Raw genomic sequence first — 72,089 nt, 5'->3', positions numbered from 1 at the left:
ACTAGTAAGAAGGTCAGTGTGCTGGAAAACAGGGTGGTCTGGAGTTGAATCATATCCAAAAGCAGACATAGAATGCCAATTTGAATAAACCAATGAAATTGCTATGTGCTTGTTGTTATCTAACTATGTAAACCTATGTAATTTACCTATAAATATGTCCCCCTAATTTAATTTGGGGTTGACTCCTCTATCTCCTGTGTGAGATAGGAGTCATCCTCAGATCTCTGATTTCCTAAATACACCTCTTGCCTGAGTGAAGGAAGACTGGCTCTCTGTGAGTTCTTGGGTTTGAGTTCTCTCGGTACTTGTGTGAGGGGCTTCCCCAATTCGGAGTTCTTTCAGATATTGGACAGGAAGGGACTACATATTACAGGGGTTGATCCAGAGCATAACTGACAGAGGGCATGATACTTAGGGGTGTAAATAATGTGCTGATGGGTCTGGTCATTTACTCACAAGTTGTGTCACCTTATACAATGTGTAAGTCTCTTCAGGCCTCTTGTTCTACAATCTGAGGCAGGGGAATAAGCACCACTCAGGGCAGCTGAGAAAATGTGAAGGTCACATGGCTATAGAGATGGTTAACATGTGCCTGGTGTGTAGAAATTCTCCATGTGATTTGAACAACGATTCTGTGTCCCTAGTGTGAGATGCTGCTAGGGAAACTTGATCATCAGGGAAACACAAGGTCCCTTCTTGATTATATTGGGGTCCATGGTGTGCCTAAGATGCTCAAGTTGCCTAAATGTCAAATATCAGAACAGAGATGCCATGAGGAAGTGATGGTTCCAGTGCTGCAATGGCATTGCACCTCTGGTTCTCTGTGCAGATGAGGAGGAAATGCCCATTTTCACTCATGACACATGTTCCTCTGGCAACTGAACTGGGTTGAAATAATAGATAACCCTATGGAGAGCATCCTACAGAGACTCAAGTATAAGTGTGTTTTAGAATGGAAGGCAAAGACATATGGGCAAAATAGCCTGTTTGTTGGGTACCTCTAACAAAGAATCAGGGAAGATAAAAAGTGTAAAGGAAAAATTTGAATAGTTTCAACACAAAAAAGTACATCTAGGGATCAAACTCCAGATTAATTCTAATTAAAGCACACCTAATACAAAGAACCTGGATCTGCCCAGCACTTCATTTTTAAGAGAACAGTGAATTGGATGTCTGTCCTAGTGCCTTCTTTGTTGCTGTGCTAAGATACCTGGAGAATAATCACATAAGAGATGAGGGGTTTGTTTTAACTAAATTCTAGCTTGAAGTGTATCATTGTGGCAAAGTCTCAGTAGCAAGGCCTTGAGACATTTGGTGAGGCCTCATCCACAACCATGAACAGATAAATGAATGTGTGTAGGCTCAGTGGATTCTCTGATTGTTTGTGCTCAGTTCAACTTCTCCACTTACAGTTCATTACCCTGAGTGTAGAGAATGTTTTGACCCTCAGTGGGATGAATCTTCCTACACAATTGATTTAATTAAAACAATTCCCATAAGTCTGTCTTACAGGCAAAACCAATGTAGTCAGTCCCTTACTAATATGCTGCTCTTTTCTGGTGATTCTGGGTTGTGTCCAGGTGACAAGACTAATTACTCACCATGATGACATTATTTTGTAGGTAAATTTGCAAAGCATAGAGAAGTGATGAGTTTTAGGCCAAGACTGCAAGGGAGTCTGCATGCTATGAATCTAAACCCTCCTGATCAGGGATTATCAACATTGTTTCCATAATTCTGGTTGTGGTAGATGGAATGAAACTTGCTTCTGTAACCTCTCATGTTTGAATTCCCAATTACCTATCAGTGGGACTATATGGGAAGGATAAGGAAGTATGGCCTAGATTGAGGAAGGATTACTCCTGGACATGTTCTTTTTTGATTCTGAAAGAACATGCCATTCCTAGTTACCTCTGGCTGCCTCCAAATAGTGAATAAGATTTAACCCCTCAGCTACTGCTCCAGCACCATCTCTGCCTGATTTCCTGTTTTCATGCTCCCCACCATGAGGGTCCTGGACTCTAATCCTCTGGCACTCTATCACCAATAACTCTCCTTCTATATGTTTCCTTAGTTGTTATGTCTCCACAGCATCAGAAAACGGACTAAGATGCAATATCTACCTGCTGATATCCCGGCCAAACACCTATCAGTTTATTTAATTGGATGGAAGAAATTGAGGAATCCATGAATCCTGATTAGAATGTTCAGCCAACAGTAGGATTGTGTCCCTGTTAAAGTGTTTTCATCTTCTGACCCACAGGCTGGGGCCCTCCCCCATTTGCCTTGCTGGAGCTGCTTCTGGCTGAGACCTGGAGGAAAATTTATTAGACCTTGAGTGTGGCATGATCTTCTGAAGCTTCCATACTCCATAGTGACAGAGCATGAACCACTGTCATCTACCTCCTCTGAGGGAGACTGCAAGAACTAAGAAACTTATTTTCCTGGTTCCATGGAAATTTTTTTGCAGGGTCAGCAGAAATTCTCCACAAAACACATAGGCTAGCAAAAAGGTCCCCCAAGGCTCCATCTCAGAATCTCCCTCAGCCCTAGACTGAAGCAAGGCATTGTCGTGCCTTGACTCTGTTATTTAACAAATGAAACATACACTCTGAGATTCTTTGCTATCATTCATTTTACGAGGGCTCAGAGGGAAAACAGATTGTAACCACCTGTCCAAGTGAAACAGGCATGGGGGTAGATGGAATTGAAAAGTATTTCCTCACTGTCCATATTTAATAGTCTCCAAAGCTCTGTGTTTCTTTATCTCTACAACTGCTAAAGAAGAACAAATTCCTCAGAATCCGGACCATGTGTGTTCTCAACAACATTGTTTTCCATGGTTAGCAATTTGACTCTTTAATTATGTGAAACTGTGTGAGCACATATTACTATGTGCATGTTATGGAAGACACATGGAGTTCACAGGATAACTCAGATGCTGGTTCATCTTCTCCTTCTACCTTGTTTGACACAGGTCTCTTTGTTTTCTTCTGGTGTGCAAAGGCTAGTTTCTTGATCTTTTCCTGTCTCTACAGCTCATCCTGCCTTTCAAGAGCGAGAGTTACTAGTGTGATGCCAAACTTGATTTTTTACATTAATTCTGACATGCTGATCTAAGATCTCATCCTGGTACCATTAATCCATCTCCTTATATTATAATTCATCTTTAATCATTTAGTTCTTTTAAAGAAATATCGAAAAATAAAATCTTCCAATCATCTAAAAATCTTGCTATATATAGAAAACAGAATAGGTCTACCCTTGGAGACAAGCAAAGCCAGTAAAATTCTGAGCTGTTGGGAGATAAAAACCTGGCTCCATCCACAGCTTGGTCAGTTGCAGGCTATACATGTTAAATGTGAAATACTTGTAAGCTCTAAACCTTACAGTAAAAAGCTTTTTTCTAGAATAATTTGTTTTACAAAGAGCTAGTTCACTTTTTTTAGTCCTTCTAAGAACAGTATATCTGGGTTCTTTTCAAATATAAATATACTTTTCAAATGCTAATACTACCACCATCTTTGGGTGTGATATTTTGGAGTGATGAAGGAATGTACCATGTGTAACAGATCCGTGTTCTGCACTGTTCACTTGCTGTTGTATGAGGCAATCTTTCTTCCTGAATCCATCAAGGTTTTGGTACAAACAACAGAAATGGTTGGGTGACTAATACAAGACAGTGGATGCAAGCAGACATGGGGATTCACTACAGAAAATGGTAGGGTGAGGTACAGGGGTAGCCAGAAGGATGAACCTTGAGAAAAGGGCAAAAACCATGGGAGCCATGGGTCTGACCCCCATGAGTCAGAACTACAGAGTCCAGTCTCTATAATGCAACAGCTGTCACTGTCACACAGAGCAACCTCCTGGTCTCATTATCTTTCTTGTGTTACTTTTGCTAGCATTTTGTCCTGAGGACTAGAGGTAAATGGTAGATGGGGAAACTATGGAGAGTTCTGTCCTAAGGAGTTGCCAAGACTTTACTCGATGAAATTTTACCATGAAGATGCTAAGGTACAGGGACTGGAGATATGGTACAGTGGTTAAGAGTGTGTCCTGCTCTTGCAGAGGCCTGATCTCAGTTCCAACACCCAAGTATGCGGCCTCACAACAGTTTGTAACTCCATTCCTCTGGTCTCTGCAGGAACTCAAGTTCATAAGCCTACACACACATAACTAAAAGAAAAATCTCCTTTTAAATATATGTGGAAGTAAAAATAATTGATATTTCAAGAAAGCTATCTTTTAGCTGGTCTTAACTTGGCTGCCATCAAAGGTACAGAATCAATACATTGGCATCTTTCAAGTCACAAGATCTTGTACAACTTACAGGACCAAAGCCAGTGATTTATGAAGTCTACCACAATTTCTCCACATTTAAACACCCTGTCAGATGAGAACAGGAGGAGAAAAGGGATTGCTTCTTCTTGGGGTGACGACTGTTGCAGACCCTTTCATTATGCAGATATGGTAGATGAAGGTTAAAATGCTAGGTGGCACTGAGATCCGTGCATTGCAAAAGAATATCATAAATACCAACTTCTTGATGATATATACTGAACACTGACCACCATACATTGATGTTTCAGTGAAAACCACCACATCTCCTGCATCTAACCTCTACCTTTTTTTATTTATCGTGCAATTAAACATGAATACTTGGGCAGTAATTTTATTGGCTTATCATCTAAATCTCTGTCCCACTCCTTCTTTCCTTAGAAATGTAAGGTTCATAAAGTCATTACTTTAATAGCTGAGTAGTAATCCATTGTGTAAAGGTACCACAATTTCTATATCAATTCTATTGTTGAAGGATGTCTGAGTTCTTTCCAGCTTCTGGCTATTATAAATAAACATAATAAACATGGTGGTGCAGGTGTCCTTTTTAAATATCAGAGCTATTTTTTGGAAGCTGAGACCACAGCAGGTGCTGGTTCTCTGCACTGGATCCCAGCACCTGCTTCATGCAGGACCCTTGGGACCTATTGTTGCCTTGGCTCTGGGGCTCAGATCTATTGTGTTGCCTTCTACTTCCAGCTATCCAGTGGTGAAGAAAGAAACCTCTAAGGGTTTGTATTCCTTGCCAAACTAGAAACAGAGCCTAACACTGATGAAGCGTCCTGGTTATTTATTCATGACTTAAGGGATGATCTTAGTGGCTTAAATTGAAGCTTCAGAGTACCTGGGGCATAACAGGGATGATAGGATAGGAGGGATTGCAGTGTGGTGTAGAGCAAACTGAAGAAGTGGGTGGGTCATGATGCAGCCTGGAGGCTTGGAAGGTCTCTATTCAATGCAGACAGCAGAAACTGGAGAGTTTGCCAGCCTGAAAACTGGAGGCAGGGGCATCAGCAACAGATGAATTTCAGGTACATTTTCTTAAGTGCAGATGAAAGAAGTAAAGAAGCCAGAATCTCAGCTGATAAATAAACAGCAGATTATGCAGTAGGACCAGGGTTTTCAGTGGGACATAAACTGCAAGGTGGAGATGCTAGCCAAAATGTACACAGGTCTAGAGATCCATGCAGCCTTACAGGTTTATCCTAGGATGAAGGAGGCTGGGAAAGAATTCTAGTTGGTCCCACAGCCACCCTACTAGATGGGAACTACAAGTTGGTAAGCTGTGAAAAGCTGGTTTTCAGACAACATGGCTGCAATGACTCTGGCCACTTAAGGCTAACTTTCTAATCAGGGCCCTGTAACCCTGGCTTCTGGTCATGGATTCATGCAGGGAGATGCTACCATGTGATGCTTGCTTCTAAACATTGTGTCATTGTATTGGTAGCTGTGACCTCCATCTTATCAGGGATAACCCAAAGGGAGTGGCATAGAGCACCTGTGCTTGCTTTCTGATGCCTGATTCTCATGTGAGAACTTCCTCCTTATCTGGTCGTATCATTCTGTACCAGTGGGTATGGTGGGGTTTGCCATATAGAGCCTGGTATAGCAGCAAAAACAAAGACTCGTGGGAAGTGAGACCAGAAAGTCATTTCATCTGTTTGCCTTATAGACTTTATCAGCCTTGTGATTTCTCTCTCTCTCTCTCTCTCTCTCTCTCTCTCTCTCTCTCTCTCTCTCTCTCTCTGTGTGTGTGTGTGTGTGTGTGTGTGTGTGTATTATGAGATTATTCTGCCTTGTCACAAGCAAGATTCCTCAGTTAAAGAGTCAGATATGCAGTTACTTTAAAGTTGTTAATTTTCATCTACCTAGAATTACCTAGGAGTAACATCTCAGTGAGGAATCGATTGGAAGTATATCTGACAGACACTGCATTTATTTACAAGTAGATGCATGGGAAGACCTACCTCACAGTGAGCAGTGCTTTTCTCTGACATTGAGTCCTGGAGGGTGTATATGTATGAAGAAGTGAGCTGAAAAGTAGGAATTTTTCTTTCTCTGTCTTACTTGTGGCTGTGACTAGTTCCCACAAGTATATGACATCTGGATGCACCCCAAACTAAGGGCTGTAGCCTGAACCTGTGAACTGAAAGAAACACTTCCTTACCTAAGTTGCTTTGTGATAGTTTATCAGGGCGCTGGGATGAACACAGAAGTCTTGCTCTCATTTCTGTGTAGAAGTATCCTTGAGATGTTGCTTTACTGTTGAAGTTAGTACACAGTGGGTTGGTAGGACCAGGTGTAGGTTGACACTGGTCCATGATGGACGGAAAACAGGATTCAAGCATTCACTGAGGCTTTTGAAGGCCAGGTTGACAAGCCAATAAGTACAGAATATTCCCAACAAGAGGTGCAATTGAAGGTGACCCTTCAACGAGTTTTAAAATGTGAACTATAGGCAGTCAATAATCCTGGCTGCTGGACATTAGAATATAACATGTTTCTGGGTCTTGTGGGTTGGACATAGATAGATGTGTTTCCAGAGAGCTTTGATTCTCTGTATCACTGGATGGCTTTGGGAAGAAAATGACGATAGTTGAACTTCTCTCTTAGAAAGTATCTCTGGCATTTCAATTCCTTCACTGCATCTGTAAGTAAAGGTTGGGCTTGAGTATTTATTAATGTGAGACAACTTTACTAATAGCCCAGATGACAGTACATTCTTACTAACTGCTTGCTGGGTATGTGTACCCTCTCCTAGATGCCCTACAATGTACAAAGTTATTCTCAATTTTAATTAAATAAAACCATTTTATTCTCAATTTGTACTGAACTCAGTGTTTCTCAAACATAACTGAGACTCTATTAAAATAAGATTGACCTCGTATGTCACACCGTGACCCTTGGTACACTTCAGGAAATGCTTTTATTGATGAGTCACTCATTAGTTCAACCAATTATGAGAACAGTCTGTTTGGAAGGCTGTTCCAGGCAGGAAGATACAGGTCTGTCTGCTAAGGGTGGGAAATGAGTGAGCATTGAGTTCTGTAAAAGAATATACAGAAGGATAGACTGATGCTTTCTATGGCACATAGAGAGGAAAAGGGTTTTTCCTGAGTGATTCTTTGTGTCTTGCAATTCAGTGCAGCCTCCGTGGAAAGACTATCCTGTGGGAAGTGGACACCTTCCTTCCCTTTGCTACTCCATTTATAGCACTTTTAATTTCATTCTCTGCTCTTTGTTTAACTTCCTCACTGTACCACATATGCCAGACCATCAAAGGCAGCTTTGTCCTTGGAGCTTAGCAGTGTTAAGCACATCCTCCTCATCTCATGCATATATGTGTAGATGGTTGGTATAAAGACTGATCTCAGAGATCCATCCATGCTACCACAGAGCCTGCCGCAAGCTATGCCCCTGTCTTAGCACATATATTTTAAGGAATGAAATAAATGTTGGACTTATTTCACAGGATTCTCTTTATGATCACAAATTAATAGTGATCCACATGCTTATGTCTCTTGAGTGCTGATTAAAAAGCATGTGTCACCATATCCACCTCTAATGTTATTATCTAAACCTATGAATATAGTTACGTTAAAAACTCTACTGCAGAAGATGTAGATGGAATGGATTGCAAGAGACAAAGATTTCTAAATTGGCTGAATGCCACTGAATATAACTGTATGGGGATTCACTTTCCTGTCCTCTGTTCTCCTCAGGCTCTGGCATTTCTACCTCATTGATATTTTCTGGAATATTTCACATCATGCAAGACAAAGGCAAAATGCAAATCAAATGGCCTAGCTTACCTTTACCTTCATGCTGGACATAGAATTTAGGGCCTTTAGTCTGTGAGGTCTCAGGTAGGTGGATGTGAATTCCCAGCCAGCCTGATCTTCATGGCAGGTTCTAGGACATCCAAGGCTGTAGAGTGATCCCTGGGTATTTTAAAAAGTGGGATCTGCACAGGGTATTAAGATAGGGTACAAGAGCCTGGCCCTCAGAGTGAGTCCTAGTTCTTGAGCAAATTCCTTATGTTCCCTTTCTGTCCAATGAAATTGACTAATCCCAGAACCTCGCTCAGGGTAGGCTGGTACTCTACCATGAAGCCCATCTGTAGCACTCTGTTTCCTTCTTTTTTTGAGCCATGATCTCACTCTGTTCTTAAGGTCAGTCTTGAAATTAAGCTGCAGTTTAAGGCAGCCTTGAACATTCCATCCTCTGCCTCTTCCTTCTGAGTAGCTGGAAAGACAGAACTATGCTGAAGACCTGGCTAAACTTTATTTGTGAAAGAAGAGCCATAATGTCCACTGCTCAGAGTAGGACATGAATCAGAAGAGACACGAAGTTCTGAGTGTATTATATAAGCTCATAAAAGACAAGTCACTGTCGTCGTTAAGGAAAGATTCTGAATGAACTTGGGTGTTTGTTTTTTATACTATTAAAATAGATATCTACATACCCTCCAAAGATTGTAGGATGGAAAATATTAAGTGTATCACTATAAAGTACATGTTTTGGATGCTCTTTGGAGGAATTGGATAAAAATAAATAAAACGTTGAAGAAACACTGGTATAAACCAAATCCTGTTTAATTTGATACATATGAAAGGGTTAAGCATCTAGAAATAGAATTTTGTCTTTTAGGAATTATTAGCCAATGAGGGAGTTCACTGGTGATGTAATGCCTGGGGCAGGCACTCCATTGGTAAAATGTGTTGTTTCCCAGGATTCCCTGAGAAGCATTGTGGAAACAGAGGAGAGTCAATCATTATCATTCTGTCTTCTCTCTCCCTCTCTCTCTCTCTCTCTCTCTCTCTCTCTCTCTCTCTCTCTCTCTCTCTCTGTCTGTCTCTCTCTGTCTCTCTCTGTCTCTCTCTCTCTCTCTCTCTCTCTCTCTCTCTCTCTTCTTCCTTTACCTCTCTCTCTCCTTCCTTCTTTATTCTTACTCTCACTCTCCTCTCCTCTCCTTAGTGTGAAGAAACATTAGAGCTCATCACACTCTTGGCATTTGCTTTCCAATAAGAACCATACTCGCCTCCTGCCTCCCTCCCAAGTAGAGCACATGTTCCAGTAGTACTACAGAGGAGGACCTAGGAGGGGGCTGGGAAGGGTGGGAGGAGGAGGAAGAGGAGGAGTTGTTCTTTAAATGAAACAGAGGCCTTTTGCAGTGTTGTATTTATCCTCTCCATGTTACCTGGAATGGCACCGCTCCACATGCCCCTGATGAATTGCTTAGCAGCCACCTGCTTCTGAGTGTTGTTCAACCTGGAGGGATCCTCAGAACTAGGAGGTGAGCCCAAGAATCTGGAAGAGGGAGTGGGTCTGGGAGGTGAAGGTGATGCTCCTAATACAGGGAAGCAAAAGTTCTAGACTGGGGATCAGGGACCAGCTCCAGCCAGTGCTTCCACTGTCCTGCAGTGTGATCTCAGGAAGGCAGGTCTCCCATTCTGGGTCCATTTTTAAAGTGCACATGGTTCTTGCAGGTTCTGGCAGGCACTGTATTCAGGAGGAGCAGGGAAGGGACTTGTCCTTGGTGTATCATTCTGTGAAATGTTCCCTGAAGGTAAAAGCTTTCCTTTGGAAATCAAGCATGGTGGGGGGGGGGCTGCTGGTGTCCAAGAATACAGTTATAAAGCTGGCCCTTCCCTGTATTGTCTGTGCTCCCTATTTAGTGCTCCACCCCAGCAGTAAAATTTCTCCAGAAATCATTGAATGCTCTGAGAGAGTTTACCTTGTTTGCCATGAGCCCTCAGGTCCCTGACACCTGAGTTATTGATGTGCCTGAAGGACTCTAGAGCATTCTCTAACTGTTCAGACAGGGCTGTCAGGGGATAAAGAATACCTCAATTCCTTTTATAAGGTAGATGGCACAGTTGTGATGCTGTTCTTGTTGTGTTTAATGAGGTATAGTTTATTTGTTTGTTGCTTAAAGCAAAAACCCCTCTCTACCTGTCCCTAAGGCTTCCAGTGCATCTTTGTCAGCTTCAGTGGATAAACTAAGAATACCAAAGTTAGCCACACATGTCAGGGTCATCTAGGAACTGCTACTCGCTGAAAAGTCTGAATTTCACCTCATCAGATTTTCACAGTCTTATATTTCATACTCACATCTAATACACACTCTATGATGTGATGTCCCTGGAACACACATAACCACAAGACAAAGTAAAAACTTCAGCTACTGCTCAGAATTTGTCACATAGGATAAAAGTCCCAAATTTCTTTGTGTAGAGTGGGGTCTACAAAGGGTCCTCTCTGTGTCTTGTGTATCCCTTTGTGTCTGACACCAGTCTTCCAAGCTGGGCTTTGTTGATGAAGAACTGGCATGTCCTTGAGCTAATTCTCCATTTTTCTTCTCAGGCTCAGTCCTTTTGTTTACCAATCCTAAAGGTTGACATGGGCAGAAAGAGTGGATTTTTACAGCCTTTCTAGCTACAGCTGCTTCTGCCTTCGAGAGGAATGAGTTTCAGAATGATTGGGTGGGTTCAAGTTGATCAGTACACAATTTTTAAATAAAGCAGCATGCCACCTGTGTTTTCTGGGTGGCAGGTTCTTCGCAGTGGTTAATCACTTTATGTTTTGATATTTGCTGTGATAGGTAGACTACATATCCAGTGCACAATTATGTAAAGTCAAGGTTGTCACACTGGAGTGTCTTGCAAAGGTCATCGGTTTAGTGAATGTTAAGGCTGACAACTAAACTCATCCTGGTAGACACACTGGGGTAGCAGCAGAAGCAGGGGTGGTAGTAGTGAACAGGGCTGGGGAACAGGCTTTTCTGTCTTTGTTTCCTTCCTTGATTTTTGTTCTAAAAACCATGCACCAATTTTTATATAAGTCAGCTCAGCCAGATTATTGTGGGTTGTTTCTTTTACCACCAGAGATACCTTCAGGAGATCGGGGTATCCTGAATCTGAAAGAAACCTCATATTCAACAGACAAGGCCTCACAACTTAGAAAAAATGCAGTACAGAGTAATTGGATTGTCTCATGTCTGCTAGATTTCCAAAGATGGGAAGAAATGGGGACCATGTCTTCCTGGGTTAGGTGCTGTGAGTTGTCTTTTTATTATTAGATGAGGTGTTTCTTTCAGCTGAGATGTTTGAGATGCACTTAATTTAATTTTTTCATGCTCCCAGTCCTCTTTGTAGTTTGAAGACTAGAAGAAACTCACATTATCTGTAATTGTCCTAGTGACAGGTGTCTGATTCACAGTGTGTAGTGAGCAGCTATAATGTGAAGCCATGCGGTGTCATTGTCCTGTAGTGAGTTTAGGACACTAGACCTATTCCTCATGTGTTTTGCCTTTGAAGTGAGCAATCTGTCCTCAGGAGTGAATTCAGATCCACTCCCTGCACATGTGGCTGGTATATATCCATGCAACTACACCACCTCCTGTTACATATGCCTTCTATTCTTTGTCTTTCCAACTAAGCTGATTATGTTGTGAGTATATCTAGAACAGAATTAGTTGCCAGTACAGTAAAAGGAGGAAAAATGGCAATGCCTTGTATAAAATCTGAGATTTATAGCCAGACATAAAGCACATGATGTCAATTTTATAAAATGCTGACACATGACTCTGTCCAGTACAAGTTATTTTTACAAAATATCATCCAAAGTGGATAAAGAATTGCACTGAAGTCTACAAACACCTGAGTGGAAAATATATCAGGTGAGACCTACCTGTGTGTGACATTGAGTTTGCTACTGATACTCTCTCTGTGTGTTTAGGTTTTTTTTTTTTTTTCAGTTGTAGGGCTCACTGAGCTGACTTTGAGTGGACACACTGAACCTGTCGGATGCCCAGGAACAGCTGCTAATCCTTCTTTGAGTGATACTCCAGGAACAACTCATTTTCTCATGGTTGTAGTATTTCTTGGTAGCTTTGTCTTGGTTAAGGTTCACATACATCTACCAAAAAAAAAAAATGAGTGTCTAGCCATGGTGTCTCATAAATCCTGTTCCTGTTCAATCAAGCTATGGAAATATGTTATAAAGTACTGAAAAGAGTTTTAAAGTACCAAGGGCAGAACTAATTATTTTTTAGATGATGGTTGCTCTGTTTTGAAGACAAATAAAAAACATATCACAAGGTTCAAATCACTGTAAATTTCATGACCGAATGTTCGTCTCTTGGCTTTATTCATTGATCCATTCAAGAAATATTTCAGGTGTTCTTAACTGTGTGCCACAGCATTCTGTCTGTAGACTGGTTCATTTAAAGCTCAGTAGTAGGTGAAAATATCTGGGGAAAACTGGAACCAGTAAAGGAGTCTCAGAGCAGGTGGAGGATCCTGTGTGGGGGTGTTAGAGAAGATGCCATGAAAGACTCCCTGGAGATAGATTTATTAGATATTTGAGTACTGAGGAAGGGAGACTGGATTCCATCCCAAAAAGAAATTTTAATTGTGGAGGCAAGATGGATAAATCGACTGCTTTTTATTAATTTTCGTTAGGATCTCAGTGTATAGTCCATGATAGCATCAACCTAACAATTCTCCTCTCTCAGCCACAGAAACAAATTCCACCTCTAACAACAACAACAACAGAAAAAACAATCATTTGGCCCTAGTATTTCTCAACATGAATGGAAACAGTTCCCTAATAAAAAAGATACAGACTAACAAAATGGATATAGAAAGAGGACCCAGTGATTTGTTGTCTATGGCTAACACATCTCAGTGAAAAAGAAAGACACTACTTCAGACTTTAAGGCTGAAAAATACATTTTCAAGCAAATGGTGGCAAGATACAGGCTGGAGGAAACATTATAATATGAAATAAAATTGATTTTCAACCAAAAGTTATCAATTAAGATGAGAAAATTTGATTTTCATCAAAGAAAAAATTCACCAAGATGAAATCTCAATTCTGACTATCAATTCTTCAAATGCAAAGGGAAACTGCCTTCATAAATCTTTCTAAAGCTCAAAGAACATATTGCATATCACACAATAATAGTGGAAGAGTTCAATATAGTAATCTCATAAATGGACCGATGGGGAAACAGAAACTAAAGAGAGACAAACTAACAGAAGTAATGAACCACTTGAATTATTTATATATATATATATATATATATATATATATATATATATATATATATAATTTTTCATCCCAAAACGAAAGCATATGCCTTCTTCTAAGCACCTCACCATTCCTTGTTCAAAACTGACCATTTAATCAGTCTCAAAACAGGACTCAACAGAAAGAAGATTGAAATAATCCCATGAATCCTATCAGATCACCATGGACTAAGACTGGTCTTTAATAACAACAAAATAAACAAAAATCAAACATATACAGGGAAGCTGAACAATATTCTACTCAATAATCACATGGTCAAAGAAGAAATAAAGAAATTAAGGATTTTTTTTTAATTTAACAAATAGGAAGGCACAACATACCCAAACTTGTGAGATAAAATGAAAGCTGTACTAAGAAGACAACTCATAGCTCTAAGTGACTCCAAAAAGAAACTGAGGAAAACGTAAACCAGCAGCTTGACAGTGCACCTAAAAGCTCTACAACAGAAAGAATCAAATACACCCAAGAGGAGTATAAAGAAGGAAAGAATCAGAATCAGGGCTCAAATCATCCAAGTAAAAATAAAAGAACTATGCAAATCATCATGATAACCATGAGATAGCCATTTAAGAAAGTCAACCAGATAGATAAACCATTACCAGATTAACCAGAGAGCACAGAGAGAGTATTCAAATTAACAAAATCAGAAATGCAAAGGGAAACATAAGAGAAACTTATGGAAATTCAATAAACATGATATCCTACTACAAAAGGTTATATTCAAAAAAATGGAAATCTGGATGAATTGGACAAGATTTGAGACAGTTACCGGGTACCAAAGTTAAATCAGAATCAGAAAAATCTCTTAATCACTTTCCATAACCCCTAAATAATTAGAAGCAATCCTCAAAAACTTCCCAAGCCAAAAAAATAAAAAGCCCGGGACTAGATGGGTTTAGTGCAGAATTCTATAATACCTTCATAGAAATACTAATAATAATACTCTCCAAAGTATTCCACAAAATAGAAACAGAAAAAACACTACTAAATTTCTTCTATGAAGCCCAAATTATGCTGATACATAAATCACAGCAAGAGCCAACATAGAAAGAAAACTTCAGGCAATTTCCCTTAAGAACATCAATGCAAAAATACTCAATAAAATTCTTTTAAACTGAATGCAAGTACTTGCGTCAAAATGACCAACAATCATGATCAAGTTGGCTTCATCACACAGATGTAAGGATGGTTCAATTTATGAAAATACATCAGTGTAATCCACTATATAAGCAAACTCAAAAAAAGTAAATAAATAACCCACATGATCATATCAGTAGATGCTGAGAAAATATTTGACAAAATTAAAAACACCCTCACATTTAAGCCTTGAAAAGATCCAAAATTCAAGGACTATGTTTAAATATAATAAAAGCTATATAGAACAAATAAGTAGCCAACATCAAAGTAAATGGAGAAAACCTGAAGAAATGCCATAAATCATGGACTAGAAATGGATTTCCACTCTTTCAGTACCTATTCAATATAGTACTGGATGTCCTAGCCAGAGTAATTAGACAACAAATCAAGATCAAATGGATACAGATTGGAAAGGAAGAAGTGAAAATGTCACTATTTGTAGATGATATGTTAGTATAGTTAAGTGACTCCAAAATTCCACCACAGAACCTTCTAAAGCTGATTAAAATACTTCAGGAAAGTGACTGGATGTAAAATTAACTCAAACAAATCAGTAGCCTTCCTCTACTCAAATAATATACAAGCTGAGAAGTAATTATTGAAATGACACCCTTCAAAACAGTCACCAGTTATATGAAGTACCTTGGTGTGACTCTAACCAAACACATGATAGATTTGTATGACAAAAGTGTCAGGACTCTGAAGAGTAAAACGGCCATCTTGCCCAAAGTAATCTACAGATTCAATGCAATCCCCATCAGAGTTCCAACTCCATTCTTCATAGACTTAGAAAGAGTAATTTGCCAATTAAATTGAAATAAAACAAAACCAGGATCATGTAAAAAATTCTTAGTAATAACAAAACTTCTAAAGGAATCACCATCCCAGATCTCAAGCTGTGTCACATAGTAATAATGATAAAAATTGTATCATATTGGTACAGAGACAGGAAGGCAGAACAATGGAATAGAATTGAAGACCCAGAAATAAACTCAAACAACTAAAATTATTCACTAGTAAACGATAGCATTTTCATTAAATGGTGCTGGTCCAACTGGTGGTCAGCATGTACAAGAATGCAAATTGATCCACTCTTATTGCCCTGTAAAAAGCTCAAGTCCAAGTATAACAAGGACTTCCACATTAAACAAGGTACACTCAAAGGAAGAGAAGAGAAATTTGGGAAGAGCTTCAAACACATGGGCACTGCAGAGAATTTTCTGATCAGAACAACAATCCCTTATCTTCTAAGATCAAAAATTGATAAAGTGGACTTCCTAAAATTGCAAAGCTCTGTTAAGTCCAAGAACACAGTCATTAAGACAAATCAAAAACCAACATAATGAGGAAATATCTTTTCCAATTCAATATTTAATGGAAGGATATTTTCTAATATATACAAAGAACTGAAAAAGTTAGCCTCCATAGAAACAAATAACTTTTGAAAATGAAGAAGAGAGCAAAACAAAAAATTCTCAGCTGAGGAGTATGAAATGGCTGAGAAGCATGCAAAGAAATGTTCAATATCTGTAGTCAACATAGAAATGCAAGTCAAAACAACCCTGAGAGTCCACCTCACAGCAGTCAAAATGGCTAAGACCAACAACTTAGCTGACAGCAGATTCTAGAGAGGATGTGAAGAAAGAGGAACACTCCTCCATTGTTGGCAGAATTTCTAGCTGGTGTAAACACTCTGGAAAGCAGTCTGACATTTCCTCAGAAAATTGGATATAATACTACCTGAGGACCCAGGTATACCTCTCCTGGCATACACCAAAAAGATTCTCCAAAACATAACAATGAATCTTTATCCATCTACCATGTTCATAGAAGCCTTATTTGTAATAGTCAGAAGTCTGAAAAAACCCAGATGTCCTTCAACACAGAAATGGATACATAAAATGTGGTAGATTTCCACAATGGAGTATTACTTAGCTATTAAAAATAATGACTTCAAGGAATTCTTAGGCAATTGCATAGAACTAGAGAATATCCTGAGTGAGGTAAGCCACTTACATAACTAACCAAACCAAAATGACCAATTAAAAAAAGATACATGTTGTACACTCTCTGATAAGTGCATATTAGGCCCAAAAGCTGGGTTTATCTAAGATACAATTCACAGAACACATGAAGATCAAGAAGAAGGAAGAACATGGTTCAGATGCTTCAGTCTTCTTAGAAGGAGTTAGCAAAATATTGACAGGAGGATATACGGACACAAATTTTGAAGCAGAGTCACCAAACAAAGACAAAATTGCTGATTCCAATAACTGTATGCTGACAGAAACCTGATATAGCTGTCACCTGAGAGGCTCTGCCAGATCATGACAAATACAGATGAGGCTTCTCAGAGCCAACCATTGAACTGAGAACATTTTCCCCATAGAGGATTTAGAGAAAGAATTGAAGTAGCTGAAGGGGATTGCAACCCCATAATAACAGCAATACTGACCAAAAAGAATGGTTTTAAACCGTTTGAGGAACCTTAACTGGGCATAGGAGGCAAAGAGCCCCCTCCAGTGCTTCTGCTCTGACCTGCCTCTGAACGGTCTCTGTCATGTGGATGTGCCTCCTTCTGCCCATCAAGTTTCCAGCTGCTGGATATCTGCTTTGCTGCCAGCTTGGGTTTTTTGTTTGTTAATTTTGAATAGAGGTGTTTTTCAAAATTCTTATATATATCACTTAGTGGGGATGTTTTGTTTCTCGAGGAAAAATCTTGCAAAAGAATGTGTCCTGTGCTACTTTCATAAATAACTGCATATAAAATCATCCACGCTGGAGGCTGGAGAGATGGCTCTGCAGTTATGAGCTCTGGCAACTTTTGCAGAAGACCCAGACTTTCCCAGCTCCAGAACCAGGGAATCGAACACCCTTTCCTGGCCTTCAGAGAAAGCAGTCACATACACAGGTACTAGTGCACATGTGGCATATACATACATGAAGGCAAACACACACATGAAAGTACCTTTGAAAACCCATTAAGTTGTTTCTCATAGCAAACGTGCAACATTACCCAGACTGTCATGGTGGAGACGAGTGCAGTATTGTGCCCCATGATACATAGTTTGAATCATCCATCTCTGAAATCTGAAATCTCAGTGTAGCTTTACTGTTGCTCTCTCAGGCACAAGTGTTATCATTTTAAGTGCTTATTGGCTATGCTTTGACATGTATTTGCCTATTAATTCTTAACATTTTAAGGTTTTATTTATTTATTTCTTGCTACCCACAGTGGTGTTTTAAGACAGTATTGTAAATGATATGAATGGCATTCGACAGACACTAAATAAAAGAAACCATTTATTTCTTGTATACATATGTGTACATACTGTGTCTGTGTGTGTGTGATATGCATGAAGATATTCTTATATGCTCATTTGTGTGCTGGCAGTGATGCTTGTGGAAGCTAGGGGTCACTATCCTGTGTATTGCAGGATTAATCCCTGTGGTGTTGTTTTTTGAGCCAGGGTCCCTCTGTGTAGTCGTGGCAGTGCTTGAATATGTTCTTTAGACCTCAAACTCACAGACATCCAACTGCCTCTGCCATCCAAGTGCTGGGGCTAACTGTGTGAACCACCACAGCCTGGTTTCCATCTTTTTTTTTTCTGAGCCACTCTTTTTCTCTGAGAGTGGCAACAGAGTGATTGTGCTAGACTGAGTGACCAATGAGCTCTAGGCATCTGCCAGTCTCCATCCCTGATTTGAGGAAACATACAGAATCATGCGGCTTTTCATTTCTAACTGACCTCGAAATTATATCATTAGCGGCTGATAAAGTGCCTGCCATGGAAACACAGGGACCTGAGTTCAAATCTCTAACACCCATGTAAATCCAGGCATGGCTGTGTGCACCTCACTGAATCACTGAATCTTCAGTGTGCCTCAGCCTCCCCTCTTTCCAGTGGGTGTGATCAGTGCCTGCCTCATATCCGATAAGCTTTAATGGTAATGTGACTAGCACTCAGTGCTGCATACTGCTGCTATGTAAGTCATTAAAAAAAGGAGTCAGTTGTAAGTCACAGGCTTGAAGAGTAGAATGAAGCACATGAGAAACTAAATGACAAAGGTGCTGGAGCAGAAATGAGTCCTCAGGACTGGAGTCAGAAGGCATCTGGACTGGAAGCACAGCTTAGTTTGGAGGCTGATGACAACTTCTTCCCACCAACACTGAGGGTGAACGAAACCTGGATCTCTTACGTGGTACTAGCCCTGAGCATCCTCCAAGGACAAGTGCTGCGGTCCTCAGCTCTGCTGGACTTCACATCCCAAAACACACCCCACACCTCTATTTAAGACAACAGAGCCCTCCAGGATTTCACTGCAATCTAAGATCTGTGAGTGTCTGTGTCTGTCCAGCTGTCTCAGCGTGGAAGGTTGAGGACACAGCCAAGTATGTGCCAGGGGAGGGTATAGGAATCTTGTAACTGCTGCCCATCATAGATGCTAAAATTAGTATACCCAACTTCTTGTCATTCCTCTTGACCCAACTCAAATTACTTCTTTGTGTGTCCAGCTCCAGGTTTGGCTTCTAAACACACCCATAAAACATCTACAGCCTCCACAGGAGAGTAAGGCATGGGCTGTGTCCAATTAGTTTCTTAGGGTCATGTTCCCCTAAGTGAATAAAAATGCATTGGATCTCAACTTAGAAGATTATACCCAATAGTACATCAAAGTGTGTGTATGTAGAAAAAAAGGTATTTGGTCTGTCAAAAAAAAATCACAAACACACACATCAAAGACCAAACATATCCCACATCCATTTATGTTTTCCTCTATTCTTAACTTGTATACCCATATGTGTATGCACACCCTAAACCCCCCAGTACACCAGTGTATATATATCTAAATAAAGTAAAATTACATATTCATGTCATCTTGTGACCTTTTGTGCTTAGCCACTACCCCCAGGGATTGATGCAAGCCAAAACATCAGCAGAATTGGATATGGACCAGACCCTTTGGGAGAAAAGGGCTAGCTTAGAAGTCTAGGTGAAACCAGAGGCACAACCAGCCTGGGAGCCCTGTTTTGTGACACAGGTGTTTGGGAGACAGGCAAATGTCTGGAGATTTGGAAGTTCATCCCTACCTGGGAACAAGAATCCTCACACATAATAACATGTTGCTTTAAAGGTTTACATTTATGATGAAACCAAAGAAGGAATTGGGGCATCTCTTCAATTTTTTTAAATTAAGATCCACTTAGCAGCTCATTACAAGAGACAAGAAACTCATATCTCATTTGCCTTAAGGAAGAGTTATACATATAGGTAGAAAGACCATTATCATATGCTTGTTAAAGATACTAGGCATTTGAGGGTTTTGAACTCAGAATTAGAAATTAATTATAATACAAAATAGTAAAAGATAATGTTTTAGAGTGTTCTCTGTAACTCTGCAAAAGAAGAACAAAGGCATAGACTTTTTCCAAGTTACATACAGCTTGGCCCTCCAACACTTACTGGTAGGGCTGTGTCCCATGTCACTGTTAAACTCACTGGGGTTGTCTCAAAGTCCACTCAAAACAAAATTAGAGGATACAGGCTTTAACTTCTTTCCTACAGTTTTGAAAGATGCAGGAAGTATTGATATATTGAGATATTTCAAGTCATGACTTCTCTAAATACATGGAGGAACCTGTACCCCACTGCCCCTCCAACTTCTCAGAGGGAGACTGTTTAGACTAACCCATTCTCTGAGTTGATAATCTGGGCCCTGCCGTCAAGATAACATGTCCCTTTTTCTTGGCTTGGCTTCTTGTGTTGAGGAGGTTGCATGGGGCTCATTCTGGACTCATCATGGGCCAACCCACCGGCCTGTTCATTAAGTTCCCAGGGTTCCTGGACCCAGGGGCCCTTTGAGACACAAGAATGTCAGTTGGTATGCTGCTATCACTTGGAGGCCTTAGATTCCTGGGGCATCCCTCTCCAACTCTGGGGAGCCCACGATGACATGCACTTGAGTCACAGTACTCTCCTGTGGAGAGAGGCTTCTGCCGGGGATTCCCACATCCCTACAGCAGAGTCTCCATTATCAGCACTTCGGCATGAGGGCTCTCTGAAGGGCAAAGACTGTCATGATGCATTTTCTCAGCCTCTCCTACAGAAACGACAGTCATAGACTCTAGCAGGTCAATGAGTCTGGAGTTCAAAGGGGGGAAAGACTCAGGCTCTGGAGCCATGCAGCCAAGGCCTAGGCCTGACTTAGACACTTTCCAGATCTTGATCTCAGGCTGGGGACATTCAAGTTCAGTGACTCAGGTTTCCTTCAATAAACAAAGGTAACAGCAAGACAAGTCAGGCAGTGGGTAAGAGGGCTGAAGCAATGCACAAAAGACACAGACCATGTCATCAGCACACAATGAACTCTAACCCTAGTCATTATTTGTCCTTGGGGTTTGAGCAAGTCTTCAACTTTGCCTGAGCCTCAGTTTTCTCATATATTTAATGGGGAGAATGGCACAGTCCCAGGCTTACTGTTTCCTTCCTTAGAGCTGAACTCCCTCATACTGGTATTTATCCCTGCTACCTGTGTATCTGTCAGTGCAGCAGATGCCTGTGGCAGGAGCCCAGGCTCTATTTAGGAAGATGCTCAAGGCTTAAGAAAGTATCCGCAATACAGTATAGTAGGTGCTCAGAAAATATTCAGTGAACAAAAGAACAGCATTTTTTATTTTGTCAAGACCGAACCAAAGTGGGATAAGTAGATGTGGTGGATAACATTGGTTGTCAGTTTGACAGGTTCTAGAATTATCCACGAGACAAGCCTCTGTCCATGGCTGTGTGAGTTTCCAGATTAGAACTACAGGTGGTTAACTATAGCCATCCTATGAACTGAGGTCCAGGGTTTGGACAGAAAAGAGAAAAAAAGCTGAGCACTGACATTCATCCCTGTCTGCTTGCTGACTGTGTACACAATGCCACCAGCCTGCTCAAGTTCCTGCCTCCCCTGTCCCCACAAACTTTGTACCAAATAAACCTTTTCTTCTTCAGCTTGCTTTTGTCAGGTAGTTTGCTACAGTAGCTACTTTGTTAAAAGTAACTAATATGGTAGACTCTATTGATAGTCAGAATGATGCAATGTGTGTGGGGGGTATGTATGTGTGTATGTTTGTTTATATGTGTGTATGTGTGTGTATGTGTGTGTCTCTATGTGTGTGTGTGTGTGTGTGTGTGTGTGTGTATGTATGTGTATGTGAAGAACAAAGGCATTTTTGTATAAGAAAAGAATCTACAGGAGCCAGGGATGTAGCTTGCTTGAGTTTGATTCTCAGTACTCAAAAAGGAAAAAACAAGATGTAGGGGGAGAGAGGGGATGGGAACCTGGGACACTGCTCAGACTTCATCCTCACCTTCTGTGTGAGCATACAGACAGCCACATTCTCTGAGTTCCTCTTCTGTGAAATAAAGAGTGACTTCTCCCCTCAGCAAGGCCAGATCACTCTTGGCCAGCATCTGGTGCTAATGGCTGGCTCACAGCAGGACCCTTCCCCCCATCCTTGCTCTTGTGATCTCTAAGGACAAAGCAAATAGACACTTGACACTGACTGAAGCCTTCTGTGTCCCAGGCTCCACACTGTGTGAGGCTATAGGGGTCTGAAGTCCTTTATGAGCAGAAGCAGGATCAAGACCAAAAGCCAAATTTACAAGGGACTATGCTAAGACTGACAAAACTCTGTTATGGGAGCACGCATGTGCAGGAAGGTGATATGAAAACCCCCACAAGCACACTACATGGCTTCAACCGTAAAATCATGTATTGGGAAAATGAATTTTTTCCCTTTCTGATTGCCAATAGTTTCTGGAATCATCTCAGTGCCCATTTTTCAGTTGTTGGCATCTGCTGTGGGAGAGTAATCAGTTCTGTTAGTCAACAGCATGCGGGCATCATGACAGAGACCTCAGAGTAGTGGCCTGGATTAAAGAAGTGGAGGAGGAAATTAAAAAATGGAATTTGATGTGTAGAACAGCTAGTGATGGTCTTGCTTCCAAGAGCAGAAACAGGACAGGTCCTGGTTGTAATTATCACAGTCAGCCTCATAGTTTAAGGAAGAACCCCCCACCCCAATGCTGTAATTGTTCTCATTTCAGAGACACAATGACGGACCCTCTGTCCCTGTGTCTGTTGTCTGGGAAATATTCAGAAGTGTTGGGAACTATGGTGAGCTGTAGAAGCTGTCCCCGGATGAAGAAACATTCCTGTGTCACACATTGGGCTAGGCTAGTGAAGGTTTTGTGCTCCAATTTCATCTCTGTAAAACTGGAGTGATCATTTTATTTCTCTCACAGGGTTGTTAAGATAGTAGGCATGTAAATAGAACCTGCTACCAGTAAAGGGTGACCCGCATCCCAGTCTTCCAAAACACCTACCTATCTATATTGAGAACTGAGCATACCAAGAACCAAGGGTGGCTTTTTGTTTGTTTCCATTTTAGATGTTAGGAAGTGCATCTAGGGTCTTGGGTGCACTCAGCGGTATTCCACCATTAAACTATGCTGCCAGGGTTATTTCTACCTTTTATTTTGAAATATGGGCTTTCTAATTTTCCCCAGCTGGCCTTGAACATTGAGTGGTCTTGTTGCAGCTTCCTGAGAAGCTGGGTTTCCAGGGCTCAGGTTAGCAATCAACTTCCGGCAATGTTTCTGAGGCTCTTCCTTCTCCTTGAGAGTGATACTGCATCTTGGGCTATGGATGGCTTCGAGAAGACTGGGAACCTGCAGGAACAAGCCACAGGCCCATGCAGCAGTGCAGTCTGCGTGACTGCCTGATGTAGCCCTCAGTCTGCTCCTGGTTATGATTGGCCTCTAGGCTGCAAAGAATGTGCCTTACAATGGGCAGCTTTCCAGTTACCCAAGAAGGGAGCCTCATCCTTTAAGGACATCTCAACTACACATAAAAATCCTTCCTGTGTCCCATCTCACAGCTGGCAGGGGCCATTGCCAGTGACTGATGACTCTTGACCCTAGCGGTCAGCTGTATGATCCAAACGATTACTTTTGGCAAAAAAGGAGTCATCAATGCTGATGGAAATTTGTAGGTTTTTTTTTCCCCTGAGAAGAGAGGGTTAGATATCTTAGCAAATGCAGATCACAAGAACTATCTAGCTGACACACGAGATCCATCTGACAAAGATTTCTCCAACCTGCTACTGCTGACCTATAAGGTGCCTCTCTGTGAATTAATGGAACGAAGGGCCAAGTCAGATGGTTTATATTCCTCCCCATCTGGATGGCGGTAAATGTCTTTGCACACACAATAAACAACCTTTCACAACCATCTGGTTCTTCTGCCATCTATGATATCTGCTGGGACGTATGAGGAGAGGATAGATTTGACTCGGGGAGAAAAAAAAAGAGACAGTCTGGTTTCAAACAGGTACATTCTGGGATCTGGGTAAGGAAGGCAGAGGGAGCTGTGCAGACAGGAGGTAAATGTGATCCTACTGTTTGTTTGCTGGCTTTGTTTTTGTATCACACACACACAAACACACACATCGTCCTATGTAACCCATAATGACTTCAGAAAGACAGTGACTTTATCTTGCTAGCTCTCTGCCAGTAGCAATGAAAGCTAGCCTTGTGGCTTTCTTGCTTTAGCAAGCTGGAGCAGAGCCTATGGGGAACAAACAGTATGATTCTCAAACTGCACTGAAATCACCGTACAGTGCTACAATACTGACAAGCTCTTATTGACCTCCTGACCCAAGGACAGGGCAGTCAACAGCTCATCTACCTGTAGTGCCACAGCCATCAGGAGGTAGAGGCAGGAGGATCAAGTTCAAACCCAGCCTGGCCTACTTAGGGAGTCACAGGGCAGCCAAAGCTATACATTAAAATCTTCTCTTAAAAATTAAAAAGCAAATTAAAAAAGCAATAAAGGAAAAAAAGGCTTTTGTTGGTGAGAGAACAGAGAAAGCATTTACTAGAGTGGGAGTCCCCAAGTTCAGTGTCTGAATGCTTTGGGGGAAATTTAGTCATGAGAGCAGCTAATGCTTCTTTCTAGAGAGCTCATTAGTTACCAGGCAGCATGCTGAGGGTTTAATCTGTGGAATCCATGTCATTCTTTCATCCATTCCTCAGACTAGATCCTGATGTAATTTTGAATTTGTATATTGGGAAGCTGAGGCTTGGAATGATTCACCAGTTTGCCCAGTGTCAGTGCGAACATAGCTCAGATGAGAATCAGGAAGTGGAGACCATGAGTTAACTGAGGAACTGAACTGAGCATGTGTGAATGAACCATGTAAGACTGGATTAAGCAAATAGATCTGGGACAAGGCAGACCTGGTACAAGTCTTGGCTCACATGCTCTTTCTGGAACCTCTGTAGTCTGAGAAGAGTGACAGGAGAGACACTTATCATCTGAAATCCCCAAAAGGGGTTTGCAGATTCAGTGGGAAGATGAATGTAGATCTCTGGCACACTGGGTTACAGAGCAAACAGTAAGAACTCAACTTTAAGACTGGAATAAGACTCAGTTGGCAGAGAGCAAAGCTTAGCATGCAGAGTCCTGAGATCAATACCCTAATAACTTATAAAACAGCATGGTGGCACACAGCTGTAATTCCAGCAGTCACGTGGCTTTGGCAGGAGAATCAGGAGTTCAAGGTTGGCCTTAGCTACATAGCAAGCTTGAAATCATTCTGAATTACATAGGACCCTATATCAAAAACAAATAAAGAAATGAACAGACCTCTATATTGGGATAAAGAAGGCTATTAGTGATTTTTTAAGAGTAAACTTAGGACTTAGGTGTGATACTTCAGTTAGCAAGAGCTGTCTAATAAGCATGAGGATCTGAGTTTAATCCCAACAACCCACATTAAACATCAACAAAACAGCGATGATGTGCATGCCTGTAACCCCAGTGCTAAGAGGTGTAGACAGGTAGATCTCTGGGGTCAGCAAGTCTAGCTGGTCTCTGAGAGATCTTGTCTCAACAAGTTGACCAGCACACATGGAACCAGAGCTGAGGCTGTCCTCTGATATTGTACTGGTTAGTTTTTTATTGTCAATTTGACACAACATCAAGTTCCCACACCCATAGTGACACAGCTGCTCCAAATCGTGCCACTCCATGGCCCAAACATGTACAAACCATCACCCTATTAATACATTACCATTGATAAAATTAACCAGGCTCCATTTGCTCTCTGGTTTTAGATGCAATGTGGCTGGTTATCGTATGCTCTCAAATCCACAGTTTATTCACTGTGATGGACTGAATCTCCCTCCTTTCCATTGTTCTGGCCAGGTATTTTGAAATAGTCACGGAAAAATTAACAGACTACAACACTAAGAATGTGTGTGGATGTGGCAGGCTCTTGGCAGAATCACTAGGAGAGTGTGTGGGTGTGTCAGGCTCTGGGCAGAATCACTAGGAGAGTGTGTGGGTGTGGCAGGCTCTGGGCGGAATCACTAGGAAAGTGTGTGGATGTGGCAGGCTCTGGGAAGAATCACAAGGAAAGTGTGGGTGTGGCAGGCTCTGGGCAGAATCACTAGGAAAGTGTGTGGGTGAGGCAGGCTCTCGGAAGTATCACTAGGAAAGTGTGGGTGTGGCATGCTCTAGGCAGAATCACTAGGAAAGTGTGTGGATGTGGCAGGCTCTGGGAAGAATCACTAGGAAAAGGAGTGGCTGTGGCAGGCTCTGGGCAGAATCACTAGGAAAGTGTGGGTGTGGCAGGCTCTGGACAGAATCACTAGGAAAGTGAGTGGGTGTGACAGGCTCTGGGCAGATCTCCTGTTCTTTCCCTTCCGTTCTGTGATGTTGGAATCAGAAGCCACACTGTACTGCCTCGTGGGGCTGGCTGCTGTTTTCCTCTGTCAGGAGGGCTGGTAGACTTTGTAGCTGCTATCTGGAAATGTGGGGTGCAGGCCTGCCTGCCATTTCTTTCTAATTTCACATTGTCTTTTCCTTGCACCACTTCCCCCAGAACAGTCAAGGATGTGAGTGAAGGGGCCTTCTTCCCCCTGAGACTTCTACACTGAACCTTATAAGGAGTAGGTTTGCCACCCTCTGAACCATAAGTCCTCCCAAGGACAGAGGTCAAGTGTGGTGTCTTATCATGCCCCCCTCACACACATACACCTGGTGCCAACTTCAGTCATGTTTTCTCAGTAGTGAGCCATTTACTTTACAGAATTTTGAGACTGTCATTGATGAGAATTTCCAGCTGGTTGTAGGTTGCCATCAGCAAAGGTAGGCAACTGTGCCTGGTATTGGGGATACAGTTCAGAGAAAGTGTCTCTAACTGGGTGGTCAGGAACAGCTCAACCCCATGGAGATGTAGAAAGCAGGTGGCAACTGTGCCCAGGAGTCTGTCACAGACAAGACAAGCAGTAGGCAGAACACCTGGCTGTGGGGGGGGGGGGTGCTGGTACATTAGTCAGATGATAGATGGGGAAAAATGAGGACGTGATCTGTCTACCTGATCTCATGCTCTAGAAAATGGTGCAAGAAACTAAATTCCACTCCAGTATTTCTTATGCGTATCTACAGCAAATCTTATAATCGGCTTATGTCTGCATATTTTGTGTTATCTTAACCCAGGAATGTCTATCCATTAGTCATCTCAGGCACAGAGAGGCAGCCCTGAAGAAATCAAAGTGTCATTGAGCCTAGAGAACAGTTGGCCAGTTTTCACCAAGAAGGGAATGGGAGATAGGGAGGAGAACAAGGGTGTGAGGGGACTCAGGTTAAGAAGTGTTTAGAGAAGCATGCTAGCATGCGGAGGGACTGTGCCCTAGACGGTTGATTATACTTCAGTTGATAGAGTGCAGGTGTTGAATGCATGGTGCCCTGAACTCTGTCTACATATTGAAAAAAAAAGGGTGGGGGCATTTGGAATCTACACAAAGTCATAAGAGAGGCTGAGGCTCTTCTTCTGGAGCCACGGGGATCACTCTGGTCTCTCTGTTTTGCTTCATTCAGCTCTCAGGAGAAGCCTCTGTGCCTGTTGGCCTCAGACTCCATATGGTCTCCTAGAACCTGCTGTTAGGATACACATCCACAACATAAACATCAGCATGAGGGCTGTTTGCTTCACGGCTATATCCTCTGTTTCTAGTAGCGAATGGATGGGAGACAGAGTAGCTTATGGGCTGTAGATATATGTTGAGGAGTCAGTGAGAATTCGTTCCCGCACACGTACAGGTGCCTTATGGGGAATTGGGTTTTGTGCCATACTTGCCCAGTATTCAGTGTTCACTCAGTGAATGAATATCTAGAGTTTAAAATTCAACCCTTAAGGTAAGTGTGTGTATGACATAAGCAGGAGAGAGATACTGTCCATACAGAGTGTGTACATGTGCGTGAGTATGTGTGCCATGCAAGTTCACTCATCCATAGGCATAATCTCCATGCATCCACGTGGTGGTATAGCTAAGCAAGCAGGTGCTCTGGGATGAAATGTGTCCTTTACATTTGAGATCTCATAGCTCAGGCAAGTGAGAGACAGACAGAAAGAAAGAGATTCAGGGGAAAATTTATCCATATTCCCTTCTGTTCAAAGACATCTATCTGCCTTGTATCTTCTAGCTAGGTTCCAAGGGTGAAGCTCTCCCCAAGATTCTACAAGAGCAGGGTGGTGGTAACAATCTTTCTGTTTACCCTCCCTCCACCTTCCTCCTTCTCTACTCACAGAGGCTGGGTAGGAAGCTGCAAAGACACCAGCCCTCGAAGACATCACGAAGAAGGGTCAGCATTTGAAAAATTCTTCAAGTCAAAGGGCTAGGGGCTTGAGTGTTACACAAGGCCTTCACTGTGTGTGCACATTGTCTCCCTGATAAAAGGGGCCGGGCCTGGGAAAACTGAGCTGTCTCCAGGCAACAGAACTGGTTGATGGGGAATGTCCAGGCCCCTCCCCTCTCCCTGGACACCAGGGCAGAGAGAAATGCAGGGAAGGAGGGCAGAGGTACAGGGCTAATGTCCAGCACTGAAGCCCTCCCCCAGGTGGGGTCAGGTGGGATGATTGAGTTAATAAATAAAGCAAATAGGAGGTGATACTTCTTTTATGAGACTCCCCCTCTGTTCATTTCACCAGAAGCACCTTACAGCTCTCCACATACAAGAGTTGCGTTATGCAATGGAGGGCCTTACAGTGGCAGTGGTCATGAGTTGTTCCCCAGAGCTGGGGGTCGACAGCAGAGTTATGCATCTAAGCTTTAAGCTTCTCCATTTACACTCAGGCCAGCTGATTGACTTGGAGCTCTCTCTGTAACTCAGAGTGACTGCCAGTCTGCCAGGACCTAGACACCCCTCCTCCAGGGCTCCTGGAAGCTCGCCCTCCATCACAGCCAGCTGAACTGAGAAGCATGCCAAGCAGCGTCCTTCCCCCTGGCTCCCAGGGCTAGTATATTCATAAGCAATTAGTAACTGCAATTAATTGATAATCACAATTACCATCCCAGGGTCTATTATGTCAGGCTGAGCCATGTACCAAGCTTGCCGAGGCCACTGTCATTGTCCTTCTGCAAAGTTAGTCTGTAGTCATGCCTTACAGAGGAGGGCTGTGAGGCTGGAAGGTTAGGCTTGACTAATGTCTCATAATTGAAAGGGAAGTAGGGATCTACTGTCTGGCTGAGGACTGTGCTCTGGGCTTATTATCTTTCTCCCTGCTGGTGAAATCAGAGAAAGCTGGGCTCTGAGGATGGGACCAATCAGGAGACCTGATCTGACTCCCCCAACATAAAGCAAGGCATCTCAGAGGCTGGTCTCTTGCTGTTTCACATATTACCTTCTTCTCTGAGGATGGGGGTGGGGGAAGGAATACTAGACACTCAATGAAATTCAGATCTCAAGTGAATAGTAAACGAATGTTTAGTATATGTCCATCTCATGCCTCACTGTATATCCTTAGGCTCCTTCACTAGGTACTCACTTGATAACCCGTGTTTTTATTTGGTCACTGAGACAAACCCACTTTGATGGTAATCTTTATGATCAGTTTGATGGCCTATAGAATCACCATAGGAACAAACCTCTGGGTGGCACCATCCCATGGGCTGGATTCTCAGATGGTCTACAATGGAGAAAGCCAGTGTGCACCAGCACCCATCTCATCCTGCTTCTAGATGCTGACACAATGCACCTGCCTTCCACAACTCCTGCCATACTTTCTCCACCAAGAAAGGAACTTTAAAGTCTGAGTCTGTAACTTGCTTCTGATCAGGTATCTTGTCATACAAATGAGAAGAGTCACTAGCATGCCTTCCCATGGGTCACTGCCGGTGATGCCAACTCTGAGATCACACCCTTTCCCCACCCCTACCTGCTGGTGATGGAAGCAGAATATACTGGTTACCATGGGACCAATTAGGCCCACTGCAAGTCCTCAGGGAGACACTCTGAAGTGTCTTCCCGTTCAAACAGTCAGAAGCAGTCTGACCCCTCAGTAGAAGACTTAGGGAAGTCTTCTACTTTCTGTTACCACCTAGGAGGCAGCAAGGAGCCTTGGGAATACCAAGAAAGTCTCAGGGAATATTCCTAAACTCCAGAGCACCCAAGTGTCTTCTGAGAGAGCCTCCCAAAGGCACCTTCAAGTCTGACCCTTCCTACAGAAGAAACAGAGACTCTTTGGTGTCTGACTCTTCACTAATGAAATAGCCATCGCGTTCATTGGTCTTAGGGTGTGCTAGGCACCGTCCTCAAAACACTAGTTGTTAAACCGGAGAAACAGCCACAAGGTGGAGCTAATGTTGGGCACACAAGACTCAGATGTGCTAAAGAATTCATGTGAAAGAGACGAGAAAGGAACTTCTCATAATTAAACCCAAGTTTAATGAGGAGGGACAGAGATAGTACATTCACCCGCTTTACAAGCTCACAAGCAAGCTGACCAAGACACAGAGATGGTGAAAGTAAAATGTGGGCCTTAATTCTGGGCTGCCACCTACCACACTGGAATTCTCTAGAACTTAATCTTCTCTATTTCATTCTCATAGAAGTCCACATCTGACATATGTTCCTGGAAGTGACAACTGTAATATCAAATCAGCTAGAAAGAATGGAAAAGTCTCTGTCTCAGCTTCCTTGGTGCTTTAAAAAGAGGAAAAATATTCTCTGTGTGTCCAAGAACAACTCTTACCAAACGCTCACTTTGCCAGTCTGAGGTCACGAGTGTCTGGATGCCTTCGAGGACTCCCTTTCTTTACAGTCTGGTGGGGTGAGGATGCCTGGGTGGGGTATGGCATTTCCCTCCAGGGTGAGGTCACTGGTCTTCTGTGCTTGGCCAATAGAGTGTAAATGGAGTTTTGCAACCATTCTCTCAGGTGTCAGATGCTGGATATGTGTGTATGTGTGTATGTGTGTGTGTGGTGGCTATGCCAGAGCCTACTAACATGCATCACAGGAGGTCCTGAGCTTCAGTTGCAGAGGAGGGAGTAGCAAGAACATAGTGCCACCCAGGCTTGTCCTCGAATGCCCTTGTTGAATCCCAGGATGCCAGGAACATCTGCTTTGGTTTAGGTCACAAAGCTTTCTTCTTTATAAAGTAAGAATAATATTGGTACCCACACATTAATTAAGAGCCCTAAATTATAGAATGTGTTGGAACCACTTAGCACACTGCCTGGCAATGGGAACTGCTTGAGATTGTTAGAGTTCATTGTCACCTGGGATGTTTGCCTCTAGTCATGCCTGTGGGGGTTACCTTAATTATATGAATTGATATGAGAAGACCAGTCTTCATTGTGGGAGAGACTGGTCCCTGGGTAGGAACCCTGGTCTGTTTTAAATGGAGAATAAGCTGGGTGGCAATACACATGCTCTTTCTATGGGTTCCATGTATGTAACCACATACCCTAAGTTCCAGCCCCCATCAGTCCCCCAGAGTAACAGGTGACAAAGTGGAGCTGTTGGCCATAAAAAATCATCTCTCCTTAGGTTGCTCTTGTCAGAGTTCTTCATCCCAGCAACAGGAAAAGACATGAAGCCCATTTATAAATCTATTCATGTAATAATGCGGACATGGTCAATCCTTGGAGTTTGCTGACTCTTGTATGTCTCTGCTTTACTGCTCCATCCAAACTGCCCAGCATCTCCTTCATGCCCAGCATGGGAGGCTTGGGTAGGAAGGTGGCTCTTGTTCCCCTGCCCCAGCTCAGCCACTGTGGCTTCCTTGAGCAGGTACGAGGATCTTCTGCTGCTTCCTTACCTGGAAAACAGCCCCTGCTCAGTCTGCTGGGAAGTGAGCAATGCTGAGCACTGATGTCTCCTTTGACTTCTGTGTGACTGTCACCAGAGCCGATGTGATTTTTCTGTTAGGGTGAATGTGAGGGTGAGAGGAAGTGGGATTTAAGCATGCCCCCTCATTGTCACACTCACGCCATTGCCATTGCCCATAATTTTCCAGATCATCACACATTTCCCTGTCTCTGTTGTCTGTGCTGCTCTATTCCCAGAGGCTCAATGGAACTATTTAGGAGTGGGAGGACCACAGGTGTGTGTGGGGGGGCACAGGTGCCCATCTCAGTCTTTGTCAGTCTAGATGTGCAACAGGCACTCAGCCAGGGTTACTATTAACTGTGCCTTGCCAGGCAAATGAGGTATGAATGCCTCTAGGCTTCATGCATGGTGGCTAGGGGACACTTCAGATGAAGCACACACTTTCTGCTTGTCAAATAAGCAAGGTGGGGGTAAGCAGACATAAGACAGGCCATTGTTAGATGGAACTGCATTCAATTTGAGAACAAGTTAGCTGAGAGGAGAGAGGACCACCAGGACAAAGGCTTGTGTGAACCCTCATGCCCCAGTGACCCTCTCATGCCAGAGAACCTGCAAGCAGGGTGGGTCCCCTACTCCACCTGGTTATGGTCTTTGCAATTGCTAATGAACAGAATGTTTATTATTATTATTTTGAAATTCAAAACTGGAGCTCCAGTTGGTGTGTCCACACATCTCCCTGCTTACTTTTGCATGTGTACATGTGCAAGGGGTTATTCATGTGTATGTATGGGATGTGTGCATCTCTGGATGCAGAGGTAAACCTCTGTGACATTCCTCAGTTCCTGCTCATATTATTGTTGAGACAAGATCTCTCACCGAGCCTGGAACTTGCCAAGTCAGCTAGAATGGGGATAGCCATTAAGTCCCGGGATCTCATGGTCTACAACTCCACACTGCTAGACTGCAAGTGTGTGCCACCAGATACAGATTTTTATGTGGTTTCTGTGGATTGATCTTAGGACCTTCTCAGCCTTTCCTTTCTCTTTTAAAAACAATCCTAACCATTCACTTTTCAGGAACTCTAGCATATTGATAAGGAGCTAAGATCTCACAGTATGGGGATCAGGACTGTGACCCCTTCGACTGTGTGTATAGCAAACCGACTACTAAGGTCAGGTAACGTGTAAGTTCATAATGCCATTCTGATTACACAGGGATATGGACAATGACATACACAGACTGTGCACTGAGTGTGTCCTGAACTCTACACAATACAAGACATGAGTGAGCAACTTGAGGAAAAGTGAGTTACCATCTGCTCTGAGATGAGCCACAAGGCTGTGGTGAACAATGTGCGACTGTACCAGGGAGGTAGCAACCAGCACCGGAAACAAGATGTCCTCAGAAGTGGTTCCCCAGAAGTGGCAACATCTTTAACTAGTCAAGTTTGTAAGAATGCACAGAGATTGGCCAGATAAACAGAGTAGGGAAGGGTCTTTGGGGGAACAGGGAACAGAAGTTGCTAAGATGAGGTTACAATTAGGAACCACTTGTTTGCAAAGCAGGATGTAGTGCTGAAAACACACACAGAGCCGGGGGACTCTAGGCTCATGACTTTTGGGCTGGTGATACATCATCAAAGGGTGGAAGCTGATTTGTTTCCAGAGAGGATAAGATGATGCTAGGGTGGAAGGTAGCCAGACACAAGGCAACAAACCCACTGGAAGCTGGAAGCCAGGGAAACTGCTATAGGCAAGGGAACCATTTCCTGCCGGGGCAGCAAGCTGAAGAAAACTGAGCTTGGAAACCTACTCACCTGTTTACCCCTTTCTCTGGTGGTTCCCAAGACTGACTGCTTCATCCCATCCCAGAGGACAGACCTGCTACCTCGCCAGACCTCCAGTAGGGTGGCAAGAGGCTCTCTAGAGACTGGTGGCATGGCTAAGTTTACCCGCACAAGCCATGTCTCAAAGTGTTCAGCCATGAACGCCTGCAGCAAAGGTGGCCTGGGATCTCAGTTCACTCTCAGAAAATGCAAACACCGCAAACCTGATCAAAATCAAAAGCATGTGGCTGAAAAAGGCACAAGAGGAGAACACCCCAGTATTGTTTCTCCCAAAAGACCAGCTGTCAAACTGCCTCCTAAATATTTATGTTTGCACTCATGGGCTGTTGTCAGCCTGGCACAGTTTTTATCCCCTCTCCTCAGAGGATGTTGGTTAACAGAAAGATTAATGTCTGGTCCAAGAGCTGAGAATAAATGATTGAGAAACATAAATCAGGAAATGGGACATCTTATTATTCCTCATGTCAAGGCACACAGGTTTTAAGAGTGTCAGGGCAGGGAAGGTTGTCATGAAGTGATATGACATTGTCACTGTAACCATGAGCACATAGACCTGTCCACACTGTGTCAGAGAGAGAAGAGGTGTTGCCCACAAGATCCCACCCTTTCCTAAGGAGACTGGTTGCTGTGAGGGGGTGTGTCATTTTCTCCAAGGGTGGAGCCACTTGGGACTAGTTGAGATGAAAATTAAGGGAAAAAATAAGGTCCCTTTCCTAGAGGTCTGGCCAGTACTCAGGTAGACTTGGTTGGACCCACAGGTTTGAATGCCCACCAGCTGGACTCTGAGAAGAGACGTGTGTTACCAACACACTGTTTGCAAGAAAACCTTGTGGGATAGATTGGTCCTCGACCAATAAACAAAGACAGTAGTTCTCAGGGCTGAGTCTGAGATGGGTCAGGAAGCAGAGAGCATTGTGCCCCTGGGGCTGGGAGGTAGGGTCACTCTTAGCCCAGACACTATAAACCCATTCATTATCATCTCAAAGGGGGAAGGAAAAGGCTGTGGGAGCAGCCTTCTTCTCTTTTCACATTATCCTCTCAAGAACTTCTTACAAGGGAGGAGGAGCTGGGAAGAAGCAGGACCTGGGGACAGCTGGCTTTGCCAGGATGCACTGGACCACGGGGCTCGCCTGCCACCTGCTGGCTAAGTTCAGTAGTTGTGGCCAGGCATATTTGGAGGCTTGGAGAGGTAGGACTGAGAATCTTCTGGTGTCTGCAAGCTGTTTGTTCTGGAAACAGTCTTCCTATGTAGCAAAGGCTGGCTTTGAACTTACAGTCCTCTCAAACTCAGCCTCCTAAATGCAAGGATTATAGCTGTACCCCACCACAACCAGCAAGATCAATTCTAAGGCACCCAGGGAACATTAATTTGGAGACAGCTGGAAATGTCACTGAGCTGAGAGGTTAGAGAGGTCATAAAGATTTAAGAACAGAGTTCAAAGGAGAAGCCAATGAACCTGTGGAAGGAAGTCTCTCAGTCACAAACATTCAGTGAATATGGAGCCAACTCTCAGGTAAGAACATGAGCCTCAGTTTCTTTTTCCACACCAAAGGGCAGAAAGAATACCAGAAACCAAACACTTGTTCTTAAAACCCAATTAAAGTGTGAGCAAGTGATAGATGTTTCAACACACTGAGAGACTGACTGCTCAAGTCAAAATTATCTCCCCTCCCAAACCCTCACAAGGGAGCAGCACCTAAGATTTATACAGATTTAATTAAAATACTTATATAAGATTTATAGGGATTTAATTAAAGTACTTGTATGGACTATGAAGCTTGATGGCCAAAGTAAAAAATGTAGATGCTACTTCACTGGGGCCACTAGCTGGATCTCAGCCCTGTTCACTGTGCCTTGTCATGGTACCACAGGCACTGTGGGCAGACACGGAGCTGTAAGATCAGCTTAGCAGGGGCTAAGCAGAAGGAATGGCAACAGGAATCCGGAAACAATGGGACGAACCCCGCCCTTTCTGCACAGTCCTGGGGATGAAGACTCAAGTCAAGAATGCCTGGAAGGTTCTGCTGTCATTATGATTGTGTTGTGTCATCAGTGACACAGAGAAACGTCCACAGTTCTCTGCCACAGTATGCGTGCAGGCGTCAATGCCCCTTTGTAGCTTCTCCATGACTTTCATAGTGACTATGTAACTGAGATTGAATTCAAACTCATGGCATAAAGCAATGGACAATAAAGAGATCACTTCTCATAAGGCCTGCCACCAAAATCAGCTGAACACATGTTAACATTGTTAGGGGAAGGATGAAGAGAGTGGAAGGCATATGGCCCATGGAGGTGCAGCAAGGCCTGGGGAAAAAGGGGATGCCTCTGAGGGGCCCATGTTAGGAATCTCTTCTCCCTGAGGGACCAGCCACGTGAGGGTATGGTACAGAATAGAGTTTATTCAAGTCATAGAAGAGTTAAGAGGGTAGTAGAGGCAGAGAGAGAGGGAGAAGAGGAGTAGAGAAGTAGAAGAGTAGAGGCGGCCATGAGCACCTGGAGAGAGGAGGGGGAATGAAAGGGGAAGAGGAGGGGTAGGGGTGGGAGAGCAAGAAGGGCAAGAGAGCCAAGAGCAAGAGAGAGAGGAGGGGTCAAGCAGCCCCTTTTATAGTGTCAGGTCACTGGGGCAGAGCATACCTGGCTACTGGCAGGTAATTGAGGGTTAGGGTTTACCTGGCTGTTGCTAGGTAACTGAGGGGTGGGGTTTACAGAATCCCAACAAGCATTGAGACCATTAGGAATGCAGTTTGAATAAATGAGCAGCTTTGACTTCAAAGCAAAGGCTTGCCCCCCCCACCCCACCCCCCGCCAACCTGTCTAATTTCCCAGGGATAAAGTAGGTGCTGACATGTGCCAGTTATTGGAGTGCTGGAGATACTTACACATGAGTCTGCCTCACAACACAGAACAACTCTGTTTTGCACAGGTTCAGCTCCTCTCTGGTCATAGCGATTCAGTGTCTCCATATTTGCATCCAATGTCCTTAACTCAGTTATTTCTTTTGAGACTTATAGTATTTGTCACCTCTCAGGATCACAACCTTGGGGTATAGACTTATTCCCCAGAGGCAGACACACTTGAGCATCTCACCTGCTCTGGCCTAGCAGCTTGTCCTTGACCTGGTCCCCTGTGATTATTCACTTGCTGAATAACTACTGTTGCAGGCCTCTGGTTTCAGAACTTACTGTCTGGAGGAGGCCAGAAAACTGCTCAACCCCTCCCAATGGACTATCAGAGGTCAAGCTCAATGGAGAAGTGTGAGGTAATTGTGGGTAATCTGTTCTCATGAGTTAGGGTAAGAATGGGCAGTATCCGATGACTGGTGTATCTCGGGATACATAAGGGTACACACACACACACACACACACACACACACACACACACACACACACACAGAGGGTAACTTGGGAAACACTGTGAAATGTATTTCATGCTGAAGAACTTTGCTTGTTCAGAAAGGTTGTATGATTTCTCTGCTGTCTCCAGAACACTCACAGAGAGCAAGTGCTTTCTGTATCAAAAACTTTAAGACATTTATAACATATTCATGGAACTTTCCAGACTTGGGTCCTCTGTTTATTTCAAGAACTGCCAGACTTGGAATTTGCAGATGTCTCTGCCAATATAAGGCCCCTAGAATACAAGACACACAGCTTGTCTTTGATGAACACCTCCTGCTCCCAGCTAGCCTCAGAAAATACATAAGCCCCTTTTAACATTTGCTTCTTATTCTTTCCTCTCTGAGGGAAGACAACCCCACCCAGATTCTATCCCTGAAGCTGCTTACCAGTCTGTGTGCGCATCATCAATGACCAACAAGATCCTGGGTCTCTGAACCACGGGTGTGACAGGAGTTGGTGATTTTATCAGCCCCGAAGGAGCCTGTGGGGTCTGTATCATGGCACTGGAGAAGGAGCTGAATAGGCTGGATCCTGGAGAAGAGAAGGAGGCAGCAAGGGGCTGGGGGTGTCGCCTCTCTGTGGCCGGGGATGCTGGGGAGCTACTGGAGCTCTCTGGGCGTTGCAGGTCCAGCATGTAGCCATTGGGCAGGTTGGCCACAAAGCTGCTGTCAGACAGTCGCCTCCTGAGGAAGTTCATGGTTGCGATGGAGGGGAAGACTCCATCCACACAAAATCAAGCAGATGAGGTTTGAAGTGCAGGTCGCCAGCTAAAGAGAGCTGGAAAGTTGGGGTCAGAGAATCCCAGGGCTTCTGCACTGTCAGAAGAAGGCTTCACAGCACTCTGTTTACCTGTCAAAAAAAAGCCAGCAAGCACATTAGTGGAACCAACTACCTCCCATTTAAAAGCAAATACATAAAGCACACTTCCAGCCCATTGCTCGTGGCTGTGCAAACTGGAGCACTTTTAGAGAGTAATTTGGCAATATGCTTTAAAAGCATACAACTTCCATTTTCAGGAATTCTATACTAAAAAAAAAAATCCAAGCAACAGGTAAATACTTCATGTCTAAATAGATTTAACACAATCCAATATTCAGTCACAGGATGACGCAGTCACCTGGAGAATTGTTTCTGTCCATTCAAACAGAGTTCAGATGAAGCATGTTGAGTAGCGAAGCCTCATGCTGTAATATTAGGTAAATCAAGACTGGGCTTGCTGGCACATGCTAACAACCCCAGCTCCACTGAAGGCAGAAACCTGTAACAGTTGAAGGTCTAACAGGACTCTAGTGAACCCAAGGCCACCTTGAATAACTTAGCAGAAGGCTAGAGATGCTCTCCAAATTAGGTGGATAAATGCCTAAATTTAAATTTAAATGACTGGGGCAGAAAGCTCCGCATAGAGGGGCCCATTATGCAGAAAGCTCTGATCTGGATCCCTAGCACTTAATAAAGAAAAATAATCATAATATAAAATGATATGTATGACATAAGTACAGCCATATACAAGTTACACAAAAGGAATTATAAGTAAATCACAGTAGTGAATGCATTCTGGCAACACTTATTTATTTGTTTATTTGTAATTTCCAAATTTTCTTGAATGTATAATGCTGAAGGTTGAGAAGTCCGACACCCCTCTTAAGTTCAGGTGTAATGTGACCCCAGTGAGAAGAAATTTAGAGACAAGGCCTATGGGAGGTAGCTGGAGATGGGTCAGTATTGATGGAACCCTGGGATGGAGTACAGCTCTTCTTAGGACAGACATTCTCTGTACCTTGTAAGGACACAAGCAAAAGGTGACCATCTGCAAGCTAGGAGGTGGGCTTAGCCAGACCCCCAGGCAATACTCTGCTGCCAGCTTCTAGACTGCATCAAAATAAATTCCTGCTGTTTAAGCCAAACATGCTGTGTCATTTTGTTATGATAACTAAAACACACACACATACAATTTATTTTCTAAGCAAAATAAACATTTTGTGCTTTTTAAATTGCATTTATTTATTGATAGAGTGTGTTCCAGTTATCATAATACACACACACATTCACACACACTCACTTACACAAACACTCACACACACACACACTCCCATACACACACACACTTACACACAGTCACCTACACTCACACACACACAAACACACACACTCACAAACACACTCACATACACTCACACACACACATTCACACACACACACACACACACACACACACACACACACACACACACACACACACACACACACCTACCAGTTCCCTCATTCCACTCTTTGGGGTGGAGACTGAACTCATGTTTCCAGGCATGGTGTCAGATGCCTTTAGTGGCTGAGCCTAAGCCATCTTATCAACCCAAGAACAATTTTTAAAACCTTATTATCTATTTGAGATCCAGAACAATGTCTACTTAAGTCATGGAACTGAAGTATATGTTCCACTCTATGTTTATATTTTATCCTTGTAAATTTACCTAGAGTAAAATTAAGAAAATCTTTACAATTCTTTGATTTTGCTCAATGACAAGGTGAGGTAGGGTTTCGTTATTCTTATCACCTCTGAAAATTCTCCCATACCGCTTTCTGGTCAACCCACACCTTCCTGATATACTAGTGCACACAGCGGTGCCTGGGATTTTACCTGGGTGCCAGAGACACCAACTAAGGTCTTCATGTTCATACAGCAAGAACTTCATTGGCAAAGCCACCTGTGTAGCCCTGAGGCCAACTTCATGGTTTAATATGATCCAAATTGATGATGGTGTATTACACTTGACAAGAATACAGATGCTTAAAACTACTTTCTGTTGTTTGGAGTCTGGTTCCTCACTGTGCTGTTTCTCCCCATAGTGTCTTATGACAAGCTCCACCCTGATCAACAACTGTCAGCAAGGAGGAAAAACAGAACTGGTCTGAGCAAAGCCTTGGCTAATCCTCTTGAGAGAAACTTAAACATGTCTTGATGACCCTCCCCCCCACACCAGTTTATAAGCTGACTGGTTACAAATTAGATCATTACAACCAAAGCCCTCTGCATTAGTGCTGGAGTCTCTTGCTTTCTGTTTCACCAGGGTAGATGTGAAGTGACTCCCCTCCCTCATGGTGTGCTCTCCTCTGCTTTGTGTTTCTCTCTAGCAACATCATGTATTTGGATTTAAATGTTTGTCCAATGTTCATGATCAGCATCTTCGAAGGGGCCTAATCCCAACAAGCTACTGGTCACTACTGAAATTGAAGTGCTCTTCTTGTACAATTTCTGGATGATAAAGTTTGTGAGATATTTGAGCTGAAGAGATTATGCAGTTTATACAAGAATCTCCTTTTTTGAGAACTCTGGTCAACATCACACTGGTAAGAATTCAACTGTTATCATTAGACTTGTCTCCTAAAAATGTTTCTGTCTGTTGCAAAGCCCTTTTTACTTTTTATTTTGAGACAGAGTTTTACTAAGTAGCTCAGGGTGACCTTGAACTTGTGTTTCTAGAGGCATGCCTCCTAATAAACTTCTGGTCATCCCCAACAATGATCAGGGTTGTTCATGCAATCCCTACTACTATGGGCCCAAGTAAGACTTAGGTCTGGCAAGTCAGAGTTGGTAACAGATGAACCGGTAGCTATGACTTGAGGTATGTGCTGGTAAAAAAGTCTAGGTGGCTTGTCTCAGAGTAATGTGTCTTTAAATAGGACATTTGGGAAGTTCTTCCTGAGGATGAGACCTTTTTCATAACTGGAATTTTACCTGGAAGGTGATCTGAGACTTTTTAAACATATGTTTACACTGTGGGATGATTCAATTATGTAAATAAAACTGTGTTCTGTAGTTAGCATTTTCTACGTGGTACAAACATTTAAGATCCTCTTCGGCAATTTGATAATAGGAGATATGTTATTGTTTAATATTTAACACCTGAGGTCCTTACAGTGGACGACTGAAGCTCATTCTTCTCAGTTGCAACTCAGTGTCACCGGCTTTCGCTCCACACCTTCTCTGTACTTCTAGTAGCCAGAATTGGATGTTACACTTCCGTGCTTTCTACTCTTAGATGCCCCAACTGAGGTCTTGTGTCCTTCTGTACCCTGCTTATCTGCCCTAACATAGCATTCTCCAGGTTTATTCCTATTACAAGCAACAGGATTTTCGTCTTTTTAACTGTCTAATATAATTTCATCATCACCAGTCCCACAGGATCTGACAATGAAGGCAGATTGATTTAACACCTTGGGTATTGTGAATCATGCCAAAATGATCATGGGAGAGCCACTCTCTCTAGCTCATTGTCCTGATGATTTCAATTTCTTTGGATGTGTGCACAGAAGTGAGACTGCTGGACCAAATGGTAATTCCATTTCCCTTTTTCCAAAGAATCCCATACTGTTTTCTGTAACAATTATATTAATTTCTATTTATATATTTTATTTATACTCGCATCTAGCAGCCTTCAGATGAAGATGTAGAATTCTTAGATCCTCCTACACCATGTCTGCCTGGATGTTGCCATGCTTCTTTCTGCCTTGATGATAAAGGACTGAACCTTTGAACCTGTTAGCCAGCCCCAATCAGATGTCATCCCTATAAGACTTGCCTTGGTCATGGTGTCTGTTCACAGCAGTAAAACCCTAATTAAGACAGATATTCATGTGCTTTAACTTTTTCAGTGCTTTACATGGTGTGGTAAAATCTCACACTGTACTGACGCACCACATACAAGGCAATGACCACCCATTTGTCCAGGGTATGCACATTGTATATGCTACCTGCCCATCAGTCACTTATACCCCATCTTGGTCACAAGAATTCTAGTATCATAATATAACAGTTCTTGTGTTTAAGTGATGAGTATTTTCTTTAATGGCTGCCAAGTTAAAAAGCAGTGACACTGCCACATGCATGCCACCAGAGGGCAGGAGTGGCCACAGCAGATTGGAAAATAAATCTTTTGGCTGGCAGCCTTGCCACTCTGAGGTGGGAAGGAGGAATGCTGATAGGATGAAAACAGGTTAAGTTCGCAGTAAAGCCCGAAGAGGGACAATCATAGAGTCACAGATTTTGCATCAACTTGGGAAGAGCTCTGTGGAGTGAAAAGAACCATCTCATGGTGGCATCAGCCCAGAGAAAAAGAGAGATAATATCTGCTCAGATGTCTCATTTCCTTGCTTAAGATCAGGTAGACGCACAGAACTGGGTTCCCATTCTGGGATCCATCTATAAACCGCATAGTTCGATTTCTTTTCCACCAAAGAGGATTCAAATTTCTGCTCACTTTATCTTGTCAATCCTCTTGCTTACTCTTCAGGGTGCAGCAAACAGACTCCAATGGTGGTTGTTGTTTAGAACAGGCCTCTCTCAACACACTGATTAAAGACCACACAGTTCCAACCCTCTGGTTTTGACACAGCCTGACACAACCAGTTAGCCTGAAGGTTGGTCTGATGGGCTCTGCTACATTCTGCTCACGTCTGGGCAAAACGATCTCATCTCACAGTGCTTGGGTTTCTTTGCAGAATTCAGATGATAGACTAGCATCTACCTCATGGCGTTCTTATGAGTAACAAGTGACGAATTATTGTGTTGGAAACAGTGCCTGGCATTAAAGAGCAATCTGTGTCCCACAAGTATAACTCCCTTTTTGACAGCAACCACTAGAAGGTCCAGAAGTGGTTCTGAAGGCACTGTGGTGGGGGCTGCAGTATTTGCATCAGAACAGCTCATGTTTAGCAATATCTAGAAACACCCAGACCTGTGGAGCTAAAGTAGATCAAAAGTAAATGGTATAAAAGCGATTTTGAAAATATTTGTCTTTTAAGTTAACAGGGAATAAAATGGACTTTCTGGCTATTTAGTTCTATGAGTGTTAATACATTCTCATAAACACTAAAACCCAGAATAGATCCATCATTCCCTACAAGATCTCTTTACCACACCCTTCTGAGGTTACTGGCACAGTGCTCTGCAAGCTGAGACCTGGGCCTCCTGCAGGGGTCATTTAGATGAGGAATAAGTGAAGCCTACCTCATTTCTTAACCAATAAGGAAAGACTGAATCACAGATTGAATCTTCCTGCTAGTGCTTGATGCACACTCGCTGTTCCCTGAACAGGGAGTTCCTCTAGACGCCTTCCCAGCTCAGTCTTTCTCTCCTTTAGTTATAAATGCCACCCTCTTCGGGGAATGACTCCCTTCTGGTGGCCACTGTGTGGCATTTGGGATTCCTCTAACACAACAGCATGTCTCACCTATATTCTGCCTACAATTTACTCCATGCAGTCTCTGCTTGTACCGACAAAAGCCAAGTGCCTCAAGATCAAATACCACTGTGTGTCCTGTCCCCTGGTGTCCCCTAAACACATAGGACAGTGTCTTCACGTAGTAGAGTAGCAATAATCATTGACCGAGTAAATCTACATAAAATCATCAGAGACAAAGTTTAACTTCGTCCACTGTTTTCTGAGCTGACTAAATGCATTATACTGAAGAAAGCTCTCTAGGAGACAGAATCACGTCTCAGTTAACTAAACACCATACTTGGAGGAATAGCCATCTTCAGTTTTTAGTGGCCACTCCTCTGAGCAACACATTCAGATTCATATAGTGTCCCTCACTCCGTCCTCTGCTCCATGAGTGAAGACTAAAAGGAATTATTTTTCTCCCTGATTTTCCTTGGTTAGCTTGTTAAATGATTGGTAGAAATAGCATAGCTTGGGCTTCACCAATATATTGATGACTGTGAGTACAGAAAGTTTCTCAGGGGAGGTAGGTAACCCACAGTTTGTATTGGGTTGAAGCTAACAGACACTTAACTTTCTAGTGAAAAGGTCACGTGTCAAGGGAATGGCTTCACTGATTCTAACAAAGGTCCTGGGCCTTTGGAGTGTAAAGCCCACTTCCTAGACATATCATCATGAAAGTGTGTTCTGTTTTTGATGATTTCAAATCCTAGAGGCTTTTCTCCTGTGAATGGGATGCCAGAGTGGTCAGCCCCACAGAAGAGAGAGAAAGAGGGGTAGGGAAGAGGGAGGGAGGGAGAGGGAGAGGGAGAGCAAGAGGGAAAGAGGGAGGGAGGGAGGGATGGAGGGAGAGAGAGAGAGAGAGAGAGAGAGAGAGAGAGAGAGAGAGGGAGAGAGATAGATAGAGAGAGAGAGAGAGAGAGAGAGAGAGAGAGAGAGAGAGAGAGAGAGAGAGAGAGAGAGGTGCTGGTCTATTATGTGACAGGTGCCTGTTAAGAGCACTGCCATCTGGAAATTAAAACTCAGGGCCTCAGCATTTAAAGAATCACTGTAAACAAACCAAAACAGATGGCTCTTTCACAGGTTGACAACTATGACAGTTAACCTTGTAAACTTCATGGGCTTTAAAGTGTTCTGGAAACATGCCTCTTCAAGAGACTATCTAGATTGAGTTAATTAAGGTGGGAAGAGTAGGTGGTACTCTCCTCTGGGCTGGGCTTCTGGGCTGAGTAAAAAGGAGAGAGCTGAGCACCAGCCTCCATCTCTTGCTGCTTCCTGACTGCGGATGGAATCTGACATTCTACTCCTGCTGCTATGTTTGTCATGATGTTTGCACACCCACACTCTGTGCCAATGCAAACACTTTGTTCCTTAAATTTCTTTTTGTAAGCAACAATAGAATGAGCAGGGGATGACTGTATAATGTGATCCAGATGTTGGTGGTGATAATCATAAAAGTGATTATGGCCACACTGGGAATGGGGTTGCCTCTTTACTGGGCTTAAAATCCTGGTTCTGCTGAGATAGACCAAAAGAGTCGACTTGATTTCCCAGCAACCTTGGGTAGGAAATGAGGTCACCTCCATTTTATTGATATAAAAGTCAAAGACCAGATACAACACAGTCCCTCAGCTTAATGGGCTCTGGCTCATAACTTAAATCACCAATCTTCTAGTTCTATATCTCATTTGTAGAGTTCTGGTGGCCTCTGATAGTCCTGACCATTTAGCAGTGCCTCTTCCTCATACCTCTAGTATCTGAGACCTGGTCGACCTGAGGCCATGTTCCGTGAGCATTCCCGAACACCATGGTGCCTTGTGCCATTGGAATCTGGCTTCTCAGGTGCTCACATTGAGTGTGGCCATTGGCACAGAGGCCCCATCCCTTTATTCTGTATGGTGGTTTCACCTCTGTTTTCCCTCCCTAGCTTGTCCTTCTCTGTGCTTCCCCCACTCTGATTGGGAATTTATTTTGTTTATACTCTCTGGGATTATTCCCTCCTCTGGAAAGATTCTGGTGCTACTCAACAGTTAACAATGAGGTCTTAAGCTGATTGTTATGGTGTCCTATGAATACACTCATGGTTGTGGATTTGAGAAAAAGGTCCTAGGCTTGGCTCTGAGCACTAAGGTACCAAGACTGGTAGCACATGTGGAGTTGGAGAGAGCAGGCAGAGAATAGTCAATGAGATGCCCGTACCATCACTATGTGGAAACCAGGTAGAACCTTCCAGCCTGCTGAATAAGAAAACAAGCATCATTCTTCTTAAAAACAAAGGGATCTGGCTTCCTTTAATGATCCTGAGAATGAAAAGAATGTAATGGTGAGAAATTCCAAGTCATCATGAAAATATGCATGATTCTTCTGCCAAAGGACAACACACATTTATAGTATGGGGCCCATGTAGATGTCTTTGTCTCTATGTTTGTCTGTCAACACTGACACACTCAACACTCACAGAGAAGATATATTTATGTATTTATATCTGCCTGTCCATCTGTCTGTCTGTCTATCTATCTGTCTATCTATCTATCTAATAGGTAGATATGGAGAGAGAGACAGAAATAGGTAGACACAAGAATGTAGACAGAGTGAGCAAGTGACACACATAGAATGAGAAAAACAAAGACAAGTGAAAGACAGATGGAGGCACACTCACAGAGAACATACCTGATGAGCCAGACTGTGCCTACTTGGCCTTCAATCCTCCTATACCTTCTATTGCTGGCCAAAAGCCCCCTGCCTAGGGCAGGGCAAATGTCCAATTGGCAAAGCTCCTAAAAGCCAGGTGCTAGCCTAATGAGGAAGTTGGCAAGTACACTTGGGAAAGCAGACATGGCATGGGTAAAAAGCATCCCAATAAACAGTTCTAAATGCAGCTCCACATGTCCTGCCACGCCCCTCTGCCCACCTCCACCTCAGTAATGACCATATTGAATCACATGGGTTGGGGATCTGAAATTTTTCCTCTCCTTTCCCACACGAATCACCACAATCCTGAAACAGACTGATTTATTTGCTTCATTAAACCCCACAGTCATCATTTCTAGCAGATGCAATTTTTCGTTTGCTTCTGTGACTCCCAAACTGACAGTCTGTTAAGTCTCCCCATATCACTCACCCCACTTGACTTTTTCCATGTCCCACTGAGTGCACTTTGGAATTCAAGATCCTCTCGAACCACTGGAGATGACAAGACTAGGTCCATGACTAGTCACAGTCCACTCCCAATCCGCCTGTTTTTGTATTTCCAGTAAGTAAAAGCCCGTTCCATACTGCTTGAAATGACGATTCTTCATAAGATTAAATGTTGCATGTTTGATCTCCAGATGATGACATGTTTTGAGGGGTTTTGGAGGACATGCCCATCTGATGGATTTCTACCGTAAGGGGATAGATAAATCCTTGGGGACTGTGTCATGTCCCAGAATTCACTCTTTTGATCTGTTTCCTGACTACAATGATGTGAGCTACTGGGTTCCACCCTGACTTCTCTATGGCGATGGAATCAAAGCTCTGAAACCATGGGTCAATTCTTCCCTCTCTAGTTTCTGTGAGGCAATTGATCACAATGACACAAATGTCCCAGTGCCATTAACACTTATCAGGAGAGTAGGTGTTTAACTTTACTATCACCTACCAAACATTTCACCTGAACCTCTTCCCTAGCTTCCTCCTTGCCACACATGTCCCACCTCTATTACTGAAGAGTAAAAGGTTGTCAAAGGACACTGATTCTTTGCCCTAGGGATTTCCTCTGCAGGAAATCACTCCCAGGAAATCCCACTTTCTTGAGATTTGAGTTCCTAAAATAACCGCAGAAGGTCCAGATGACCTCTGTGGAATGTTTGAACACCCTAGATGTGCCCCGGGTGCACTGATAAAAAAATGTATGATTCTTCCTCTTTGAATTTCCTCATTGCCGGCTTTGAACTTCATCATTGCCCCCTTTGAATTTCCTCATTCCCCAGTCCTCCCCCTCCTTTGTGATTTTTGCCTTTATAAGCCCATTACAAGTTTAGGCCGGGGTCAAACTACTCTACCCCTGAATGGTGTATGAGTCTCAACACCAGCATGCTGGCCTGAGATCTCACTCTGTTTTACATTCAATAAACTTCTTCATGCGATTGCAGCAAGTCTGGTCTCGGTGCCTCACTGGGTGCATGCCTCTCCAGAGATTTGAGTGAGGGTCTCCCTTCGGAGGTCTTTCATTTGGGGGCTCGTCCTGGATTTGCGCTACCACCCAGGGGCCCTAGACCTACTTGGAGGTAAGGATTTTCTTTCCTTTCTTTCCTTGTTGTCCTGTTGTGACTCTGTGTTTGTAGATCGTGATTCTGTGTTTGTGGATTGTCCAGATTGTGATTCTGTGTTTGTGGATTGTTTAGAGGTCTGGTGCGATCGCAATTCTGTATTCGAAAACGCTCTAACCGAGTCTGCTCTTCCAAGGGAGGAGCAGAGTGGATGGGGATAGACGAGTCCGGGTGTCCGCCATTTGCTCGCCCTGGGAGACATCCCAGGAGGACAGGGGGAGGACCAGGGATGCCTGGTGGACCCCCGCGGGAAAAGTCAGGAGATCAGTTTTTCTCCTTGACGATCTGTGTCAGAGGGCCAATTCTGGGCCATCTGGTTCTTTTCAGGATTTCAGGTCGACTCTAGGTCAGCGACTGACTTTGTCTCTCTGTTTTGTAGTATCTGTGAGTGTTTTTTGTGTGTGTGTCAGAACTAGAAATGGGCTAGACTGTGACGACCCCACTAACACTGACTTTGGACCATTGGACGGAAGTTAAGACAAGGGCCCATAATCTTTCTGTTGAAGTTAGGAAAGGACTGTGGCAGACTTTCTGCTCCTCCGAATGGCCGAGTTTTGGCGTAGGATGGCCTTCGGAGGGAATTTTAATCTATCTCTCATCTCCGCTGTTAAGCGAATTGTTTTTCAGGCTTCAGGGGGACACCCCGATCAGGTTCCATACATCATCGTGTGGGAGGACCTTGTCCAAAACCTGACATCCTGGGTGAGACCCTGGACAGCGGGGGCAGAAACAGCAATGGTGGCCGTGGCCACGAAACCAAAAGTACCTCTCCAAACAAGCCGGCACCTGCTCCACCGGCCCCCACGCAGATCTATCCTGAAATTGATGATGGTTTTCTTCTCCTTGACAACCCTCCATGCCCATACCTCAACCAGCTTCTCATGCAAGTCCCCCACAGCCGCCGACTCCCACTGACTCCCAGAGGACCTCTGAAACAGGACCAGCGGCCAGGACCCGAAGCTGCCTGGGTCGAAGCCCAGGGGGAGATGGCACAAGGCTTGGCTCTGCTATTGCCCTACCATTATGGGCTTATGGACCCGCCCCAGCTCCGGGAGAACTAGTCCCGCTACAGTATTGGCCGTTTTCATCAGCCGATATGTATAACTGGAAAAATAACCACCCCTATTTTTCAGAGAACCCCTCGGGCCTGACAGGACTCCTTGAGTCCCTGATGTTTTCTCATCAGCCCACTTGGGACAACTGCCAGCAGCTTTTGCAGGTCCTCTTTACTATGGAAGAGAGGGAGAGGATCCTCCTGGAAGCTAGAAAAAATGTTCCAGGACCAGATGGGACCCCCACCAATCTCCCTAATCTTATAGATGCAGCTTTTCCCTTGATCCGCCCTGTGTAGGATTACAACTCTGCAGAAGGTAAGGAGCGTCTCAAGGTCTAACGCCGGGCTCTAGTGGCAGGTCTCAAGGGAGCCGCAAGGCGACCCACAAATTTGGCTAAGGTAAGAGAGGTTCTTCAGGGCCCTCTTAAACCACCGTCTGTGTTTCTTGACAGGGGTTATACCTTGACCCAAACTCTGAGGGTCAGCAGGCAGAGGTGGCTATGGCCTTTATACAGCAGTCAGCATCAGATATTAAGAGAAAGTTACAATGGCTAGAGGGGTTCCAAAACTATACCTTGCAGTATTTGGTGAAGGAATCAGAGAAAGTGTTTCATAAGGAAGAGACTGAGGAAGAGAAGCGAGAAAGAGAGAAGGAAAAGGCAGAGGAAAGAGAGGACCGGAGGGTAGTAGACAAAAAAGGAATTTGTGGGATTTTGGCCACAGTAGTGAAGGGCCAGGGAGTTAGGAATCAAGTCTGGCACTAGGAGGGAGCCTCTTGACAAAGATCAATGTGCTTACTATAAAGAAGAATGCCACTGAGACAAAAATTGCCCCAACAAGAAAAAAAGGGGACACCAGCAACAGAAGCCCCGGACATGTGGCTCCAAAGTTTTAAATATTTATGGACTACCCGAAGATCTGTGGATCTCGGAGTGGGCCGGGTATCCCACTTATTCATTGTAATGCCAGACTGTCCCTGCACCCTGTTCGGGAGAGACCTCCTGACTAAGATGGGGCACAGATTCACTTCCACTCTGATGGACCACAGGTTAGAGGTCCAGAAGGGGAGCCTGTGCAGGTTCTAACCATCCAGTTGGAGGACAAGTACCAATTCTAAACAGCCTGCCTCAGATCAAAAGGACTGGTGGCTGCAGGCATATCCACAGGCCTGGGCGGAGACTGCAGGAATGAGGGAGGCTAAGAACCAGCCCCTGCCCATATGGAGCTGAAAGTCCAGGCTAATGGTGCATTAGTACCCCATATCGAAGGAGGCATGAGACGGGATCAAGACACTCATCATTCGGTTACACCAACAACTTCGTATGTGTCCATCTTCCTGAAGTTTGCCTCTCCTACTGGTGCGGAAACATGTAACCAACGACTGCTGGACAGTTCAAGATCTCTGAGAGGTAAACAAACTGGTGGCAGAACTCCACCTCACAGTACTTAACCCCTATAACCTGTTGAGCTCATTGCCCTATCCAGGACCTGGTGTACAGCACTGGACTTGGAGAAAGTGCATCAATGGACTCATCTAGAGGTAGACAAACTTGTAAAGACAGTCTTGAGGTCAAATTCTTTTGTGCCAGATTTGACTAGATAACTGTGTGCCATGTTAGAAAGCAAATGTATGTAGAAGGCCGGGAGGAGAGAAGATAGACCTGAGGTTTACTGAGAAGTGGATTTTACAGAACTGAGCCAAGAAGATATAGATATAAGTATCTATTAGTCTTTATAGATACATTTTCTGGGCGGGTAAAAGCCTCCCCACAAAGAGAGAAATGGCAGCAGCGGTCATAGCTAAGAAGATTCCAGAAGAGATCTTCCCTAGGTTTGGCACCCCTAAGGTAATTGGATCAGACAATGGGCCATCTGTGTTGCCCAGGTAAGTCAGATATTAGCTTGTTTATTGGGGACTAATTGGAAATTACATTGTGCTTACAGACCCCAGAGCTCAGGACAGGTAGAAAGAATGAATAGAACTGTAAAAGAGACCCTTACTAAATTAGCTATTGAGACCGGCGGTAAAGACTGGGTGACCCTCCTCCCCTTTGCGCTTCTTAGAGTCTGAAACTCGCCGGGGCGTTTCGGCCTTACCCCTTATGAAATCCTACATGGGGGACCGCCCCCATTAATGGAGTCGTGCGGGATATTGGATCCTGGCACTAACCCCCCTCCTCCTCTGCTCTATTTGCCCACTTGAAGGCCTTAGAAGTTATTCCTCCTCTGTTCTATTTACCCACTTAAAGGCCTTAGAAGTTATTAAAACACAGATCTGGAGTCGAATCAAAGAAGCCTACACTCCAGGAACCACCGCGGTGCCCCACGGGTTCCAGGTCGGAGACTCAGTCCTGGTCAGACAACATCGCGCTGGCACGCTTGAGCCCTGGTGGAAGGGACCCTACCTGGTGCTGTTGACTACCCCCTCGGCCGTCAAGGTCAACGGGATTGCTGCTTGGGTACAGTGGCAGCTGGTGACAATTCTCTTAAGCTGTGCCTTTGTCGTAGCCCCAACCTTCGGTAATAACCCCCATTCCCTTCAAAAATTAACCTGGGAAGTGCTTAATGAAGTGGGCGACGTCGTGTGGTCAACAACCGCAGTGCACCCCCCTTGGACTTGGTGGCCTGATCTTGCACCCGATGTCTGTAAGTTAGCAGCCGGCTCTATGGCCTGGGATCTTTTCAGTTATACCAATTTAGAAAAGGCACCCCCAGAAGAACAGTGTGTCCCTCATGGCATAGGGATCACATTGAGGTGTTCAGGACAGTTTTTCCGAGCCAACCTTCAGGCAGCAGACTTCTATGTCTGCCCCGGACAGGGACACACCAGGGAAATGAAGAGAGGGGCCTCAGACTATTTTTGTAGTAAATGGGGATGTGAGACCATGGGAGAAGCCTACTGGAACCCTTCCTTCGCTTGGGATCTAATTATAGTTAAAAAGGGTCGTAGGCCAGGGGAGCCAGAAAATGGGGAAAGAGATCCATCCAAAAACCCGGCATATAGGACTGGGTGTGCCTCTGAAAGCTCGGGTAGCCCTCAGGGACCGTGCAAAGACAGTTATTGTAACCCTCTAAATATCAGCTTCACCCCACAGGGAAATCAAGATCGTCAGTGGGTAAGAGGAAACCGTTGGGGATGGAGAGTCTATACTGGCAGAGGGGACCCTGGATTCGTTTTTGTTATTAAAATAAAGATAGAGAGTCTGCCCACACGACCCGTAGGCCCCAATTCGGTGCTTGATAACTCTGTACCCAGGCCTGAGAGACCTCCTCTTCTCACTCTGTCACCAAAAAATGACTTGTATCCCCTTTTGACCACACCCTCCTATCTCCCTATGAGAACTGAGGACCGCCTGTTCAATCTGCTCAATAGTGCATTTGTTGTTTTAAACCGCACTAACCTTGCCGCTACTCAGTCCTGCTGGCTGTGTTCTGCTTCCAATCCCCCTTACTACAAAGGAATAGCTCAGCTACGAAGCTATAATGTTACTTCTGACCACTCACTCTGCCCCTGGGGAAGCCAATGAAAGCTGACCCTGTCTGCAGTATCAGGAACTGGGCTGTGCATAGGAAGAGTACCTACCAGACACCAGCCCCTCTGTAATGTAACTATCTCCAACCTGACAACAGGCCCAGATAAATACCTAATATCCCCTCCTGATACCTGGTGGGCTTGTGGCACCGGCCTGACCCCCTGCCTGCATACTTCACTATTTAACAGTACTAAAGACTTTTGCGTTTTAGTCCAACTGGTGCCCAGGGTCATTTATCATGATGATACCTCGTTTATAGATGAATTTGACCACCATACTCGATACAAGAGAGAACCTTTAACTTTGACATTAGCTGTCTTGTTAGGACTCGGAGTGGCAGCAGGAATTGGAACAGGAGCAGCTGCCCTCATCCAACAACCTTACTACTATAATGAACTCAGAGCAGCTATGGACGCGGACCTGGGAGCATTAGAACAGTCCATAACCAAACTAGAAGAGTCATTGACTTCATTATCAGAGGTAGTGCTACAGAACAGGAGGGGATTAGATCTGCTTTTTCTAAAGGAAGGAGGGCTCTGTGCTGCCGTAAAAGAAGAATGTTGCTTTTACATAGATCATTCTGGTGTCATAAGAGATTCTATGGCAAAGCTTAGAGAAAGACTAGAAAACAGAAAAAAAGAAAGAGAAACATACCAACTATGGTATGAAAATTGGTTTAACCGGTCACCCTGGTTCTCCACGCTAGTCTCCTCTTTGGTCAGGCCTTTACTCATTTTAATGCTAATCCTAACCTTTGGGCCATGCATCCTCAATAGACTGGTGACTTTTATAAAAGAAAGGGTGAGTGCTGGACAGGTAATGGTCCTAAGACAACAATACCAGATATTACAAGAAGCTGAGGGATCGCTCTAAGATTAGAGCTTTTTTACAAAAAGAAAAATAAGGAAATGAAGATTAAAAGGTTGTCAAAGGACACTGATTCCTTGCCCTAGGGATTTCCTCTGCAGGAAATCGCTCCCAGAAAATCCCACTTTCTTGAGATTTGAGTTCCTAAAATAAACGCAAAAGGTCCGGACGACCACGGTGGAATGTTTCAACGCCCTAGATGTGCCCCGGGTGCACTGATAAAAAAATGTATGATGCTTCCCCTTTGAATTTCCTCATTGCCCCCTTTGAATTTCCTCATTCCCCCTGTCATCCCCCTCCTTTGTGATTTTTGCCTTTATAAGCCTGTTACAACTTCAGGCTGGGGTCAAACTCTTCTACCCCTGCGTGGTGTATGAGTCTCGACCCCAGCATGCTGGCCTGAGATCTCACTCTGTTTCACTTTCAATAAACTTCCTCGTGTGATTGCAGCAAGTCTGGTCTCGGTGCCTCACTGGGTACGCACCTCTCCTGAGATTTGAGTGAGGGTCTCCCATAGGAGGTCTTTCATTACCACTTTCTCTGAGACCTCTAACCACTCAGAACATTCTTGTATTTTGTCCCAGCACCCACTGTCCCCAATAACAATGTAACTGCGCCTTTTCTTCTTTTGCACTCCCAGATCCCCCCCCCCCAAATCTCTGTCTCACTGCCTGGCCCAGGATTTGGCATGCAGAGCAAGCCACACATACTGAACACAGGGTAGACGTCTGCTGGAGGACTCCAGGTCTGTGGGTGTTTGTAAGCTGTCTGTGCCGACTGGGGAAGGGCAGAGGAGGAGATGTCTATGCAGTACAGAACCCCCACATTCTGGCCCTCCTCCTCCTGCTACTTTCCTGATGGGGTGTGCCACGGTTCAAGTATGGTCACTTTCCACCAAAACTTGTAATTCCTCACTGGGCAGTGTTGGTCAGTAGAGCCTAAGAGAACATGTTTATGTCACTGGGACAAAGTCCTTATGGATTAATGGTGGAGGAATGAATGGGTCCTCACTCATGCAGGACTGAATTATCTATCAAAAGAGCAGGGTGATATAGGTCAGCCCATGTGCTCACCTTGTGTTCAGGTGCTTAAACCCCATGCTCCTGAGTCCTTCTGATATGTGTTGGCATCCACCATGTTGTGATGTAACATGAGGTTCTCACCCCATGTAACAGTCTGATCCTGAATTTTTCCATCTCCTGTACAGTGAGCTAAATAAATTTCTCTTCTTTACAGAAGATCCAATCTGAGGATTTCTGCTACAACAGCAGAAAACCTGACTGAAGCAAGCAAACACGGCAGACTGGTTGGTTCGCGATCATTTAGCTTAGTAGAAGCACAGGTTAGCTTGGGCACAGGTCTTCTGAATCCTCAGCTAATGTGTTTATATGCCTCTGAGACTACCCCAGCTAATACACAAGGATATCCTGAATACCTGCTGGTTACTTGAAGTTCTTCCAACAGGGAGCATCATATCTGAATCACCAAATAGCACCCACCACGCTGATTATGATCCAAAGACTCTCTCTAATCCTCACCCAACCCCTATGAACAAATGCAATCACTGACTTCATTTACTGATGAATAAACTGAGGCTCATGGGACTTAGAAAGTTGTGAAATATAATGTGCCAGGACATTTGTTGTTGTGCTGCTCTTCTCTATCTCAGCATGGAGACTTTCAATCACTGAAACACCCTGGTGAACTGCTCTGCCCACCCATCTCTTCTGCTGTTGCAAAGATTTAACAGATTGCTCTTTTGTAACTGTCTAAGATGCAGCATTCTCCCAGCTCTGCTTTGTCCTTCACCTTGGAAAGCCCAAGTCTGGGAACTGGATTAAGAATAACCCAATCAGCTGCAACATCGGGGACACACTCTCATCTTGCAGGCTGACTGCCTTTCTGAACTGAAAAAGAGGCACACACACACACACACACACACACACACACACGTGTGTGTGTGTGTGTGTGTGTGTATGTGTGCGTGCATGTATGCATGCATGTGATGGAGTAGAACTGGGGTGGTTAGTGCCACAGGCTCCTCATTCTCATAAGAAGGACGATGACACTGACAATGTAAACAGGAGCAGCTTAGAGAGTGCGATGTCCTGTTCCAAGTCTCTTTTGTGTAACAAACTCATCAGTCCTAACAGTTGCAGGGGACTAGAATATGCAACTTAGGCTCAAATACTGTTTTGAGCTAAAGTTAAGAAAGATCAAACAATAACGCTGAGATTCCACCTCACACCAGTCAAAATGGACAAAAACAAAAATTCATGTGACAGCAGATGCTGGTGAGGATGTGGAGAAAGAGGAACACTTCTCCACTGTTGGTGGGGTTGTAAGCTGGTACAACCACTCTGGAAATCAGTCTGGCAGTTCCTCAGCAAATTGAACATAGTACTCCCTGAGGACCCAATTGTACAACTCCTGGGCATATACCCAAAAGAAGCCCCAACATCTAACAAGGGCACATGCTCCACCATGTTCATAGCAGCCTTATTTATAATAGCCGAAACTGGAAAGAACCCAGATGTCCTTCAACAGAGGAATGGATACAGAAATTATGGTACATTTACACAATGGATTACTACTCAGCTATTAGAAACAATGACTTTATGAAATTCCTAGGCAAATGGATGGAACTAGAAGCTATCATCCTGAGTGAGGTAACCGAGTCACAAAAGAACACTTATGGTACATAGTCACTGATAAGCAGATACTAGCCCAAAAAGCTCGAATAACCAAGATACAATTCACAGAACTTATAAAGCTCAAAGAGAAGAAAGGCCAGAAGGTTGATGCCTCAGTTCTTCCTAGAAGGGAGAACAAAACACTCATGGAAGAAAATAAAGGAACAAATAAAGGAGCAGGAATTTGAGAAAAGATCATCCAGAGACTTTCTTACCTGGAGATCCAACCCATATGCAGCCACTAAACCCATGCACTATTGCTGATGCCAAGTAGTTTTTACTAGCAGAAATCTGATATGGATGCCTCCTCAGAGGCTCTTCCAGATCCAAATAAATACAGAGGAAGATGCTTTCAGCTAACCATTGGACTGAACCCGAGGAATCCAATGAAGGAGCTGGAGAAAGGACTTAAGCAGCTGAACTGCGACTCCATGAGTAAAACAACATTATCAACTAACCAAACCCACCACAGCTCCCAGGGACTAAAACACCAACCAATGAGTATACATGGAGAGACCCATGGCTCCAGATGCATATGTAGCAGAGGATGGCATTCTTTAGCATCAATGGGAGGAGAGGACTTTGGTCCAGTAAAGGTGCGATTTCCCCGTGTAGGGGAATGCCAAGGTGCTGAGGTGGAGAGGGTAGTTGGGAGAGGGAGCACCTTCATGCAGGCAATGGGAAGGGAGGGGGGATGTGACTGAGGGGAAAGGGGATAACATTTGAAATGTAAATACAGAGAATATCTAATAAAAAATTTAAAAAATAAAATAGACACAGTAAATTTAAAAAGAGATCAAAGGAAGACCCTTTTATCCGTTTTTTTTTTTTTTTTTTTTTTTTTTTGCCTAAAGCCAGGGCACCACTGTGCCATTCATTTCATTCTTCAGATTATATGCTCTGAGACAGGGGTATAGCTTGCGGCAGGTTCTGTGGTAGCATGTATAGATCTCAGAGATCAGTCTCCATACCAACCTTGCACACATACACGCATCAGATGAAGAAGGATGTGCTTAACACTGCTAGGCTCCAAGGACAAAGCAGCCTTTGATGGTCTGGAGCTTGTGGTGTAGTGAGGAAGATAAACAAAGGAAAGAGAATAAAATTTAAAAGTGCTGTAAATGAAGAAGCAAAGGGAAGGGAGGTGTCCACTTCCCACAGCATAGTCTTTCCAAGGAGGATGCACTGAACTGCAAGACACAAAGAATCACTCGGGCAAAACTCTTTTCGTCTCTATGTGCCATACAAAGCCACGGACCATTCTTCAGTGTCTTGTTTTACAGTACTCAATGCTCACCCAACTTCCTCCCTTAGCAGACAGACCTGTATTTTCCTGCCTGGAACAACCTTCCAAACAGACTGACTGTTCTCATAACTGGATGAACTAATGAGTGACTCATCAATAACAGCATCTCCTGAAGTGTACCAAGGGACAAGGTGAAACGTATGAGGTCAGTCTAATTTGAATAGGAACTCAGTTATGTTTGAGAAACACTGACATCACTACAAATTGAGAATAAAAGGGTTTTATTGAATGAAAATTGAGAATAACTTTGCATGTGGTAGGACAAATAGGAGAGTGTGCACATGCCCAGCAAACAGTCAATTAGAGTCTCCAGTCATCTGGGGTATCAGTAAAGGTGTCTCACAATAATAAACACTCAAGCCAAACCTCTACTAACAGAGGGAGTGAAAGAATTAAAATGCCAAAGATACTTTCTAAGAGAGAAGTCCAAGCCAGGAGTATTGACTGCTTGTAGCTCATGTTTGTGTCCTTATTTTAAAACTGTTTGATTGAAGGTTTACTCACTTGAATAGTAAAGCTACTTCTCAAGGATACTCCTAACAGAAATCTCAGAAACAGTTCTGTGTTCATCCCAGCACTCTAATAAACTATCACATAGCAATGTAGGTAAGAAAGGGTTTCTTTTAGTTCACAGGTTCAGGCTACAGCCCTTATTTTGGGGTGTATCCAGGTGCCATGTGTTTGTGGGAGCTAGTCACAGCCACAAGTAAGACAGAGAAAGAATATTCCCATGCCTACTGCTCAGCTCACTTCTTCATACATATACACCATCCAGGACTCAATGTCAGAGAACGGCACTGCTCACTGTGAGCTAGGTTTTCCCATGCATCTACTTGTAAATAAATGCAATGTCTGTCAGATATACTTCCAATCGATTCCTCACTGAGATGTTACTCCTTGGTAATTCTGGGTTGATGAAAGTTAACAATTTTAAAGTAACTACATTTCTGAATTTTTAACTGAGGAATCTTGCTTGTGACAGGCAGAATAATTTCCTAATACATACATACATACACACACACACACACACACACACACACAGAGAGAGAGAGAGAGAGAGAGAGAGAGAGAGAGAGAGAGAGAGAGAGATCACAAGGCTGATAAAGTCTTTATGGCAAACAGATTAATTGACTTTCTGGTCTCACTTCCCATGAGTCTTTGTTATTGCTGCTATACCTGGCTCTATACGGCAACCCACACCATACTCACTGGGTCCTGGGAGATAGAAAGATAAGACCAGGTAAGGGAGAAGTTCTCCCACGGGAATCAGGCATCAGAAAGCAAGCACAGGTGCTCTATGCCACTCCCCTTGGGCTATCCCTGATAAGATAGAGGTCACAGCTACCAATACAATGACACAAAGTTCAGAAGCAAGCATCACATGGTAGCATCTCCCTGCATGAATTCATGTCCAGAAGCCAGGTTTACAGGGCCCTGACCAGATAGTTTGCCTTAAGTGGCCAGAGTCATTGAAGCTATGTTGCCTGAAAACCAGCTTTTCACAGCTTACCAACTTGTAGTTCCCAACTAGTAGGGTGGCCATGGGACCAACCGGAATTCTTTCCTAGCCCTCTTCATTCTAGAATATACTAGTGAGGCTGCATGGATCTCTAGACCTGTGCACATTTTGGCTAGCCCCTCCACCTTGCAGTTTATGTCCTACTGAAAGTCCTGGTCATACTTCGTAGTCTGCTGTTTAATTATCAACTGAGATTCTGGCTTCTTTACTTCTTTCATCTGCACTTAAAAAAATCTACCTGAAATTCTTCTGTCGCCGATGGCCCTGCCTCCCCAGTTTTCAGGCTGGCAAACTCTCCAGTTTCTGCTGTCTGCATTGAATAGAGACCTCCCAGGCTTCCAGGCTGCATCATGAACCACCCACTTCTTCAGTTTGCTCTACACCACACTGCAACCCCTCCTATCCTGTCATCCTTGTTGGGCCCCAGGAACTCCTGAGCTCCTCTTTAAGCCACTAGAGCTGAGCAGTGTCTGGCATCCAGCCCAGGAAGTAATGAATAAATAACCAGGGCGCTCCATCTGTGTTAGTCCCTGTTCCTTGTCTGGTCCGAGAAACAAACCCTTCAAGGTTTCTTTCTTCACCACTGGATAGCTGGAAATAGAAGACTACACAAGAGATCTGAGCCACAGACCAAGGGCAACAACAGGTCCGGAAGGTCCTGCATGAAGCAGGTGCTGGGATTCAGTGCAGAGCACCAGCACCTGCTGTGGTCTCAGCTTCCCAGAGGATGCTCTTCCCTGGACATGTCTGGATGTTGCATTAAATGACTCAGAAGTCAAAGCTTTGAAAGCCTAGGCCCTCCGTAGCTCTGCAGGGACTAACAGCAGCCTGGGACCAGAGGGTGGCACTCCAGGCCCACAGAGCACCTGCATCCCACAGCCATGCAGCATCAACATTCTGCTAACAAAAGAGAAGGAGCTTATGAGGATGTATCACCTTGGGAGGACGAACCAGCAGCTCGGATTCGGGGTGAGTGCTACCTATGGCCAGAAAACCCACCAAGTTCACTTTGCTGTGGCTTACCGCCATGCCAGCTAAGGTGGCCCATGTGTAGCTCGGACTGGCACCTCCAATTATGGGATCTGAGGAAGTGCTGCAACCTCAGAGCCCTGTTGCTGCTCTGCACAGTGACAGAGCACCTCCTCTGGGCAGCCTGGTTCCCCACGCGGGAAAGCCCATTGGCTGGGGCAAAAAGGGCCCCGCACCTAGACCCGCCCCTCCAGCCCCTCCTACCTCACTGGGTAGGCTTTCCCTCTCCAGCAAGGGAAAGTTGCTATAGCAGGCATGCTTTGCTATTGCTGCCCTCAAGTGGCCAAAAGAGTGATCTTTCTCCATTCCAGGAGGGTGAGATGTCCCTCAGGGAGTGTCAATAATCAAGCTCAGTATCCTAGAAAGAAATAATCCGAAGAAACTCACCTGACTTCCCTGGTCCTTAGTAGGAGATTCTGAGAGACCAGTGAGCCTGCTGTCAGCAAATGTCACAGGACTACAAGCACAAGAAGCAACAAGGAGCTAAGCTCTTACCCTGGCGTGGGGATGGTGCAGGACTTGATTACATACAAGTACACATACAAAGATAATGTCAGCCTGCTGTAAGCTGAGAGGGCTGTGGAGTAAGACGACAAAAGGGATGCCCCGACTATGCCAGGACTCTCTACAGAGGAGATGTGTGAGATGTGAATTAAGACAGCAAGGTTAAAAGACACCCAGATTGGAGAACAAGGCAACCGAGAAGCTTAACCAGAACAGACAGGGGGGACACTTGGCAGGACCCTGTCTCTTGTTATATTCTATGCCTCAGGGACATTCAGAAGGTGAAGTCAGATCTCCATCAAAGCTCTTCTGTCTTCTACGGTTGTTTGTTTGTTTTTTATGAGAGTGGGTTTCTCTATGTAGCTCTGCCTGGCCTAAATTTTTTATGTAGACCAGGCTGAACTCAAATTCATAGAGATCCTCCTGCTTCTGTCTTTTGAATGCTGATTTAAAAGGCATGTGCCACCATTCCACCTCTAACTTCAACATCTAAACCTATAAATATAGTTACTTTAAAAAACACTACTGGTGTTCAAAATAAATAAAAATGCTCGGGATAAAAGGAAGCAGAATTCTTGCCAGGACAGATAATTCTAAAGAACCTTAAATTAAAAAAATTTATTAGATACTCTCTGTATTTACTTTTGAAATGTTATCCCCTTTGCCCACCCTGCTCCCCTCCCCCCTCTACATGTCCTCACAAAGGCACACTAGCTCCCAAGCACCCTCTCCTCCTCAGTGCCTTGGCTTTCTTCTACATTTGGAAAATGTGCCCTTCATATGCAACTGGAGCCTTGGGCCTCTCAGCGCATGCTCAGTGGTTGGTGTTCTAGTCCATTTGGAGCTGTGAAGAATTTGGTTGGTCAACAATCTTGTTCTTCTCTTGAGGGCACAGCCCTCTCATTTATCCCCCCCCCCCAACAACCTCACTGGGGTCCCCGTGCTCAGTTTGATGGTTAGCTGCAAGCATACTCAGCTGCATGACTCTGGCAGAGACCCTGAGAATGCACCCCTATCTGGATTCTGTCAGCAAGCATTGCCCAACATGAGCTACAGTGATTGGGCCTGGAGGCTGCACATGGGGTGCATCCCCAAGTAAGGCAGCCCCTGAAAGATCCTTTTTGCTCTTCCATTTGATCCTGTATCTCTTCCTGTGAGTGTTTTGTTCTCCTTTCTAAGAAGGACTGAGGCTTCCACATTTTGGCCTTCCTTCTTTTTGAGCTTCATAAGGTCTGTAAATTGTTTCTTGGGTACTCAGAGCTTTCTGGGGCTAGTATCCAATTATCAGTCTGCATTTCATGTGTGTACTTTTGTGACTGGGTTAGCTCACTCACATGATAAATCACATTTGCCTAGGAATTTCATGAAGTAATACCAAATGGCTGAGAAGCATCCAAAGAAATGCTCAACATCCCTAGTTATCAGGGAAACGCAAATTAAAACAATCCCGAGACTCTACCTCACACCAGTAAGAATGGCTAAGATAAAAAATTCAGATGAGAGCAGATGCTGGCGAGGATGTAGAGAAAGAGGAACACTCCTCCACTGTTGGGGGGTTGTAACCTGGTACAACCACTCTCGAAATCAGTTTGGTGGTTCCTCAGAAACCTGGACATAGTAATTTTTGACGACTCAGCTATACCACCCCTTGGCATATACCCAAAGTAGCTCTAATATTTAACAAGGACACATGCTCCCCCATGTTTATAGCAGTGATATTTATAAAAGCCAGAACCTGGAAAGAACCCAGATGTCCTTCAACAGAGGAATGGACACAGAAAGTGTGGTACATTTACACAATGGATTACTACTCAGCTATTAAAGACAATGACTTTATAAACCTTACATTTATGACGAAAGAAGGAGTGGGACAGAGGTTTAGATGATAAGGCAAGCAAATTACGGCTCAAGTATTCATGTTTTATTGCACGATAAATAAGAAAAGGTAGAGGTTAGATGCAGGAGCTGTAGTGGTTTCCATGGAAACATCAGTGTATGGTGGCCAGTGTTCAGTATACATCATCAAAAAGTTTGCATTCATGATATTCATCTGCCATGCACGGAGCTCAGTGCCACCTAGCACTTTAATTCATCTACTAAATCTGAATAATAAAAGGGTCTGCAACAGTCATCACACCAAGAAAAACCAATCCTTTTTCTCCTACTGTTCTCACCTCAAAGGGTGTTTAAATATGGAGAAAATGTGGAAGACTTCATAAATCACCGGCTTTGGTCCTGTAAGTTGTACAAGATCTTGTGAGGTGAACCATGCCAATTTATTGATTCTGAAACTTGTCAGCAGTCAAATGAGGACCACGTAAAAGATAGCTTTCTAGAAATGTCAATTACTTTTCCTTCCACATATTTTTAAAAAGAGATTTCCTTATTTTTAGTTATGTGTGTGTAGGCTTGTGAACATGAGTTCCTGCAGAGACCAGAGGAAGAGAATTCCCTGGAGTTGGTTTACAGGCTGTTGTGAACCTGCATATTGGGTGCATGGAACTGAGCTCAGGCCTCTGTTATAGAAGGACAACACACTCAAGCCCTGGACCATATCTCCAGTCCCTGTACCTCAGCATCTTCTTGGGGGTAATATTTCAAGGAGTAACGTCTTGGCAACTCCCCAGGTCAGAACTCTCCATAGTTTCCCCATCTACCATTTACCTTTAGTCTCAGGACAAAATGCTAGTCTAAGTAGCACAAGAAAGATAATTTCGACAGGAGGTTGCTATGTGTGACAGTGACAGCTGTGGCATTATAAAAGACTGGACGGTGTACTTCTGACTCATGGGGGTCAGATCCATGGCTCCCATGGTTTTTTCCAATATGTCAAGGCTCATCCTTCTGGTTATTCCTGTACCACACCCTATCATTTTCTGTAGTGAATCTCTATCTCTTCTTGCATCCACTGTCTTGTATTAGTCACCCAACCATTTCTGTTTCTTTGTACCAAGACCTTGATGGATTCAGGAGGAAAGATTGCCTCATACAACAGCAAGTGAACAGTGCAGAACATGGATCTGTTACACATGATAACAGATATGTGTACACTCCTTCATCATTCTAAAAATATGACACCCAGAGATGGTAGTAGTATTAGTATTTGAAAATTATACTTGTATTTGAAAAGAACCCAGATATACTGTTCTTAGCAGGACTAAAAAAAAAGTGAGCTAGCTCTTTGTATAACAAACTATTCTAGAGAAAAACCTCTTTACTGTAAAGTTTAGATATTGCAAGTATTTCACATTCGATATGTATAGTTTGCTACTGATCAAGCTGTGGATGAAGCCTGGTTTCTCTCTCCCAACAGGTCAGGAATTCCTGGGATATATCTCAGTTTTGCTTGTCAGCAAGGGTAGAACTGTTATGTTTTCTATACATAGCAAGATTTTTTTAGATGATTGGAAGGCTTAATTTTTCGAAATTTCTTTAATAGCTCTACATGATTGAAGATGCACTATAACATGGCAAAATATATTAATGTTACCAGGACGAGGTATTATATCTGCATCCTCAGAATTAATGTAAAAGTTCAGGTTTGGTATCACACCTGTAACTCTCGGGCTTGAGAGGCAGGATAAAAGGTAAATTCTGGAGAAGATCCAGAAACTAGCCTTTGTGCACCAGAAGAAAACAAAGACCTGGGTCAAACAATGTAGAAGGAGAAGATGAACCAGCATCCGAGTTATCCTGTGAACTCCACATGTCGTCTATAACATGCTCATAATAATGTGTGCTCACACAGTTACACATAATTAAAAACAGTCAAATTGCTAAGCATGGAATACAATGCTGTTGAGAACACACATCATCCCCATTCTGAGGGATTAGTACTACTTTAGCAGTTGGAGAGATAAAGAAACAAAGAGCTTTGGAGACTATTCAAAGATGGTCAGCGGGGAAATAATTTTTAGTCCATCTACTCCCATGCCTGTTCCACTTGGACAGGTGGTTGCAATCTATTTCCCCTCTGAACCCTAGTTAGGTGAGTGATAGCAAAGAATCTCATAGTGTATGTTTTGTTTCTTGAATAACAGAGTAAAGGCTCTGCAATACTGTGCTTCAGTCTAGGGCTGAGGGGGATTCTGAGCTAGAGACTTGGGGGAGCTTTTTGCTAGCTTTGTGTATTGTGGAGCATTTCTGCTGACACTGCAAAAATTTCCCATGGCAACCAGTAAAATAAGTTTATGAGTTCTTGCATTCTTCCTCAGAGGAGGCAGATGACAGAGGGCGTTGCTCATCATTATGGTGCATGGAAGCTTCAGATGATCGTGTCACACTCAAGGCCTAATAAATTTTTCTCCAGGTCTCAGCCAGAATCAGCTCCAGCAAGGTAAATAGGGGAAGGCCCCATCCTGTGGGTCAGGAGATGAAAACACTTTGACAGGAACACAATCCCATGCTTGGCTGTACATTCTAAGCACCTTCCCGATTAAAATTCAAGATGCATGGATTCCCCAATTCCGTTCAACCAACTAAATAAGCAGACAGGGGAGTAGCCAGGATGTCAGCAGCTAGATACTGCATCATAGTTAGTCACATTTCTGTTGCTGTGGAGACATCACAACCGATGAAACTTACAGAAGGAAGAGTTATTTGGGATCCAGTGCCATAGGATTATAGTCCAGGGCCCTCATGGTGGGAAGCATGAGATCAGGAAATCAGACAGTGATGGTGCTGGAGCAGGAGCTGAGGACTTAAACTATTGGGAGGCAGCCAGTGGTCACTGGGAATGGCATGGTCTTTCTGAACCTAAAAAGACAATCCCCGGGAGTAATCCTGTCTCAATCGAGGCCACACCTCCTAATCCTTCCTATATAGTAACACTGACAGTTAATTAAGAATTCAAACATGTGAGGTAACAGAAGCCACTCTCATTCCATCTACCACAACCAGTATTATGGAAACAATGTTGATAATCCCTGAGCAAGAGGGTTTATATTCATAGCATGAGGGCTCCCTGTGCAGTCTTGGCCTAAAACCCATTATTTCTCAAGGCTTTGTATCCTTCACCTACAAAATAATGTCATCATGGTGAGTAATTAGCCTTGTCAATTGGACACAACCCAGAATCACCTAAAAAGAGCATCATATCAGTAAGGGACTGACTACATTGGTTGTGCCTGTAAGCATGACTAAAGGGGATTATTTTAATTAAATTAATTCTGTAGGAAGATTCATCTCACTGATGGTAGCAACTTTCTATATACACAGGGTAATGAACTACGTAAGTGGAGAAGTTGAACTGAGCACAAACAATCAGAGAAGCCATTGAGCCTACATACATTCATTTATCTGTTCATGGTTGTGGATGAGGCCTCACCAAATGTCTCAAGGCCTTGCTACCGAAACTTTGCCACAATGATAGACTTCAAGCTAGAATTGTTAGTTAAAACAAACCCTTTGTCTCCCATGTGTCTTTTGCCAAGAGATCTTACCACAGCAATGGAGAAGTCAGTAGGACAGACATCCAACTTACTGTGAAGTGCCTGTCAGATTCAGGTTCTTTGTATTAGGTGTGTTTTAATTAGAACTAATCTTTAGTCAGGTCCCTAGATGTAATATTTTCTATTGAATCTATTTTAACTTTTCTCTTACACATTTAAGCTTCCCAGGTTCTTTGGCAGAAAGACCCAGCAAACAGGTTATCTTGCTCTTATGTCTGCCTTCCATCCTAAAACACACATATAATTGAGTCTGTGTAGGATGCTCTCCATAGGGTTATCTATTATTTCAACCTAGCTCAGTTGTCAGAGGAACATCTGTCATGAGTGAAAATGGGCATTTCTTCCTCATCTGCACTGAGCCCCAGAGGTGCAATGTCATTGCAGCACTGAAACCATCCCATCTTCATGGCATCTCTGTTCTGCTATTTGACATTTAGGCAACTTGAGCAGCTTAGGCACACCATGGACAACAATAAAATCAAGAAGGGACCTTGTGTTTCCCTGATGATAACTTTCCCTAGCAGCATCTCACACTAGCAACACGGAACCGTTGTTCAAATCACATCAAAATTTCTACACACAAGGCACATGTTAACCATCTCTATAGCCATGTGACCTTCACATTTTCTCAGCTGCCCTGAGTGGTGCTTATTCCCCTGCCTCAGATTGTAGAACAAGAGGCCTTAAAAGACTTACACATTGTATAAGGTGACACAACTTTTGAGTAAATGACCAGACCCATCAGCACATCATTATAACACCCTTAAGTATCATGCCGTCTGTCAGTTATGCTCTGGATCAACCCCTGTCATGTGTAGTCTCTCCCTGGCAAAGATCCACTGCCTATTTCTTGCCGTTTGGTGGTGAGTCTGTTTTTCACATCCTGTGATTCTTTCCTTCTCAGTGTAGACTAACATTTTCTCTCTGTGATCCTTTTCTTTCTGTGTTTCTCTTCTGAAGCTGAACATTTCCACCTCATAGAAATTTTCTGTATAGTTCTGGAACTTTTTATCAAAGCAGTGTTATGCTCATGGGAGCTCACACATACTGTTGTAGACTCTGGGCTTATGTTTTGGGTTAGGACTATGGGCAGCATGCAAATATTTTTCTTTGAACACAAGCTATGGCAGTTCTGTCATGATTTTCAATATCCATCTGTTTTTGGGCATGTGGCATCATTTAATAAAGAAAATATTTTCTCTGGTATCCAATTTGGTAAGGACACATTTGGCATGAGAACCTACCAAGAAATTTTTAAGCACCAAGTAAAATTTGAGCCCATGGCCTCCTGGGAAATGCTTGTATCTCATGATCCATCTATTTGTCTTTAGTAATCTCATTATCTGGCATGTTCCATGATGTCATGAAGAATGGGTGACTGAGGTGAAGGCTTCTCTTGTAGCACCGTTTTAAACCATGTCTGTTCATGACTGGTAGAATGGATGAGTAAGCAATGGCATCTCCATGCATGGGAAATATTATAAAAACTGAAAAGTATGTGGTTGATTCACATGTACTAATAAGAATTGGTTCATCTTGTACTGTATATGCTAAATTAAAAAATGTAAAAGAAAGTGCTACAAATTCCTATCTTCAAGTGAAGCAAGGAGGAACTTTCTATTTGTGTATTTGCATAGGTGGGTTCAAAAGTAATTAGCTTTATTCTTTAGACTTGTGTTGTTATGAAATTATGTCAATTTTATTGATATAATTAAAGTATTATTCAAATAATCAAGACGCCATTCTCATGGATTTTCTTAATTAAACATGAGAATGAAATATTTACTCTCAGGAACCTGAAAAAGTTTTAAATAGGTGCAATGCAGAAGAAACACTGGGTTAAGAAGCCTCTGTTACCTTGTTTAACTTCCTGGATTCTCCATGGCTTCTCAACAAAATGAGGGGTTTTCTGTCATATATACAACTCCTAGGAGTTCCTTGAGGTTGATCACCAGGCACTGTAGTGTGTGTGTGTGTGTGTGTGTGTGTGTGTGTGTGTGTGTGTGTGTGTGTGTATGTGCATGTGTGTGTGTCTGTGTATGTGTGAGTGTGCATGTGTGTGTGCATGTGTATGTGTGTGTGTTTGTGTGTGTGTATTGGTGGGAAGAAGAACCTGGGCAGGACAGGAATGGTTTGGGTTTTTGAACCTATGAAACCAACACAAGGTACATAGCTCTTCCTCAAGATGCACTTCCTTATTATTCTTTTTTGTATTTTTATTATTTTAATAAAAAAATTTATTTTAAATCAGAGATAAATGTACAGATTTTAAAAGCATTTTGACATAACTAATATGAATACTTTTTTGTCAGTATTTAATTCTTTTAGAAGTTTGATAGTACGCATTCAAATCTTATTAGTTACCATAAGCATTAAACACATGTAGAACAGAACAGAACATGGGAGCAGCAGAGTTTTCTAGCTGTATATAGATTAAACATAATGATTCTTAATACAAAAATTGTTACAAGGCTAAACTTTTAGCTCTTGAATTATTAATGTTTTAAGGTCCTGGTATACTGCATCTTAAAGGGTGCTTTACACCAATTTTTTTTCCTAAGAAGGAATGAGGATTTCAATTATGGCCTATGGTTGTTTTTTTTTTTTTTTTTTTTTTTTTCTTTTTTGTTTGTTTGTTGAGATTCATATGGTCTGTGACTTGTTTCTGGGGTATTCAGAACTTTCTGGGCTAGTATCTAATTATTAGTGACTGCATGTTATGTCTGTTCTTTTTTGAACAGGGTTACCTCAGGATAATATTCTCTAGATGAATCCATTTTCCTAGGAGTTTCGTGAAGTCATTGTTTCTAATAGCTGAGTGGTACTCCATTGTGTAAATATACCACAACTTTTTATCCATTCATCTAGTGCAGGACATCTGGGTACTTTCTACCTTCTGGATATTATAAACAGGCTGCAATGAACACAGTGGAGCATGTGTCCTGACTCTATGTTGGAGCGTCTCTGGGATATATGACCAGTAGTGGAATAACTGGGTCTTCAGGTAGGACTATGTCCAATTTTCTGAGGAACCAACAGACTGATTTCCAGACAGGTTGTTTCAGCTTACAACCCCCACCAACAGTCGAAGAGTGTTACTCTTTCACCATCATCCTTTCCAGTATCTACTGTCAGGGGTATGGCCCTATTGTGGGCTGCAGGGGCAAGTCCTTTGTGAGCTCTGCCCAGCCCTCTCAGCACCAAGGTCACTCACAGTGCAATATCGCCAGGCCTATATCCTCTCACTTCTAAATAGAGGCACAGAATATATAGTTGTCATACCAAATTCATAGGACATAGAAGGCCAATATGGTATGGCCTGTAGAAGTCTCACTTGAAATAGTCTGTGAATTTTTCTCATTCATATTTGGTGAATGATGGTGTTTCTGAATATCTTTTAGCAGGTGCCATCTCTGGGGCAGCTGTTAAAAGTCAGTACATGAGGGATTTTAGTTCATAAGAGATGGGACATTGAACTTTGTGGATCCCTGTGAGGATGTTGTCCTGCAGTTCACCTTGTGTGTTCCCTTGGATGTTTCAGTCCTGCATTGAGAGTAATAGGATTATCACAGGAGGTGAAGGGAGAGGAGGACCTTGGAAAGAGAGGAGGCAAAGGAAATGAGGGGTTAGAATGAGGTCCTGGAGGAGATGGAAAAAAGGTGTAGAACATCAGAACATCAAATAATATGTGGCTAGGGAGGGGGAGTGTTGAGGAATTGGAAATAGCCACTGGAGGGCCTCAGACAACAGGAAAATGAGAGGTTCCTAGGACTCAGTGGGAAGGATTTTAGCCGAAATGTGCAGAGATGATGGAGATAGGACCTTTAGAGAACTCCTGCAGTAGATAGGCATGGCCCCCAATCAAGGGATGGGCCACCCATCTCAAATATTTTAACCCAGAAATATTCCTATCCAAAGAAAGAGTAAGGACAAAAAATGGAGCAGAAACTATAGGAAGGGCCATCCAGGGTCTTTCATACCTGTGACTCCATCCTGTCTGCAGACATTAACGTGATGCTGTTGCCTTTAACTAGAGGTGTTTTCTGACAGTGACTGGTTGGGCTGTTCCTTGGAAGGTCTGGAAAGCAATTTAGATGTAGATGCTTGAAGCTAACCTTCAGACTGAAATCAGGGACACCGGTGGGGGAGCTATCAGTAGGACTAGAGCAGGAAAGGGGATTGCAATGGAAGGAAGAACAACATCAGCTGACCAGATGACCCAGTGCTCCCAGAGACTAATTATACTTAAAAGTATCATGGGAAATGAAGTCCCAAGCTAGCAGAGAAAATGGCCGACATATATTCAACATCTCTAAGCATCTGGTGGCCTTTTTATTCTCCCTGTTCTGTCCTCCAAGATTAAAAAATTGATTTCCTGGACATAAGCTTCAAGTGTATCTCCTCTTATCTTTCCATGCCTCAGTAAACTAGGAAATCTGCCAGTATAAACCTGGCCTGACTTGACTCTGCCTTATAGGGAAACTTTCACAAAAGCAGACAAAATGGCTCCAGAAAAGGCAGGTGGGTCTAATCTCAGAAAAGGCACAAAGCTGCCTTTTGGTACAGCCTTTTGAAGCCACACAGAAATTGGAACCCAAGCCGGCATGACTGTGAGAATCATGGGTATGAGTCATCCTCTTACTTCTTGAAAATACATTCCTACCCACTAAACCGTGTTCCATCCATCTAGAGGTTTTATGGCACTCTGGATATTGATATTGATGTACTACTTGGTAGAGTTGTTTGAGCTCCGAGATCCAACCAGGCTCAAGATCAGGAGAGTAAGCAATAATTTCCTATTTCTCTCTATACAGAGACATATAAAGAGAGATTTTAAATAATCCACCCAAACATTCCATATGGTTACTGACCTTATACCACGCATTAGATGCCAAACCCAGTTTCCCCAGGCCCAGCAGACAAGAGGATAGAAAACCTATAGTCCAGTTCATCATCAGAGAATGTGATCCTTTCACTCATTTTCTGTTCAAACACAGATTAGAGCCAAGACCCCTCTCAGATGTTTTTCTGAACAAGTGAAGCATTATTTGGGATAAACCACATAAAGAGTTCTGAGCCAAAACAGTGAGTCATACAACTGTTCACAAACTGACAGACACAGGTAATCTCAGGTTCCAGCCTCACATCCATTTCATACTTGAAATATCTTATCAGTACCTACTCTACGTGACTTCCTGTCTTGGGAGTTAGAATATCTGTGGTAAAAGTCTGGTATCCCAGTAAAAGAATTCTAATAACTAGGTTTTAAACCTCAGATGTTTTTGGCAAAGCCTTAATATTAAGCATTATTTGGGAAGCTATAGAGAATCCCCTGGTCAGTGAGTGACATTTGGTAGATAGAGGACCTGTGAGAATTCTTTCCATGCCAAGTCAACAAGGGGAGGAACCATAGCAAAAGCTACCAGGTGCACTGTCCACGTCAATAGTCAGAGGCCCACAGACCTTCTCCTTGACAAACATGTCAGCAGGCCAGTCTTGTGCACATATACCTAGGAGAAGAAGCACTCCATCCTTCCAGGTCTCATGTTGCATGATGTTCAAATAATGGGGCTTGTCTTTTCCACCTGCAGCAGCTAAAGAGATATTCACTAAGAGGTCCCATGGCTCCACTACAAGCTGAAAACAAACTGCTATTCCCATCTGGATGAGCTGAGCTACAAGGTCGAGCAGCTAGAACTTAAGTGACATGCCCTGGGGAAGAAGGTAGAATGTATCTTTCCCCCAGGATGCTTCAGAGCTAGACAACTTGTCTGCACCAACTGCAGCATCACAAAGACACTGCCTTATATCTGCCCATCTAGGCTGAGGGAATTTGATGGCCACAATTCCTCTGTCCTCTCAAAGAGGCTCTGTCAAGTTAATGTCTGGCAGCAGGCTGGCTAGGCCAAAGTTAACAGTACTAGATATGCTGCTATTCCAAAAAAAGTGCCTGATTATTTGAGCATTGTAAATCCATCGCTGTTGCTCTAGAGAAAGGCCCACTCAACAAGCAATTACACCCTCTGTAGTGTCAGTGTCATAGGACCAGTCATCCATCTGTCCTATTTCTTGCCTGGTATCTATGGCTTCTCAATCTGAGGTCTATTTTATTATTTCTTTGCTTTTCTCTTTCACACTCATGGTTGTTTAAAACCTTTGGAACAATCTCCAGTTTTCAGGACCTACTTAGATGCTCAAATTGTTTAAACCTTTGAAGATTCATTCCCAAGATCTGAGGCCAACCTCACAATAAAAGCAACATTTTGAGCCCCCGAAAAATTTTATTTTGAGCTGGACAAACATTTTCCGGGGCCTCATAATCCTGGTAAGTGTTGGGCATAAAGCCAGGTTAAAGAAGCCTGGGGAATGGTGAAAATACACTCTTTTTTTGCGGCTTCACTCTCTGGTTTAAAACAAGACAAATACCAAAAAGTAATAGTTGGGAAGCAGAACTCACCATGCAGGAGGGAGGAATGTCAGTGTTACCAAGTGGGGCTAAAACCAGGTACAAGTTTTGTTTTTTCCTGAGCGATATGACTATCCAAAGTTAGTAAGACCCCTGAGAAGAAGGGCAAGTTTTAGTTAGCTGTGTTCTGGGCAAGTATGAGTGGTCTTGCA

The sequence above is a fragment of the Micromys minutus genome, assembly GCF_963924665.1.
Source record: "Micromys minutus genome assembly, contig: SUPER_22_unloc_1, whole genome shotgun sequence".
NCBI classification, from domain to species: Eukaryota; Metazoa; Chordata; class Mammalia; order Rodentia; family Muridae; genus Micromys; species Micromys minutus.
Note: the sequence above shows the minus strand (reverse complement) of the source record.